The sequence below is a fragment of the Corvus kubaryi genome, unplaced genomic scaffold (genome assembly GCF_017639235.1).
Source record: "Corvus kubaryi isolate FWS band 111438036 unplaced genomic scaffold, C.kubaryi_AGA036_p1.0 65250, whole genome shotgun sequence".
NCBI classification, from domain to species: Eukaryota; Metazoa; Chordata; class Aves; order Passeriformes; family Corvidae; genus Corvus; species Corvus kubaryi.
The window spans coordinates 1-51,522 of NW_024581869.1; the positions used below are offsets into that span (position 1 = coordinate 1).

At 46.3% G+C, this 51,522-nt stretch overlaps 2 protein-coding genes across 4 annotated transcripts; both read left to right on the forward strand.

Annotated features, from left to right (window-relative positions):
- Window positions 1-6: 6 nt before the first annotated feature.
- LOC121673159 (ATP-binding cassette sub-family A member 9-like) lies at window positions 7-22,052 on the forward strand. The gene is made up of 38 exons (XM_042046243.1): window positions 7-126; window positions 609-819; window positions 1,051-1,209; window positions 1,760-1,860; window positions 2,400-2,626; window positions 3,492-3,630; window positions 4,040-4,225; window positions 4,760-4,892; window positions 5,295-5,460; window positions 6,149-6,207; window positions 7,168-7,278; window positions 7,699-7,874; window positions 8,196-8,315; window positions 8,672-8,810; window positions 9,385-9,475; window positions 10,048-10,187; window positions 10,630-10,749; window positions 11,309-11,468; window positions 11,714-11,880; window positions 12,309-12,436; window positions 12,617-12,754; window positions 13,620-13,733; window positions 14,284-14,454; window positions 14,609-14,722; window positions 14,916-15,023; window positions 15,599-15,667; window positions 16,218-16,309; window positions 17,141-17,261; window positions 17,595-17,709; window positions 17,968-18,059; window positions 18,844-19,007; window positions 19,520-19,595; window positions 20,074-20,168; window positions 20,740-20,859; window positions 21,099-21,239; window positions 21,407-21,486; window positions 21,579-21,634; window positions 21,760-22,052. The coding sequence occupies exons 1-38, from the start codon at window positions 22-24 to the stop codon at window positions 21,847-21,849; spliced, it is 4,794 nt and encodes a 1,597-aa protein (XP_041902177.1). The 5' UTR covers window positions 7-21; the 3' UTR covers window positions 21,850-22,052.
- Window positions 22,053-25,849: 3,797 nt separating this feature from the next.
- On the forward strand, window positions 25,850-47,351 carry LOC121673158 (ATP-binding cassette sub-family A member 10-like). Of its 3 annotated transcripts, none has more exons than XM_042046241.1 (38): window positions 25,861-26,282; window positions 26,685-26,895; window positions 27,315-27,473; window positions 27,701-27,801; window positions 28,019-28,245; window positions 28,581-28,719; window positions 29,086-29,271; window positions 30,767-30,914; window positions 31,365-31,533; window positions 32,057-32,115; window positions 32,512-32,622; window positions 32,711-32,886; window positions 33,173-33,292; window positions 33,647-33,785; window positions 33,900-33,990; window positions 34,268-34,407; window positions 34,974-35,093; window positions 35,240-35,435; window positions 36,451-36,617; window positions 37,319-37,446; window positions 37,802-37,939; window positions 38,551-38,559; window positions 38,902-39,072; window positions 39,408-39,518; window positions 40,144-40,272; window positions 41,213-41,281; window positions 41,665-41,756; window positions 42,216-42,336; window positions 42,650-42,782; window positions 43,205-43,296; window positions 43,657-43,835; window positions 44,391-44,466; window positions 44,725-44,819; window positions 45,280-45,399; window positions 45,650-45,790; window positions 46,043-46,122; window positions 46,203-46,258; window positions 46,817-47,351. In XM_042046241.1, exons 1-38 carry the CDS (start codon window positions 26,181-26,183, stop codon window positions 46,913-46,915), a joined length of 4,800 nt encoding a protein of 1,599 aa, XP_041902175.1. In that variant the 5' UTR covers window positions 25,861-26,180; the 3' UTR covers window positions 46,916-47,351. The 3 variants fall into 3 exon arrangements, with proteins under 3 accessions (XP_041902176.1, XP_041902175.1, XP_041902174.1); XM_042046240.1 differs by having other exon boundaries at window positions 25,863-26,282; window positions 38,446-38,559; XM_042046242.1 differs by lacking the exons at window positions 45,280-45,399; window positions 45,650-45,790; window positions 46,043-46,122; window positions 46,203-46,258; window positions 46,817-47,351 and adding an exon at window positions 44,982-45,273 and having other exon boundaries at window positions 25,850-26,282; window positions 38,446-38,559.
- Window positions 47,352-51,522: the final 4,171 nt, after the last annotated feature.

A 51,522-nucleotide genomic window follows, 5' to 3' on the forward strand; every position in this document is an offset into this window, starting at 1 on the left:
TTTCTCATCTTAGCCGGAAAAATGCAGGCAGTATCCAAGAAAGCCTCGCAAATATTTCAGCAAACCTGTGCTCTCCTGTGGAAAAATCTTCTTCTGGTGTGGAGGATGAAGGCCAAAAGTTTTCAGGCAAGTGTCAGTCCTTCCAAAGGGAAATCAGGATTTCCACTACAAAGTATTTTCACGCTGCATTGTTTTTGTGTGAGGGGATATGAGAAGGCTCAGCTGTGGTTCCCTGGGAAATGTCAGCAGTTCCTTCTTCCTGTGACACTACAAATGTGCCTCGTGACAAAGCTGGCTGCTTGCTTTTGGTTGTTGATCCTGCCCTGTCCAGAGGAACACAATGTCCAATTCATGGCTGCAGTGTCAAATTATCCACAGACCTCGCTGGCTCCGGGACTGAGAAAACATGTTTTCCATCTGAAACCTTCCTCAGATTCTAAAACCATCACACCTGTGGGACAGCTCTCCCTCATGCCCAGGGAAAAGGCCGGAGGAGCTGGACTGGGCAGTGGGGTCGGAGCAGGGTTAGCAGGGTCCTGGAGGAGCCTCCCCACAACAGCAATTCCCTGGGCTGCCCTTCACCTCTGCATTTCCTTCCTTCCCTCCAGGAATGGGTGGCATCGCTGGTTTTCCTCTACATCCTGAGGGACTCAGCAGGTCTGATCATGTACTACCCCACCCAGGAGTTCCCCTACAAATTCCTGGGGCGCCTGGACGAGCCGGCCTTCAATGCCACGGGGGTGACACTGATGTACACCCCTGCAACCAACACCACCAGGAGAATAATGGCCAAAGTGGCTTCCAGCTCCGCACTGAGGGGTAAATGCTCTTAAATCCATGTTCCAGCTGCAGTGTCTGAAGTGGCCCTGACCCACCCAAGTGGTGGGGAGGGACAAGAGCATTTGTTCCACATGGTTTTTGAGGGAACAAATGGTGGTGATGCCCATTTTCATTGTTGCCTGAATAATCAGAGTTTCAGAGAATAATCAGAGCTGTGCTGGTGTTATTCTTTTCTTTTTTTTAAATATTATTTATCTATTCTAATGGCAGGTTTAATAATAGAAGAGATGGAAAATGAGAAAAAAATGGAAGAAAAAGGAATTTTGGAGGATGAAACTATTGGTGTGGTTTTTAAGGATGACTTCTCCTACACTCTCAGATTTCAAATGGGCAGAGCGGTGTTTCCCAATGAAGGCTTTGAGCACATCGGTAACAAAATAAATGAAAACACAGGCTTTGATTTTGCTTTAAAAACTGTTTAGCTGGATTTCTGTGCTGCTGTGCCGCCCCAAAGGGATGGAGGCTGCATGTGCCAAATGGCTCAAGAAAGACAGGAGTTAACATTTGAGGGTTCGTGTCTGTAAAAGGAAAAAAAAAAATCAGAGAAAAAAGTTTGAAGAACATAAATGTCATGTACAGTCAGAGAATCAGAGAATCCCAGAATGGTTTGGGTTGGAAGGGAGCTTGAAGATCATCCTTTTTGTCCCTCTCCCTTTCATACCTTATAACACATCAAATCATGCCTGGAAAGGAGAATTGTGTGTGCATTAATGTCCCTCTAACATACAGTGCATGGCCAGAGATTTAACACATTAAAAGGTAAAAGGCTGAGTAAAACCCAATCTTGATTTCCTGACACTTGGGTAAAACACATTTGCAACCCCACGTGTTATAAGCACAAGTACTTATATGCACAAATATATGGAAAGGTATTCATTAATATTGATTAATTCTTTTTAAAAATTTGTTTCCCCAACAGAAACCTGCTGGGATTTTTCAGCAAGTCACTGCAAAGTTCCTCTGTACTGGTATGGGGGGTTCCTCTCTGTGCAGTCCAGCATTGATGCAGCAGTCATAGAAGTAAGTGTGCTCGTGATGGAAAATACGTTTGCTGTTCTTTCCAGAGTTCTGTGTGAACTTAAAAACCAAACAGTCAGACAAAAACCAAGAAAACCACCAAGCCAGTTGATGTTTCCATCCCTAAAAGTGTCCGAGGCCAGGCTGGACGGGGCTTGGAGCAACTTGGGATAGTGGAAGGGGTCCCTGCCCACGGCAGGGGTGGAACAAGGGGATCTTTAGGGTCCCTTCCAACCCAAAGCATTCTGGGATTCTGTGATACTCTGATTTTTTGTGATCGTTAACTTCTTAAATACTTAGTGTAATTCAAACTTTAGAAGAATGACAGATCATTCTCATGGCTTGAGGCAGTGAATGGAACAAGGATTTAATAGTGTTTATTGCAAGTCAGTACAAAAAGATACTAAATCCTGGTTATTTGCTTATAAACATAACCTTATTACTGACAAACTCATCATTTTAATGCTTATAACCCCCTGTCTGGTCTGATGTTGACTGTTTCACTGCAAAAATGACATTAATGACTGATTTCTTTTCTTTAGATGAAAACCAACCACTCTGTCTGGAAAGAAATGAAGTCAATCACTGGAGTTCATCTGAAAACCCCCATGATGAAACCTCTGTTTAAACTGGATTACCTTTGGTTCATCATCTGTGCCATATTGAGCTACTGCCCGTACATGCACTTTTTATCAGTGAAAGTTCTCAAGGAGAAGAAGAAGCTGAAGATACTGATGAGAGCAATGGGTCTGCAGGATATTGCCTACTGGTAAATCTCAGAAATTAATCTGTAATTACAGGGATTATTTTATCAACTGTATGGAGCAACCTGGCCTGGTGGGAGGTGGCCCTGCCCATGGCAGGGGCTGGAATTAGGGGATCTTTGAGGAACCATTCTGGGGTTCTCTTTGCTGGGGGACCTCTATTTCCAAGCCTGTTGCTCTGAGACAGGTTTTTTGTAGTTGTTTTGTTGCTCTTCTCCCACCAAAAAGGAAGAGGAGCCCTCCTCGTGGAGCAGGGGTATGTGTAGCAGGGTTCTGGCTGTGGAGGGGTTGTTTGCCTTGTGGATGCACGCAGAAAAAGTGAAGGAACAGCAAATTCTGGAGAAACCCCTAAATGATGAAGCAGAGGAGGGACACAGGGTCTATCCAAACAGGCTTCCTAATCCATCTGGGCATGAATATTTCAGATGGTTCAGAAGAACACATGGATAAAAGGTCCTGGCTGCAGATTCTCTGTGTCCCTTTGCTGCCATCGCTGCATCTGCAGAGATCTGGGCACATGCAAGACCTGAGCTTGTGGAAGAACTTCTTTCCTGAGCAGTAACCAAGCACTGAACAGGCTGCCCAGAGAGGGTGTGGAGTGTCCCTCACTGGAGATACTCCAGACCCATCTGGACACATTTCTGTGCCACGTGCTCTGGGATGACTCTTTCTGAGCAGAGACGTTGACCCTCTGTGTCCCTTCCAACCTGACCCTTCCTGTGACTCTCTGGTATTTGCAGTCCAGTCTGGAAATTGTAAATGGGTGGAATTACAAAATATTTGAATTAAAAACAATTTGTCTTGTATTGGCAATGTCAAGGCAAGTGTTGTCATGCTCAGGAACAAAAATAACTGTGCCTTCCTGTGTAGGTTATCCTGGAGCTTGCTGTACACTGTGTACGTCTCCATCACAGCCAGTCTGCTGACCTGGGTCACCCTGAGCGAAGCTTTGGATCACAACAGCTTTTTGGAAGTGTATTTTTTTTATTTCTTTTATGGCACGGCATCTGTAAGTCTGCTTTTGTATTCTTATATGATGCACCCTTTTTTTTCCTGTCTCCTAATTAAAATAGCTGAAAGACTGCAGAGTTTTCTAGGGCTGGTGTTATATGAGAAAGTAACAAAAATACATTGCTGTGATTTATTGTTATTGTTTGTAGGCTATTATATCAATCCCATTACATTTTGTGAGATTCTGACTCAAAATCAGAGGAAAGAGAGGTGCTAAAATGAGGCTGGGAGTGATTTGTCTGTCCCTATAAAACTGCCCTAAATCTCAGAGCTGTCTGCTAAACAAAACATCTGTAGGGAACAACTGAAACTCAGCTGGATCTCTAATTTTGTTCCTATTTTCATGTTGGTTTTTTTTAATTGCAGCAGAAATGCATCCTGCTAACTATTGGTTTTCTCTGCTGCAGATTCACTTCACTTTCCTGCTCAGCTCGTTGCTAAAGCAGCCAAATATTTCCAGTTTTGTGGGATTTCTCCTTCACATCCTCGTTGGGTCACTGGGCTTTTTGACATTGTTTGAAAAACTGCCACGGGCTTTGGAATGGATTTTAAACCTCTTCAGTCCTTTTGCCTTCGCAGCTGGTCTTTCAACGGTATGTCCAAAATAAAACCAGTGCTCATCACAAAAGCTCAGCCCCCAAAATTCTGCCAGAGAACAGCAAAACCCAAAATTTGCATTGCCAGAACAACCCAGTCGCCCCCCTCCACTTTAGATGCTTTTAAAAAGAAAACTTGGCTCCAAAAAATCTGTGCTAATTCGTGGCAAAGATGGTTGGACACTCAGCTGCATCAGGAATTTTGCTGCAACAAATTTAAATCTCTCTGAAAGGACGGCAGCGGTGGAACGCGGTACCAAGAGCTGCAGGAACTGGGAGGGCTGGAAGTGCTGCCTTTGCAAACAGCACGTGCAGCTCTCTGTAACTTCTGCTTGATTTGAAATTCAGCTTACTGAAGCATTTCCAGGGCTTGTGGTCATCATAAACCCTTTGCCTCCTTAGAAACAGTGTCGTGATCACGAGTGAATTGGGTTTTTAGTGAAAATGGCTGTGATGACACAGCAGTGAAGTGTTTCTGCCTGAAGGAAATGTTGCATCTGAATTGTGCTTTTTTTTTTTCCCCTCCCCTAGATGGTAAAACTAGAAAAATATGGACCAGCATTTAGCCCAGAGTTGTACCCTTTCTATAACCTGTACCTCATCCTGAGCTTTGACAGTGTCTTGTATTTCCTGCTGGCCATCTACTTTGATAAGGTTTTGCCTGGTGAGTGAAAATGTGAGGGGAAAAATGCAAACTTCCTTGCTTTTTTTCTACAATTCTCTGCTTTTTAGGGGAAAAGTTACCAAAGGGGTGGTGGGAGGAGAGAAAACTGTAACCCTGCAGTAAGGCACTGAGATCCTGCTCCAACAGCCCTGGCCACGGGGGTCGGAAGGATGTTGTAGGACTTGATCTGATATTTTGGAACCAAAGAGGTTGTAAATGGATTATGCCCCACCTGCTTGTACAGATATGGACAACTTAAACTGCAGAATTTATCAATTCTTTCACTCTGCTGAAGTTCACGCTCTGCAGCTACCGGGGAAGCGCTCCTGGGCTGGGCATTTGTCAGAGTTGACAGATGGAAGTTTTGGGGTTGATATTTCACCTTCTCTGTCTCTGATTCAGGCAAGTACGGGGTCCCACATCCTCCTGCCTTCTTCCTGAGACCCTCGTACTGGCTCAAGGGCAGCAGTGGGTACATGGGGGTGAGAGCTGGCAGCAGCCATGACCCGGTTCTGGCCAGTGACACCGAGCCAATGCCACTGGGCTTTGATGGGAAGGAAGCCATCAGGTAAGGAACTCCTTTGGCATGGAAAATAGAGCTCTGCATGGGTTGTTTGGCTCTAGAGAGCACAGCCACGCTGCACTGGTGAGTGTGAGGCTGTCAGCTGGCATTATAGATAAGATGAATGCAAATATGTGAAAGGGAGGGGTTGTTGAGTTTCATCCCACTCCAGAGCTGGATTTGAACATTTATTGGATGTGGGGCATCCTCCAACTCCCTGCCCTGCACTTTCCTCTCAGCATTGAGTCTGTTCCCTTTCCCCATCATCTTTAAGCAGAGTGTGCTGCATAAAATGCTGCTCTGTCCATCCTCACAGGGCTGGGTGGGCTCGTGGCTGGTGCTGCCTGCTGGTTATTACCAGAAAGCAAACCAAAATCTGCCAAAATAATAGCTAGGTCATCACTCTAAATTAAATAACCACAGGCTATCTCGTTCCCTCGAGCCTCCTGCTTCATTCTTAAGTGTTCCTCGAGTTTGGCTTTGAAACCTTTTAACAGCTTTTAGAAAAGTACAGGACCTAATCCTGCTTTAAAGGCACCAGAAATGAATTACATCGAGTGATTCCTGTTACAGGACCTGTTTGAGGAGGAGGTTGGGAAATATTCTCCCAATAGTTTTCAAAGGTTGTTTTGAGGCAGAGGAAACAGCCCCAAATTTTGATTCTAAAAGTAATGGCTTGCTTGCTTTTCTTTAGACTAAACAATATTAAAAAAATATACAAGAAGAACAACAAGAGCACTGAAGCTTTAAAGGGTAAGGAGAGGCTTTGTAATTCTTTTATTCGTTTTTCACTAGATAAGAGCCCAAAGTGTTTTGAAACGTGCTGTTGGCTGTACTGAATTCTGCCTCTGGGCCTGTTCAACTGCATTGTGCAATGGTTATTTCTGTTGGGGTAAATTACTGGCAAATTTCTACCAGGTCCTTATCTCCCTGCTCCCGCCAGGAAAATCACTGTTTATTATTTTTTCCAACAGCAGAGGTCTCCTTAAAAGCTGTGTTTTTGCAGTGATGAACCACTCTAGAAATCCCCTCTCAAACCTCCCTTTCAAAATGTAAACTATTTTGGGCAAACTCAGGATTTTATGGCCAAAATTGCTGTCCCTCCTTGAGCTGTGTTCTCCAAGCGCTTGCCAATTCAAATAGTTGACACAGTAAAGTCATGGGGTATTTGTTGAATGCCTTTAACAAGAACTCCAAGTGAAAATATCAAAAATGAAAAATATTAAAATATTAAAAGTATCAATATGGCCTCAAAAGTTGATACTGAGTGGAAAAAAACAAACAAACACAACCTGAACAACCCACAGGAAGACAAAGTGGTTTTTTAGAAAGAAAATGAGGTAGCAAAGTCTGGCTGCTTTCAAGTAAGTCTTGAAATCTCACATGTTGGAAAATCTGAGGGCTCTTCTCTTCCTGAGGACTATTTCTTAAGCCACACTAAAATAAAATGTTATGAACTTCGTAGAAAACTGAAGTTGAAATTCTTTAGACATTGAAGATAACACATTTGTTCCTCCAATTCAGTCAAGACATGATTCCCTTCTAAGCTTAGGCCTAACTCCTGCAGAACCAACCTGTGCTTTTGGATGTGGTTTTGCCTCTCAACTTCTAAAGAAATGTCACTTCTCACTTCTGTCACCTGTGGGAACAGCTACAGGTCCAAGTCTACTTCTCACACACTTCCATCCTACTGTTGTCCTATTTTTATTCCAGGTTTGTCCTTAAATATCTATGAAGGCCAGATCACTGCACTGCTGGGTCACAGTGGATCTGGGAAAACTGCTCTGTTAAATGTGCTCAGCGGATTTTCCAAGCCTTCGGCAGGTAAGATCATGGGCCTGGATGCTGAGGAGGAGGAACTGTTCATTTTTTCAAGTGTAAGGGGGAAATATACAAAAAACCTCCAAGTTTTCCCTAAGTCATTTGTGCTGTGTTGTTGTCAGGGCAGATTTCCCCTTCAACACGAGCTCCAGGGATAATGGATCCCTTATGGATACGCTCATGTGTGCATCATGCACAGATGGTCATTTGTCCATCTGGATGGCCTGGTGCTTTCCATGAGCTGCACACCTATAGGAAATAAGTTTTCTTTTTTTGGTGTTCTGAAATATTTTTGAGGTGTATTAAATCTTTGGACTATCCACTTATTTTGCGTTTTCATTTCTTTAATTTTTAATTTAACACTTGAGAAACATCCATGGTGCCATAATTAATGTCAAATGTTTCATTCATCCCCCTGTGCAGGTTCTGCAATGATCTACAACTACAGTGCTTCTGAAGTGTGGAATATGGAAGGAAGGCAGGCAAAGGTTGGGATTTGCCCCCAAATTAATTTGCATTTTGAAGCCTTAACAGTGAAGGAAAACCTGAGAATTTTTGCTCACATCAAGGGGATTCAGTGGAAGGAAGTAGATGAGGAGGTTGGTATGTGCTTGTCAGCCACTGACTTTTCTTCCGTGTCATCTTGGGCACTTTGTGCTTTATTTATAAAAGATGATCACCTGCATCTTCTTCTGTGGAATGACAAGAAACCAAATTGAGTGGTAAAGTAGTTTTCCAGTTCTTTCTTATGTCATTAATTAAAACTCAGATTTTTCTTACTTGTCTCAAAGCAAAGCCATTTAAAGTAGGTAAGTTTGAAATCTTGAAGTTATACTCTCCTGTAATGTTTGTAGCCATTTAGGAATTAAAATGTGCCCAGTGCTTTGGAAATCTGATTCTTGTCTTCGTGTGCTCCCAAGGTGCAGAAAGTTCTCATCATGCTGGACCTCACCGACGTTCAGAATGTTTGTGCTGATGCCCTGAGTGGAGGGCAAAAACGAAAATTGTCTCTTGGAATTGCAATTTTAGGGAATCCTCAGGTGGGGACCAGTCGTGTTTATGCACACACAACGCGTACACTTTTGGGGCATAGCTTTGTGTTTTGACTTGGCACAGAGACTGTTGTGATTGTCCCCTGCCATTCCAAGGCTACTGACCCATTAATTCACTTGCTGGAAGGATTGGGGAATCTGGTTCAATTAGCCCCATATTTTGAATTAGAAGGGTGGTAATACTGCAATAGGAGAAAGAGCAATAAAAATGACCAATACTTGAGGATGCATTTTCTCCTCTGAGTGAGATCATCAAAAGCATGAAATGCATGATGCAAGCGTGGAATTAAGCCAAGTAAACACAGCTTGGAGTTGGGGAGCTCTGATCTCATTGACCTTTGCAGGTGTTGCTCTTGGACGAGCCCACGGCGGGGCTGGATCCCTGCTCCAGGCACCAAGTCTGGAGCCTGCTGCGGGAGCGCCGCGCCGGGCGTGTGACACTCTTCACCACCCACTCCATGGAGGAGGCTGATGCTCAAGCTGGTGAGCCCGGACTGTCACTCTGGGGGGCTGCAAATGAGGGGTTTCCAGGGCAGAGCCCATGGGTGGGTCCTACTGGGACACAATCTGTGCTCGCTGGACACGCTTTGTCTGATTGACCACCCAGCCTGAGCTGGGCAAAGGCAAAAACTGGGCTGATGTGTCCCTCCCAGACTTTGCTCATGCTTCTCTTCAGGATAAATCACTCTTCTTCAGGATAAAAAACTCTTCTTCAGGATAAAGCACTTCCCACGTTATCTGGATATGTCTCTATGTCAGTAAAACTCGGTTTATTTTTCTGGATTTCACTTGACTTTATTTCCCATTTCTGTATTATTCCTGTGCTGCGTGGGGAATTCTCCACAAGCCCACAAGAATGCATAACTAAAAGAATTAACCAGGATACTTAGGAGAAAGGCAATGGTTTAAAAAAAAAAAAGGACCTTCAGCACTGGCCTGGTTTCACTCATCTCAATTTATTATTACAATGTTTGCTGAGTTCAGAAGGAGCAGAGTGAGGTCAATCTGCTGCACTCTTGTAAATCCCCCTAAATCCTTTGTATCCCTTCCTCCTTAGATCGGAAAGCTTTCCTCTCCAGTGGGAGATTACAGAGTGTTGGCTCATCTCTCTACTTGAAGAGAAAATGGGGAATTGGCTATCACTTAAGGTAAAACTTTTTGGTTTGGTCATCATTCTTTTTGTGAAAAGCTTCTCATTCTCGTGAGTATTTTCTTGTAGAATCTGTGTTTCTGTAGAGTTTGTATTGACAGTAATAGAAATCCTGACAATTCATTTTAGAAGGTTTTTAAGGCTGCCAAAATTTCCCTGCATTGGACAACAAGCTGCTTTTCTTTGGAACCCAGTCCTGAAAGCTCTGAGTGAGCAGCTAAAATGACTTTGCAACCTCCTTTGTAGCTGAAAGGGGACCAGAGTGAGGTGATCTGTGGTGCCAGAGTGACGTACAATGGCTTTGATGCAAAGTTGTTTTTCTTAGGATTTTGATTCCTGAGTTCTTGGTTTAGCAGCACTGTCCAGAATCATAATTCTTAACCTCAACCATCTCTTGCATGCATGGCAAAAACAGGGCCACAGCAGATGGCTCTGAAAATTCCCACTGAAGTTCTGCCCTGTTTTGGAGGTTTCCTTATGGAAGAATCACCACTGGCTTTGGACTCCAACCTGATGATGCACCCATTTTTTTTCTTATTTAACATTATAACAATGGCGTTTTTTAAACAGGATGCACATAAATGACCTGTGTGACCCAGAGCTTGTGTCATCCGTGGTCAGACAGTACATCCCTGATGCCGTGCTCAAGGGACAGATGAGGGATGAGCTGTGTTTTATGCTGCCTCTGGAAAACACTGACAGCTTCCCAGGTAAGAAACCTGTCGCTGTGCCAGGGTTTCAAAGGGAAACCCAGTGGTGGGAAAAGCAGAAATCAAAGTCACTGTGAAGGGAATAACTATATTCCTTGGTCCATAATGTGTGGGATTGGGAAGCTGCATAAATACCAGTCTTACAGAAAGCCTGCAATGCACATTGTAATTTAAATAATGCAGATGGAAAAAAGAAAATCCACCAAGTAATCTCTACAAACTAAAATCCACTGACCCTCATCTGTTTTCAGGATGGCCCATGAAAACCAAAACCACTGAATTTTTCACTACTTACCTCTAAAGAGCACAATAAACTCGTGATGACTTTTAGGCTGTGGGGATTAATGATGTGAATGCTGGAACATCCAATCTTAATTGGCTGAGTTTGTGCTCAGCACCAGCCGTGGTGCCTGCGCTGAGTCTGGCTGTTTCTCCTATGCAGATCTTCTGAGCCACCTCGAGAGCAGCCTCTTGCAGGGGGTTGTTAATTATGAGGTGACCAGGACAACCCTGGAAGATGTTTTCCTGAAGCTGCAGGGTGAGGAAACCATCGATCCAGAAGGTAAAGCTTTGACTCCCTTTTGCAAGCATGGTATCCTTAGAGTTCCATATACTCATATCTTGTAATTGAATATCTAATAAATTTCTGCTAAATGTGAATTTTGGTAGGCCTGGAGTGGCAGTTGTATCCCAGTTGTCTTCAGTGAGGAATATCTTTTTGGAGAAGCCCAAATGATTCCATCTTGCCTTCCCAAAGGCTTTCAAGCACAAGAATTAAGGCTGGTGTTGGATGGGTATTTACCTTTGAAGGGTTGTGCAGCCCCAGCCAGGAGGTGGGAAGGCATAAAGTTTGCAGAAGGCATTTCCCAAGGCCAGTGAAGATCTTGGATGTGTTGCCACACCAGCCCAGGTTCAGCCAGTCTGAAATCACCAATATAAATTCTATTCTGGATAAATTTTGGCTCCTTTTCTCTGCCCTTGTTACTTTCCTGTCTAAAAAAACATAAAAATCAAGGCGTCCCTCTGTTCAGAGCAGAAGATCCTTGATGATTGTTTGGGGTTAAAACGTGTGCTTTGAAGGCTCTTTGTGGGTAATGCCATTTCTCATGGTGAACACGCAGGAGATGGAGACCTCGAGGAGAGGGATCAGGGCCTCCCGGTGTTTTCCAAGCGGGGGATCCTGGCCATGAGTGGGATGATGCTCTGGAGGCAGCAAGTGTGTGCTGTGATGAGAATTCGCCTCCTAAGACTGAAGCATGAAGGGAAGTTTCTCAAGGCCATGTAAGTACAGGAGCTCCCACCTACCCTGCAGCCCTGGAGAGGCTGAGGGAAGGTCTAAATACTGCTGGAGATATTTGGAAGCAGAGAATTAGGTGGGAAATGTTTCAAAGCTGCAGAAATAAGGGCGGCCTGAACTTACTGGGAGAGCTCTGCCTCGCTTAAGTTTTAAATCTCGCCATAAATCACACAATTACTTAAAGGTGGATTTCCCCTGGCCTCACTTACGGTCTGTTTTTCTTATCCAGATTGCTGTTATTTGGAACATTTATCCTTCCACCACTGATGGTTTTAATGCTGTTCCATCTGTGGCACAACTCCAGCAGCTGGGAAATCACGTCTAGCCCCTATTTTCTTCCCACGAAAGAGAAAATTCATAATAGGTCTACAAACCTTCTCATCTTCAATGACACAGGTGAGGAACAACGTGTGGTGGTGACTCACTTTCTGCACCAATGTGAATTTTATTATAATTGACAGAGCAACCTTGCAAATGCCCCAAATTTATAAAGGAATGTACATTGGGAGGTGTTTTCCTTTGAGCAAAAGCAAATCCAGATTATGTGTAAAAGCAAATCCAGATTATGTATAAAAGAGTAATGAACCCTGCAAATTAAAAAAAAAAGCAATAAATAAGCTAAATACGAAGCATATATTTTGTTTAGCCAGTTTAATTAAAATAGAAAAAAATATAGGAAATATATATTTGCTTAGAATCTCAATATTTGGGGTATTTAACATACCTCTGCTTTGCAAGTAAGAACTTGTTTATATGAAACTGTTTATATTTAAAGATAAACACCCTCTAATGACTCTTAATTTCTGTCCTTGACTTGATTTCAGGATCAGAAATCGAGGATTTCATTGCTGCTTTGAAGACTCAAAACATAAACCCAGAAATAGCTCTGGAGAAAAACATCACTAGCCTTCCAAATTATAATGGAGCTATAAAAATATCCCTGGAAGGCAAGGTGAGAGATATGTTTTCCTTCTTTCATCCTGTACATCAACAGGACTTTCTGAAAAGCATTTAAATGAGAGAAATAAACACGCCAGAAAAGGGAGAATATTTTTTTGGCATAATAAATAATTTCAGTAGTGCTGCTCACACCTCTCAGGGACATGAAGGAATTTTGTTTTGACATCTTCAGAGCCACCAGTTCACAATCATGTGCAGCCCAGAACCCATCAACTGCTTCCCTGTGCTCATGAACATCCTCAGCAACACCTTCCTGAGGCTCTTCAATTCCACCGCGCGCTTCCGCGTCTGGAGCGAGCTCTTCTACACGGTGAGTCCTGCCTGGCTGGGCCAAAATTAACTGGGATAGCTGAAGGGATGAGGATTGTACAGCTTGGAAAGCTGGCTGGGGGAGCAGGTTCCAAGGGCTGGGGGCAGTGGTCCCACTGCTGTTGGTTTCTGGGGGTGTTTAATGATGATTCCTCCTGCAGGTTCTGTGGGGTTTCCATACTGTAAGATATTTAAGTTTGTGCTGTGTGGAGAGAATTGGGTTTGTTCTTGGAAAAGAGAAGTTTCAGGGTGACCTAACTGTGGCCTTCCAGTCCCCGAAGAAAAGATGGAGAGAGATTGTTTACAAGGGCATGGAGTGACAGGACAAGGGGGAATGGCTTCCCAGTGAGCCAAATTGGTTTAGATTGGATATTGGGAGGAAATTCTCCCCTGTGAGGGTGGGGAGGCCCTGGCACAGGGTGCCCAGAGAAGCTGTGGCTGCCCCTGGATCCCTGGCAGTGTCCAAGGCGGGACTGAATGGGGTTCGGAGCACCTGGGATAGCAGAAGGTGTCCCTGCCTGTGGCAGGGGGGATGAAATGAGCTTTAAGGTCTCTTCCAACCAGGCCGTGCTGATGAATATGGTGGGAATACAACAGTGATCTCTGCACACCCGACCTTTCCTCAGCAACAAAAAGTTGGTCTCCATCCTCAACAATTTACAGTAATCCAAATTCTTTCTGCAAATTCTAGGATGCTAAATGTCTTGGTTTTGTTCTTTTGGCCTTGTTTTCTGTCCTTAAACACAACTGACTTACCATTAGTGTTCTTGCTCACTTGTATGTTCAACCATCTTATGAGCATCGAGCCAGCCAGATTTTCCCTGGGCAGCTGTCGATTGTGGATGATTCTGAATTTCTCCCCACAGGGAGAAAGCCCAGAGCTGAAGCACTACATTTTTTTCGGCTTATTCACCTACTTGCTGGTTTTGGCTGCTGGCTTACCTCCTCTCTTTGCGATGAGCAATGTGGAGGATTACAAGGTAAAGAGCACGAGCTGCAGGTGGTCGTACACAAGGAGTGAATGCGATGCAATGTCTGTGGAGAGCACCAGTGGTGAGGCCCTGGCACAGGTTCCCAGAGAAGCTGTGGCTGTCCCAGCCCTGCAAGTGTCCAAGGCCAGGTTGGATGGGGTTTGGAGCAACCTGGGATAGTGGAAGGTGTCCCTGCCCATGGCAAGGCGTGGAATGGAGTGATCTTTAAGGTCCCTTCCAACCCAAATCATTCCATGATTTCTGGGTAGGATGGTAGAAGAAAATCAGTCAGATGAGTACCGAAAGTGCACTTCTCTGCATCCCAGGGAACCAGCTGGGGCTCAGAATAATTTGGGTGTTGATAAAGATTTTGAGATCAGAATGATCTTTCTTCCTCCTTTTAGGAATGACGTGGTTTTAAACAATAGTCAAACCAAGAACTGGAAGTGCTCGGAAAGGAGAGGAAGGCTCAGCCAGGGAAGGGAGGAGCAAAGGAATAGAGAAGGAGCAGGAATGATGTTTTAGACTTCCCCTTTTCCCATTTTTGTTGCTTTTGCAGCTCCAGGCTCGCTCCCAGCTGCGGCTCGCGGGGCTCTTCCCCTCAGCCTACTGGTGTGGGCAGGCTCTGGTGGACATCCCGTTCTTCTGGAGCCTGATGTGCCTCATGTTTGGGATCCTGGTGCTCTTCACCCGCATCTGCCCCTTGGAGGCCAGCGCTGTGCTGACCCTGGTGAGCTCTGGGCAAAATGGGTGGAAATAACTCCCTTCCCTCATTTCACAGCAGGATTTGGCTTTAAAGAGTTTCTTTGCAATGGACTGCTCTGGGCAGGTTTTCATATATGCACAGGCACCTCCTTGTCACTCACTGCTCTCTCTCTCTCTAGATCATTTGCCTCTTTGGTTATGGAATATCTCTTGTCCTCTTTGTTTATTTAATGGCCTTCAAATTTCGCATGGGACGAAGCAATCGTTACATTTGGTCTTTAACTTTCATTTTGGTAAGTGAGGAGCATCTTCACTCTGAAATGTTTGATTTACACACCTTGCCACTTGGGGCTTTATTTCAGATTTACATCAATAAATTTCAATTTATATCAATATTCAGCAAGACAACCTGAATCACTGACAAATAACCAGGATTTTTAGCAACAATACAGTAATACTGGAAATAGTTTTTCTGCTTTATTCCAGGTGAATTATACTGCTTTTATGAACAGTGACCATCATGAAACACTTTACTACATCTGTATGCTGCTTCCTGTGTTTCCACCTATGGGCTGGATCACGTTCTCGGGACTAGTAAGCAAAACAACTCCTCCTAAATTCAGTAATTATCCTAATAGTGCAAACTGGCAAAGCAAGAGGCACTTCCCAAATTCCCAGCCAAAAAGAGAGAGTGAGAAAAGAAAACAGGAAAAGAGAAGTTCCAGGCTGGGGAGTGAGAGAAGAGGCCAAGATTTAACCTGTTAATCCTCTGTTTGATTGGGATATTTTTCGTTTGTTTAGTCACAAAGAGCTGCTACAGTGGTTGTATTTTGGCAGCCAGGGTGGCATGGGAGGGGAAAGGGGTGGAGTGGGAAAACCAGGGGGGAGGAAATGAGCTGGGAGAAGGTCAAAGAGCTGGGAAGAGAGAAGCAGTGACAGAAAAGGTTGACCTAACCTGACTGATTTGAGGCCCCTCTGAATTCCTGTACCCAAGGAAGCCACAACCCCTTGAGGCAGCAAGAACCAAAGAAAAAAAAGGCAGATCAAAACTCCTTTATCCCATCCCGAAGAAAAGCTGAATGTCCCTACCTGCCACACGTGCTCTGACCCTGCCCCGAGACACACCATGCTAAGGAATTTTCTAATTGACTGATCTCCCTTTCTTCCAGAATTTCATCATATATAATGATTACAGTGATTTTGAAACATCGAATCACATCTATGTGCCTGTCTTTACAGTAAGGAGGGGTTTGGAGATGCTTGCTTGGGCTGGGATGACTGTTCTGATGCAGTGAGCTTGCACTGGGCTTGTAAACTGTCCCCATAAAGAAAGAATGGGTTTTGTAGTCAAAATTTCTCATTAAGTGTTGGCAGGGGAGGCGAATTCCAAGTAATCGTGGACTTGTGCCTCGTGTGGCCCTTGGATGCCGCAAAAATGGGGCAGGGGGTTAAGTGGAGCTCATGTAGAAGGCAGAGATATTATTAATAAACTGATCATTCCAGTGCTGCTTCTACAAAAGGATGATGTGACCTCCCATCCCACAGGATGTCTGTTGGGGTGCAGCTGGATTATCTGGGCTAGAAGTGCTGTAAGAAGGCAAGACTTTTGCAAATAATCTGCATATCAGAGTGAAATGTATGCAAAGCATCAATTTAGCTTCTTCCCCTTTTCAACCTTTTCAACAGCTGAAATTAATGAGATAGGTTCCTGCATCCCTTTATAATTAAATTAATGGAGTGTGTTGTTACCTGGTCTCCATGCAAACCTAATCAATGTCTGGTTTTTAGCCGTACATCCACTGTGTGATTTTTGCTTTCCTCCTGCGCTGTTTGGAGATGAGATATGGAGAAGCAATTACAGGATTTGATCCCATCTTCAGGTGTGTCCCAGGGGTTCCTTGTGAGCCACAGTTATCCCAGTCTGCAGGGTGGGCTCAGAGCTGCACAGCCAGGCAGGACCTTGACAGCAGAAGCGAGAAACATCATGTGTGAAAATTGTTTTTCAAAATGTGGATAAAGCTCATAGTTTTAGTTTTTTCAATGTTCTTGAGAGAATAAAAATTGTGATTTCAGCTTTTTTTTAAGGTTCATAGCTGAGGTTTCAGGAAAATTCCCTACAGGGGGCTAAATTATAGATCCAAATTGAAACACAAAGATTTTAACTCCTTTTCAAAGGTGTCAGTGTTGCTCCCAATAGGATGGAGACTTTCCCTAAATCTTCATCAGGCTGGGGTTGTCTAAGTGCTGTCTGCTTATCTGTCACCAACAACAAGTGACCAACCGCCTCAGTCACATGGGAAAAGACTTGTAAAAAGTATTTAATTATCAAACATTACCAAGTGTGGGGGTTAAATACCCGAACTGGTTTGCAAACCTGCCACGTGTATTTTAATTCTCCTTGAACAGATGATTGGCATGTGTGCAGCAGGGAACCAGTCAATAATTAAAGATGAAGGAAAAGCTAACACTGGCCTTTATTTTCTCAGCCATGCCAGTGGGGTGTAGTTTTCCCCCCAGGAATAAATATTTGAGCAAACACTGTCTGTGGAACAGCTCAGTGATCCTTGTGTGTCCCTTCCAGCTCTGAGTCTGTGAGCTCCCCGAGGTCAAATAAATTTTGTGTTTCGTTGGCGCTGCACTGGGGAAAAACTTATAAGCACAAACCTTTCTGGAAGTGATTCCCAGTGAAAGCATCTCTCCTCCACTCATAGGATCCAGCCGAGGAGAGTGGTCACCCAGCAGAACAAGGACCACCCTGGAGAGGAACCGCCCGAAGTGCAGGCAGAGAGGGACAGGGTGCGGAGCGCGATGGCCTCGCTGCAGCAGGAGGAGGTGAATCCAATCCCAGCCCTCTGGATCGTTTCCCTTTTCATTTTCCATCATTTTCATTCTCTCCTCTGCCTCTGCTTTCTTGGCTCATGCACTCAGATCTTCTGTGTGATCTCACCGTCCAGCCCATGGTCACCCTGGCACCACAAGGACTTTAGCTGGCACCATTATATTTATTCCCATTCTGCTTGTTTTCCCTTTTTTTTCCCCCTCTGTTTCATGGCTTTTTAATTTAGAAATTTTCTCTTTTTCAAAGTCCTGCTTAATAGTAAGAACAGATCAGCTGTCTCGTGGGATAGGAGGAGAGTTTTTATTTCCCTCTTCATATCTCCACAGGACTTGGTTGTTGTCAACAGTTTGCGCAAGGAATACGAAGTCAGGACAGCCACTTCCATCTTTAAGAAAAAGAAGAAACTTGCCGTCAAAAATCTCTCTTTTGGTGTTAAAAAAGGTTCAAGTACTTCGCTGCACTCCCTATAATATAAATGACTAAAGTCTAAAGTGACAGTCTCGTTTGGAGACAGTATTTCTATTAGAATTTTCTTGTGGGCAACCAGACCTGACGCTCTGGGCTCCTGCATTCCAAGTTTTAATTTACGGGAATAAAACAACCCTTTGTCCCACTGTACTTTTAGATATTACGTAGAATACAGGGGAGAAGTCATATCAACAATAAATATTATTAACAGTTGTTGCATATTTGTTCCAGGAGAAGTGTTAGGTCTGTTAGGACCCAACGGAGCTGGGAAAAGCACAACGATAAACATGATTTCTGGAGGTGTAGCAGTGACTGCTGGGGAGGTAGGTGGCTCCTTTGGAGCAGCTGCAGAGATGACCTTGATGCCTTTAAAAGTTAAGGATGCGATAAGGCAAACCAGCAACATCTCCTTACAGTCAGGGGATTTATGGATGTTTATGTACAATTTGTGTGTCCTGGGTATTTACCCAGAGCTGAGAAGAAAGTGTTGATTTATGCCAAGCATAAATTCTAGTGTTCAGCAAAGTCAGTGTTACAGATTTAAGAGTTTGAGCAACAGCAGATCTTCAGCTGGCATTGGAAACCCATTGCGAAATGTCACAAGCCCTGTAAGAAAAGTTGACATCTAAAAAAACCCAAAAATAACACTCTCCATAAACAGCCTTGCAAAACCAGGAAATTGAAAACGAATGTGAGCAGTGCTGGGCCAGTAACAACCCATCACTTAATTATGTGCAGAATGATTAATGGCATGTGCTGGGGGAGGGGAAATGCCATTGCTGTTACAGATTTGGGACTGAAGGTTGGAAATAGAAAAGTGTTACTGGGAAAAGACAGTCTGATGTTGGTAACATTACCCAAAGTGAAAAGGCAGATGGAGCAGGATCACCCTGCCCATGGAGCCACACAGTGACCACTCACAAGTGGCTACTGACCCCACAACTGCTTGGCTTGTCCAGTTGGACGGGGCTTGGAACAGCCTGGACTGGTGGAAGGTGTCCCTGCTCATGGCAGGGGTGGGATGGGGTGAGCTCTAAGATCCCTCCAACCCAAACCACCCGGTGATTCTGTCACCCCACAACTACCGAGCTGTGTGTGTTGGTGCAGGTGCTGCTCAGGGGCCATGATGCAGCCCCCCCATGCCTGGGGGCCCTGGGCTGGTGCCCACAGAAGGACCCACTCTGGCCACACCTGACGGTGCTGCAGCACCTGGAGGCCTTTGCTGCTGTCAGAGGGATGAGGGAAGAAGATGCTGCTCTTGCCATCAGCTGGTAGGAAGCAAAACAATCTCATCTCTTTGTGGTCCCTCCCTCCAGAGGCAGGGAACCTTCCAGCCCAATCACTCTGATTTTATAGTGTGGGGAAGGGTTTCTCTGTTAGCAAACCTGCCTTGTGTGGTTAAGAGACAGCACCTTCAGTGCCTTTCACCTTAGAGAGGTGGCTTCTCCTGATGAGGTCTGCTATTTTATACTGTTCTCAATCACTTGTCAATGAAGACTGTAGCCCAGGCTTACCTGGGAAAATTCAGAAAAAAAAATTCAAACTTGCCCCAGTTCATGGCCAGTTCCATGAATAACTCATTTCTCTCATTAGCTGCACTTCCTACCTTGAATTTCTGCAAAAATTCCTCAATTTACCATCCAAGCTGGGAGCAAAATCACCAAGTAGCCCAAGGTGATGGATATCAACCCAAACATGTCAGTGTCTGGTTCCTCAGCACCCTGACCACAGAGTTTGTACACCAAGAGGTCATTCAAGGCTTTTCCCTTTCCATTCCCCACAGCACAGGAAGGGCCTTGGATCTCATGAAGCATTTCAAGACCCCTGCTAGGAGTTTATCTGCTGGAGAAGCCAGAAAGGTGTGTGTTGTTTTTGTCTTTGCTACTTGAGCAAACCCTGCTCACTCTTCCTTGGACGTGGTGCACAGGAAACCTTCAGCTGAGTGGGTTCCTGGCATCATTTGTTTTCATCAGTACCTTCTGAATCCAGCCTGGCAGGATTCCCACCCACCCCTCTCTTTTCCCACTCTCCTGCACTGTGTGTTTAATAAGTGCTAACCACAAATTGGATTTACAATCATCTCTTCACGCCCCACCACTTACATCTGCCAGTAAATGGGATGGAAAACCACTTTCACATCTTTGGCAGGCTCAGGAAAATCTGATTTTGAGAGATTAAAATGTTAACTGAGAACACCTAAAGTGGGGTTTTTTTAATCCCTGTTCCTCCTGTACTTTGGAATCAAGAGCTTCAGCTTTGAAAAATTCATGGGGATTAAGATGTACCAGTTTTGCAAGTAAATAAAGGAGCCCTGACATCGTGTTATTCCCATTCCAGCTGTCTTTTGCTCTGAGCATCCTGGGAGACCCGATGGTGATGCTTTGGGATGAGCCATCCGTGAGCCTGGACCCCAAAGGGCAGCGCCGCATGTGGTGAGCAGCCCTGGCTCGGCAGAAATGGGAGCTCTGGACAGATTGAACAGGATGGGCCTCACCCTCCCTGTTGTAGGAACTCTTGGGCCATGGTGACGGAGTAGATCTGTCTTTCCCCTTTTTCCTAATGCCAGGGGATGGGGAGAACTTGCTGAGCTCCTCACTCAGCTGGCAGCAAGCCCTGTAATATAATGGTCATTAACATACTCCCAAAAAATCTCAGTAGACACCAGCTGAACCCATGTGTTTGGTACAAAAGACACAAATTTCTGTTTTCTTCAGAGCAAGAGAAAAATTGTGGGTGGTTCTCCCTTTAGGCATCCAGCCCTGGGGTTTGCTTTAGCTTTCCATCACCACTTTACACCGTCAGTGTAACACTGGGGGGACGCTGACATGACAAATTGCAATATGGCATGGGCGTCCACGTCATCTTTAAACGAGAAAACTGAAGTCTTTTAAATAGTTGTCCACTTTTAATAATTTTTAAAAATTGTTTCTAGGGAGGGAGACATAGACCAGGAGATTTTCTGTGGCTCTTCCCGGGAAGTGACTGTGATCCCTCTGTTCCCAGGAAAATGATTCAGGCCTCCATGAAGAGCAAGGAGAGGGCAGCCATCCTCTGCACGCAGTCCCTGGAAGAGGCGGCGGCGATGTGCGACCGCGTGGCCATCCTGGTGTCCGGCCGGCTCCGGTGGGCACCGGGAGCAGGGGGCTTAGTCTGGGCGGTTGTGGGGTGTGTTTGGTTTCTTTAATTCTTAATCTAATGGAAAATACTGGTTTGGATCCTCCCCAGTGTGTAACAGTCAGTGTTGTGAGGAGGTAGCACAGTATAAACTGATGAATAAGAGGACGTACAGCTACTCCTCAACACCAGCGATTGATTTATTTGCTGGTTATGGTGGTTTGAGCAATGTTTTCCCCCCTCTGCAGGTACATCGGTTCCCTTGAGGATCTCAAAAGTAAGTTTGGCTCAAGTTACCACCTAGAACTCAAAATGACAGACGTGGGGCAAAGCGATGCTGTCCACACCGAAATGCTGAACCTCTTCCCCCACGCAGCTCGGCAGGAAAGGTCAGTGTCCATGTGCTGCACACCAGCCTGGATTTGGGCTGGGATGCTCTTTTCCTGCTACTGACCTTGCTCAGGGATTTACCTGGAGCACAGTTACCCCACAGACCCCCCCAGAATTTGATGCTGAGTCACTAGATGAAGAATTCATTTTTTTATTACTTTTTCAGGACTTCTTCCTTGCTCACCTACAAGATTCCAGTGGCAGATGCACTGCCTCTGTCCAGGTCTTTCTCCAAGCTAGAAGCAGGTAAAAGGAAACAATCAGTTAAATAAGGAAATCACTTAAAAATTGTTTATATGGATTTGGTTTTTAAGGATGCTTTCTCTATCCCTCTGCAGCTAAACAGAATTTCAAGCTTGAGGAGTACAGCTTGTCACTGAACACTTTGCACCAGGTAGGCTGATGCAGGAGCTCCAGGTTGGGAACTGCCTGTGGAAAAGGAAGAAATAACCTGTGACCAGCACAAAAACAGCCAGTCCATGGCAATGATGAGGTTGTTTCCACTGTGTCCCGTTGCAGGTGTTTGTAGACCTCACCAGGGATGCAGAGGAGCAGGACCTGGAGGTGGCATCCAACGGGGCTGTGGAGCAGAGACCCCTTCACCCCTGAGTCTTGGAGCCCCGGTGGGAAATATTCCATGTATTTCATTGGTGTTACTGAATTTCATCAGTGCTGCTGACACCTGTGATCAGCTGCAGCCCCAGCACTCCCATTCCCCATGTCACAACACACACACCCTGCAGGTGTTCTTCTGCCTCACAGAGAGAAAAAGAGTTACTATTTTAATAAATAAAGCCTTTATCCTTTGACAAGCTGCTGCCTGACATTCATCTGTGCCCCAGCTCAGACTGGCTCACGGAGATTTGCTGTGCTGAGGAATACCCCTGTGGAATGAATTCCTGATCCCCAGGCTGTGAGGGAGACTGTGGCTGGGAAAGGGGGTTCAGTCTCTGGAGAGAATCAGGAGCAAACCCTGGGAAGGCTCTGACACCTCACTCATCCATGGCAGGAGGACACCAGGTCTTTGCCTTGCTCAGTCCCGAGAATCACCCATCTGGCTCGTGGAATGTGGCCAGCAAAGGTGCTGATTCCTGGGAGAGAGGGGCACTGGGTTGTATTTTGACCCAAAAAGCTGCTCTTGCTGTGAGTTCCAGCTCAGGCCAACTTGCCCCATCTCATCCCCACCACTGGGGCCAGGGACAGAGGAAAGGACTCAGCAGTGGCTGGATAAATAAAGGGAAAACTGGCAGCTCTTATACCATCATCTATTATTTAGGATAAAATAAGGTGTGCTTTGACCCGAAGTAGTGCTGAAGGAGGACAGCAGGCTGAGCCTTGCTTTGGTCACTGGGAAGACGGGGGGGGGCTTCTCACCAGCACCAACCCCTGTGGGTGCCTGGGAGGGATGGGGGAACTGGTGGGGAGCTGAGGGCAAGCACCAGGAGCCTGCCCCGTCTGAGCAGACCAGCATCTCCTCTTAGACACCTGCCTGCCAAGGCTAAAGAACAAATTTTAAAAAACCAAGAATAAATGAAATAAAATAGGAACTCCCTGCATTCAGGTGTTTCCCCCGGTGCCCCGTTTTCCGTCCCCCAGCACCCTCTGGGAAAGGCTGGGCTGGGGACCCGCTGGAGGCCAGGGGCAGTGCCATCCCATGGGATGGACACAGCAGGCAGGGATGCGGGCAAGCAGGTACCAGCAGGTGGCTGCCGTGGCTCACAGATGGGCTGCTCCTGCCAGGAAAAGTCCCCAGAGCAGCCAGCCACCCTCCCAGAGTTGTGCTCTCCACGTGGATCTCCGAACATCAGCGCTCTGCCAAGGAGCGGGCAGGGAGGAGTCTCTGAGATTCCCTGGCTGGAACCTGGCATCTCCACCTCTCCGCCTAACGGCTGGGTTTTCTCCTTTTGCAAGGAGGGGAGGAGAAAGTTTGGGCATCCAGGAGATGTTCTGGGGACAGGCCTTAGCTTCATCCTGTGCCCTGACTGACTGACCTTGGCTGTCGGCCTCCGTCTTTAACAGCTGAATGGGATGTAGATCTTAGGGGTGGTTTTTTCCTGCTGGGCAGAGCAGCGGGAAGCTCATCCAACTGCTCCACTTTTCCAAGCCCAGCCCCTGTCCCAGCTGCTCCTGCTCCCTCCCAGCCCTGGTCCCTCAGCCGTGATGAGCCCAGGGATGCTGCTGTGGGTGACGGAGGGGCAGCCACGCTCCACAGCCTGGGGCGAAACCAAACCCATCCCCTTTAGAAGTGCAGAGTTGGTCAGGAGAAGCTTATTTTAACGTTTCCAAGATGCTTTTTAGCTGGAAGAGCAGTTGCTATCCAGCAGGCAGCACTTCTCTGCTGCTCCTGCTCTGTGGCTGATGCCACGGGAACAGTTTGCCACTGTTTGTTCCCCCGGCCCGTGCCGTGACATCGCTGTTGACTTCAGCCCCTCTTGCTGCCCTGAGGAACACAACAGAGTTTGCCAGAAAAAGGATTTTTGTGTGGTTTGTTGTGGGGCTTGTTCTTCTTCTCTTGGCCACGACTCAAGAATGTCCTGAGTTAACTTTTCGGACAATCCGCTCCAGCGCCTCAACAGCGATGTGCTCTGTTTGCTTTTTCTGACACAAATAAAGCCGGAGCTCTGCCAGGGAGGAAGGGGAAGGAAGCCAGGCAAAAGAGAAGCCATGGGGTGAGGAGTGTCTTTTGCAGAAGTGCCTGAGGGGAGAAAAACAACAAAGGAGAGCTGGGAGTCTCCGGGACATTCTGCCTGTCCATACCAGGGAGGCTCAGCATCTCTGCTCCTCCAGGACAAGCTCTGGATTCCTCTCAAACCTTCCTGTTGAGATAAGGCTTAAGCATTCTTCCTAAGGATAAATAAAAAATATTATTTGGAAGGTATGAAAACACCCAGTGAATTATGGCACTGTTAATAACACTGGGTGAGGGTACAAATGTGTAGGTGGGGCACAGAGCATCTTTCTAATAGGTTAAGTTTGTGATTAAGCTTAGGGGTGTTTAGAGAGTCTTTTTAACCTTACTTTGAGATGAAATATCACACAAATGGAGCTCAGTTTATGGCAGAGGTTTATTTCCAGTGTTTCTCAGCACTAAGAAGAAGCAGTAGGTTCAGTTCAATATTTTAAGTAATCCAGGACATACAAGGAGCAGATTTCTTTCCCTACCTCCAATGCAGGCTAAAGTTTGAATTTGGAAGTTCTGTCTGTCTTATGCTCTTAAAAATTCCCCCTGAAGTATCACAGGAGCAAAGAAATCAGTTGTACTGCATTTCCCCCAGCTGCCCAAACTCTGCAGCAGCACGGCCAGGGTCAGTCAGCCCTGAGGGGTGACCACACGAGGGGCATGCGGGACGTCTGGGATGAGCTCCTGGTGTGCCAGCTCTCCATTCCAGCCAGGATCTCCTGGGGGTGTCAGCCTGTCGAGGTTACTCCATATCAAAACAAACTGGAAACCTGCTTTAGCTGTGACACAAACCCTGTGTCAGGGGGGAGATGTGCACGGGTGACACACAACATCCTAATCCTCACTTCTGGGGGCTGAAAAAGCAACCAAGAGATGGCAACTTTAAATCCCCACTTTCCTCAGGGAAATCTAGATGTTATTACACAGGCTAAATTCAAATTTTTATATACCTGGGATTAGTGGGATCATCTGTAAGAAACAAAGCCTGTTTAGAGATGAAGGCAAACCAGGAGATTCCTGCACCTGAGCTGGCATCCCTGCCTCACCCTCCCAAAGTGCCAGGACAAGTGTTCCCAGCAGGCACCTTGGGCTGCCCTTTTGCCACAGCTGCTTTTCCAGCATCCCAGCGCCTGTTGTCTCCTCACACAGAGATTCAGCCCGTGAGGGCTGAGTAGAAATATTTGCAAGAAGATAAACTCTGTCTTGCCTGTCAGCACCATGAGGACTCGAGCCCCAGGGGAACAGGACAACATAAATCTTCCTTCCCTATGACAGGAAGGCTTGAAAGGATTAGATCTGTAAAAGCTCTGATATTTCTACCTGAGAATCACTTAGAGAAGATCAGGATTTTGTTTAAAAGGAGATTTTAGCTACAGATGTGACAGCAGAGCAGTTTGGCCGTGTAAGCAGAGCTCTTTTGCATAGAGGTGCTTCATCCTTGTGCTCATTAAAGGTCCTCATGATTATTTTATGGACGGTTAATAAGCAGATATCTCATCTGCAGAAATCTGACAGGCAGCTTTATGCTCTACTTCTTTCAGTTCCCACCACCAGCATTAACCAGGCAAAATAATCTTTGTTTTGCTTTGACCGTGTCATTTGGAGGATCTGCCCTGTCTTTTGGGGTAACACATCAGTGTGTGCTCGTGGCCATTTGGTTTTTTCTCTGATTTTTCGTGAATAACCCAGCAGTGCCGTCTCTCCCACGCACTTCCAAGAATTTGTTCTCTCATGGCTCTGAGTTTCCTTCAACAGATGCTGTTTTCCAAAAGAGTTCAGCTCACACCACAGCCAGGAGTTGCTCAACATTTCTTGGTGTTGAGCCTACAGCACATTAAAATTACAAGCAAAAGGATTTTAGGGATTTTAATTAACAAAATTGTTGTTGTTCCTTGTCTACGAAGCCCACCCAAGCCGATTAGGTCATGTAATGTGATACTCCCTTTTTTATTTCATCAGTAACTCCTCCCAAACTCCCCGTGCTGCAGCATGGAAGCCTGAAATTCTGATTTTTAGCAGCGTTTGCTGCTGAGCTGTGAGGGTTGGAGTGTGTTGAGGGTGAGGAGGTCTCTTGGACCCTGTGCTGCGGGGGCGGTTGTGCTCAGCACACAACATCTGAGTTTATTCTTGCTGTAAAAAGGGAGAGAAAGTGCCACTGCACATCTGCAAGGACTGTGCAACTAAAAGCAGCTGCTGCTGGTTGAGCTTTTTGCTGTATTTGAAAGCAATTTTCAAGAAGAAATTGTCTCTAGGTTCAAAGATGAAGACGCTCCAGAGAAGTGTAAGTGTATTCCAGCAAACTAAAATTCTCTTGTGGAAAAATGTCCTGGTCAAGTGGAGGATGAAGATGCAGAGCTTTCAGGTAAGAAAGAATTAAAAATTAAACCAAAATAGTAGCTAACTACTGAGAGTGCCCAATCCCTGCCTGCCCCTGAACACCAATTTCTTTGGGTAAAATCAGAACTTAAAGTACTTTTGAGAAGCCTTGCTGGTAATGAACACTTGGAGACTTGAATTTTTTTTTAACTGGTGATATTTATGTCTGGTTTGTGACAAATGAGGGCACAGATGGGCTCTTGGAGCAGGTGATGGGCACACTGCAAAGAGTCTCTTCATTAACATCCTGGAAACTGGTGTGACTGAGCTCCTCTTGGTTGTATTTTAATCCCACAAAGACTGAATTCCTCTTGTTTGTATTTTAACCCCACAAAGAACATATTTTTATACTGCCACGAAATTCTTCTCCCTGCTCTCCCTGGTGTAGGAGTGGATTCTGTCCCTGCTCTTCCTGCTCCTGGTGTTCATCGCGTCCTCGTTCATGGTGCTAGTCCCCTACCCCGAAGTGCCCTACAGTCACCTGGGGCAACTGGATGACCCTGCCTTCAATGCCACCGGGGTCACCATCATGTTCACCCCCGGTACTGCCACCACGAGGCACATCATGAATAAAGTGGCCTCCAGCTCTGTCATGACAGGTGGGTTTTCCTTTTTAAATATTGAATTTTGTCATTATTTAACCTATTGTGTGCATGCTGTGTTTTAGTTGCTCTCTAACACCTTTGACCAGGAGAGAAAATTCATCCTAAATCCTCCGTTTTCACAAATATTTCTTCTCCAGGATTTAAACTACCTGTGAGACCATGTGCCCTTCTGAACTGTAAAGCTCTGCCTTACCTAATATTCCCTAATTCTTTTAAAAGACCTTGGTTCACTCTTTGGAGGTGCATTTCTTCTCAATTGGTAAATTGTGAATTATTTGGAGCTGCCTCCCTGTCCGGTGAGAACTGGAAAAGGAGGAGTTGCAGGGCTAAGAAAGCAGAACATTCCCTCAGTGCTGCGGACACATTTCCAGACTCACAAAATCTCATGGCAGTATTTTCCTGATGCTCCACAGGTATAAAATTGGAGGAACTGGATGATGAGAGAGCCATGGAGAAAGCCTGGATTTCAAATGAGGAAACTATAGGGGTTGTATTTAAGGACAACCTCTCCTACCAACTCAGGTTTCCCACTAGCCACGTGGTTATTCCCAATGAAGTCTTTGGATACATAGGTAACGCGAAATGAGAATTTCGGGGTGGTTGCCTGGAGTGGACAGGTGGGAATAATTCATGACTCTTAAGTGATGGAATAAATTGGGGGTTTGGGTGTTTTGGTCTGGGGTTATTTTTTGTCACCATTCATTTGAAGAGTTTCCCACAGTGCCAATGCGTTCTTGTCATCACGTTTAATAGCAAAACCTAATTACTTTTCATTCGTGTGATGCCCTTTGCCTTGCAGACAGCTGCTACGAGTTCTCACCGAAGTACTGCAACAGCCCCAAGTACTGGTACAAAGGCTTCCTGTCCCTGCAGTCCAGCATTGATGCTGCTATTATAGAGGTAAATCCAATTTAGGAACTGGTGGAGGCATCCTTTTATTTTAAATATGATACAGGAAAGGCAAACTGTACCATGGGGATAGCAAGGGGTTTGTCAGAAAATAAAGCTGCTTTAACAAGTCAATGCAAGGAGGATGAAGCAGAACATTCCTTATACAAATGGACCTCACAGCAGAAAATAAACAAAATGCTGATCTATTGACGTTGAATTCCTATAGATGGTGGCAAATCATTCTGTTTGGGAAGAAATGAAATCCATTGCTGGCGTCCGAATGAAGTCCCAGAGCATCCTCTTCTCCATCAGCCTGGAGTACAGCTATTTCATGGTCGTTATTGTGATGTGCTTCTTTCCCTTCATGTATTTCTTATCGAGGAATGTTACACGAGAAAAGAAAAAGCTCAAAGTATTGATGAGGACCATGGGGCTGCAGGACATTGCATTTTGGTGAGTTCTTCTTTAACTGGAATGTGTTTCCCAAAAATCTGTCAGTTCCTGGGCACCTGAGCAGTCAGTTAATCAGTTAAATGCGTTCATAACTTTTCTCCAGTACTGGAAGGACAAAGCAGAGGGCTGAGCATGGCAGTGGTGTCCTCTTCTCCCTGGGGTATTTCCTCCTAAGCTGGATCGGCCGTCTGCTCTGAGGATGTGAAAGAGAAATTACTTCCATGGAAAAAAACTAATAACTAATAACTAAATGTAAAATGATTCTGACCTGCAGATGAAACTGTAACAAGGGCTGTTAATGAACCACAAGGGTGATGGTGCCTTTCCCTCCCCAGGCTCTCCTGGAGTTTGCTGTACTCTCTTTATGTGCTGATCTTCTCGTGCCTGCTGACGGCCCTCGTGCTGTGGGAGCCTTTCTACACCAGCAGCTTCCCTGCAGTCTCACTCCTGTTTTTCCTCTATGGCCTGGCGTGTGTAAGTCAGGCTTTAAAGCCAGATTTCCTCACCGCATGATTTATTACCATGCTGCTGAGCCTAAGCATTGCTCCAGAGCCTTTTGCACAGTTCTCAGGATGTTTGTGTGGCCACGCTGGTTGGAACAGCTGAGTGGCTTTTCTAGGCCAGCAGCAGAGATTTGATTTGCAGCCTGAAGGGCTGACAGGCCCTTGTTTGGATACAAAAGGCCCAGCTTGAAACTCAGCTCAACCCACTAAGGAGGGCTTTAGTGGATTTTATTATACAGACTCAGCTCACCAGAGATCTGGTGCCTGGCAAATGGAAGTGCTGCTGTTAAGGATATTTACTTCCTTCAGTGGTTGAAGGAAACTTCTGTTCTTACAGATCCACCTGGTTTTCATGCTCTGCTCCCTCTTAAGGACCTCCAAGCTTGTCAGCTCCGTGGGGTTCCTCATCATCTTTATCTTTGGATTCCTGAGCCTGGCGGTGCTGATAGAAGATGTCCCAGAGCCACTGAAGTGGTTTCTTGGTCTCATGTGTCCTTTTGCATTCAACACTGGCATTGCCAAGGTACGGGCAGCTGAACCTGACTTACCAAAATATGAATATCGATCTGATATCGACATCTAACTGAGACAGACAAAAACTCTCTAACAGTTTAGAGTTAGAAAGTGCATGTTTTATTTGGCGCCAGGCACTGCGTGGGATAGCTCCCTAAGATGCAGGGCCCGATACAAGCAAACACAAAGCTTTTTATTTACAAAAATTATGAATATCCAAAATACAAATGCATATTCATAACATTAACACCTCCCATTCTCCGCTTCGTATGGAAATGAGCTTCAGTGTCATTAAGCATGCATAGTGTGTGTCCTGAATTGAGTGGTGGTCTTGAATTGGGTCAGTGGTCTTAAAAAGATGAAGTATGCTCATCTTCCTCATTCTGACCTTTTTGCCTCTCTGAACTTTAACAATCCTAGTTACTTTAGTGACCGCTAAGTTACTAACATCTTAAAACCCATTTCAGGTCCAGCTCTCTTAACTATTTTAATTAACTCTAGCTGGGCCCAAATTCCTTCCTATTCTAACTAATTTCAACACAGCTAGCCTATAACTAAAATCTTTGTTTCTTCTAAATCTGTGTTTCAAACCTTCCCCTGATGGTAGAGAAAGGCACAGGAATTCCTACCCTCAGCTCAAGAATCCAGCTGTAAAACCTTCAGGCATTTTTCACTCATCTCCACAGCCTGTTTCAAAGCCCCCACGTGAGCTGAGCTCTTGCTGGGCAGCACTGAGGAGCTTCAACGCCCCCATCCCCTTCCCCTGCTTTGAAGTTAGATGAATGCAGAGACAAGCAGGGCCCCCGGCACAAAAAAATCTGCTGTTGTGCACTTCTGCAGCTTCCACATGACCCCGAGGAAGCCCCATCCCTGCACACAACAGCCCCATTATCCTCGGGAGCATCAGGGACAGCATCCTTGGCTGCCCAGCCACTCCCCTCCTCCTGGCAGCAGGGACTGTGCAAATCCAGCTCTGCATTCCTGCTGCTGCTGCCCTTCCTCCAGCCCCACCTTGGATAAATTGCAGTCTCACGGTTTTCCATTAGTCATATCTCCATATCTCTTTCTAGCTCTGGTAATCTAATATTTGATTTCTTGATATATATATATATAAAAAATCTGCCTGGGAGAGGAGATTTCTGCACCAGCAGAAGAAGAGACTGACTTTGTTAATTCACCATATGGTTACATCAATCATTATGGAAATTAGATCATTTTTGTCGTGACTCTGTCACATCAAAGGTGCCAATACCAGGTTTCCTGAACGGACCTCAAAAACTATGATCTTTTCTTCTCTTTCTGGATTGTTCTGGAAAATTCTGGATGAAAGCATTAAGATCTCTGCATGGAGTAAATTTATTCCCCTTCCCCTTTAGAAGGAAAATAAGAGCAGTTGGTCAGTACTGCAGATTATTTCTGGGTTAACAAACAGTTGCAGCCATGGTTCGATGTCATGTGCATTTTTTTCCGGCCTGAAATTCATTCTTCTTTCTCCTTTATTTCAGATTTTCAATTTAGAGAAATATGGAATAGGTTTCTCCTTTTCCAACCTTATGGAGGAAGCATACTTTTTATTTTCAACATACGTATTGCTGGTGTTTGACTCAGTCTTGTACATGCTGTTGGCTCTGTATTTCGACAAAATTCTGCCAGGTAGGAATGATTTCTTTTTATTTACATGGACTGCATGGGATATATCAAGGAAATGATGGGCTGCTCCATTCTCTGAGTCAACTAAAACAAGGTTTGGACTAAAAGAAATGTATTATGTTGTGGAGTGACTTTTCTGTGACTGGCGCATGCTGGCAATTCACAGAATCAATGACAACAAATTATTCAACATTTTCTCTTTCTAATTATGCTGTTGTTGAACTATTTATGAGATTACAATGTCATAATGTAATACATAAAGTCTTGAATTCATTAGAGAAAGGCCTGAATCCAACCTTCTGGTCTCCTCTACCTCTGCTCTAAACACGGGGGCTTTTGACTGGAAAAAGCACCAATTTTGTACTTACTTGAATCTCCTAAATGTTTAGTCTAGGATGGTGTCTTGGCTGTGCCTTTGGTTAGTGACAGAACATCTTTTTGCTTTCCTGGCAGGCAAATATGGGATTCCAGACCCTCCTCTGTTCTGCCTGAAGGCTTCGTACTGGAAGAGCAGGAGAGGCTCCACCACGGACGTGCCCAGATCCACAGCGAACCCTGAGGAGCTCCTTGGGGATGATGTAGAACCTGTGCCCCCCGAATTCCTGGGGAAAGAGGCCATCAGGTTAAGAGAGAAGGAATTGCTGGTGCCTGGTAGCTCTGGTTTTGTGCTCCCACTGATCCCCGCTCCTTCCATCAGCTCGGGTTGGACTTTTCCAGGCAGTTTTCATGTTCATGAAGCTCTTGCAAAACACTGTTTCACAGAGAAAAATTAGAGATAAAAATGTTTCACTGAGAAAATCTAGCGATAAAAAGATAATTCAGACTGGTCACTAATGATGAAATATAGGTAAATTTAGATTAAAAAAATAACAGGGTTTTTTTTCTGTAAACCTGTCCTCTGTTGCGATGGGCTGGGCCTTGTCTTTGCCAGTCTTGGTGCCCCATTTTTGGTGCCAGGTTGTGATGTTCACACCTGGGCACAGGGCCTGTCAAACCTGTGAATCTCAGCATTGTTTTCCAGCACCTCCTATTTGTTCCATGCCATTTCTGTCATTGTCACCTGAGGGCCATAGGAATGTAAAAGGGCATCAGGGAAGAGCATTTACAGAACTCCCCAAAGAATAACCTCCTTACCTTCCTTTTAGGCTCCACAATATTAAAAAAGCCTATAAAAAGAAGGACAAGAAGACAGAAGCTTTAAGAGGTAAGGAGGCTGTGGGATTGATTCCTGTTAAAGACAAGGAAACACCATTGTACAGTCAGTCAATGAAAAAAAGCACTTGCATTGCTTGAAAATTTATGTCAAATATTAATTGATGTGACTGATCACTGTTTTTTTCAGCTTTTACTGATTTCTGTTTTTAATAAGACTAAAGAGAAGAAATATTTCTATTTTTTAAAATTGTTTTATTTCTGTCTTTTCTGCTAAATACGGACCCACCCCATATGCCTTTAGTTAAAGATCTGCAGAGCTTTGCCCTGCTCAGTGCTGGTTATTACTACTTAATTCTTGTACTTCTTGACTTCTCTTGCTTTTGGCAGTGAGTGAGGGCAATTCAAGCCTCATTTCTTCCCAAACTTGGTGTTACTTTTGTTCTAGGTTTGTCTTTAAACATTTATGAGGGTCAGATCACGGCCTTGCTGGGCCACAGTGGGGCTGGAAAGACAACGCTGCTGAACGTGCTCAGTGGGCTCAGCTTCCCTTCAGAAGGTAGGAGAAGGCTGGGATGGAGTGGCCTTGATCCAAAATCTGTAAAGATCAATTCATTCCCCCTCATCCCATTTATCCCGGTGAACAGGCTCTGCCACCATATACAACTACAGACTCTCCGAAATGGGAGACAGGGAGGAGATCAGAGGGATGATCGGGATTTGCCCGCAGTTCAACACACAGTTTGAGGTCTTGACAGTGAAAGAAAACCTGAAAACTTTTGCAGAAATCAAGGGCATCAAGTCCAAAGAGGTAGAGCGAGAGGTGAGTGTGTTCCCCACCATTCCATAGTGGCTCCTTTTGCACTGGGAAGCTCAAGGGATCCACCTGGACCTTCTGAAAATCGAAGCTCAAAGTCCTGTCCAACCTGGCCTTGGACACTTCCAGGGATCCAGGGGCAGCCACAGCTTCTCTGGGCAGCCTGTGCCAGGGCCTGCCCACCCTCCCAGGGAAGGATTTCCTCCTGATACCTGCTATAAATCTAAATCCACCCTAATAAAGGATGGGAGGACAATGGCTGCTGAGAATGGACATCCTTGTGCTGTTCTAGGTGCAAAACATTCTGGAACTGCTGGATATCAGCAACATTCAAGACACTCAAGCTGAGAAACTGAGTGGTGGGCAGAAGAGGAAGTTATCCATCGGAATAGCCATGCTTGGAAACCCCCAGGTAAAGCAGCAGGCTTTGTGATATTGGGACAGCATGGCTCTGTGAAATTGGGAATATTCAGGTCTGACATGACTAAAACCCTGGGCATGTATTTGGGTCTAGGATTTCAGACTTCTTTAAAGTGCTCATAAGTATTAAAATGAATACATTTCATATTTTCTTTTGTTGTTTCATTCATAACCCACCTTGCCAGTCATGTTTTGAAGCAGAGAGAGTTCCCTGACCCCTCCCAGCCCACAGAACAGCTGCCCTTGTCTAAAAGATGCCCTGGGTCTCTTGCCTTCAGAACACCAAACCCCAAAGACGTGCAGCTGCTCCAGCAATGAGGAATGTCTGATTCCATCCTTCCTGCAGGTTTTGCTCCTGGATGAGCCAACGGCTGGGCTGGATCCTCTCTCCAGGCACCAGGTGTGGAGCCTCCTGCGGGAGCAGCAGGCGGGGCGGGTGATCCTGTTCAGCACCCAGTTCATGGATGAGGCCGATATCCTGGCAGGTGAGCACAGGCTCTGTCTGGGGCATCCTGCAGGATAACCCTGGAGCACAAAGCCCCAAAAGATGGGAACAACTGCTCTGCACTATGAATTCCTTTGGATTTTCCTTCCTCTAGACCGCAAGGCTTTTATCTCGCACGGGAGGCTGAAGTGCGTTGGCTCTTCTCTGTTCCTGAAGAAAAAATGGGGGATTTGCTATCATTTAAGGTATCTCCTTCAGCCCCAACAATATCTGGCAGCATGCAAGTACAAGGGGACACCAGAATTAATGAAACCCTAGAGCAGATGTCATCAAAACAAGCAAATTAACTGCATTCAGATTCAGCTACATTAACTGAAACAGCAGTAAGGGTTAGGGTTAGTTAATCCAGAGTAGGGTATGAATGAAGACTGGTGGAGTTTTCTTTTTATGCATCCATAAAATGGTGGCTGTTCTTTGTTTGGGTTGTTTTTATTCCACATCTGTCTTTTTCCCACGCAACAGGATCCACGTCAGTGAGTCTTGTGGCTTAGAGAATGTGACATCCCTGGTGAAAGGGCACATCCCCAACGCCACGTTCTCAGGACACAGCCAGTATCAACTGAGATATAAACTGCCTTTAGAAAACGTGAATAAATTCCCAGGTAATGTATGTGAAAATAACTGAGAATTAACCATAGAGAAAAAAAATAACAACAAATGTGGGGAACGAGAAAGGCAAAGGGAGGTTTTCTACAGAATCGCATCAGGACTGTCTCAGTCTGGGTTTTCCCCACAATTTTATCATACATTTAAGATCAAACTGTGCAACAAATGCTTTTCTACTGTTCGCAATGGCAAACCCAGCAGGCTAAACTGGGCTAGGTGTTACTGAGAGTTCAGTTCTCTTCCTGTTAAATGAAAAGACAGAGATAAGAGAAAACCTCACACAACCTGTGCTCCTCCATACCCGCTCCTCACCCACCGTGCCCATCACTTCAGCCTGACCATCCCACAGAGGATGAAAACCAGTCCAAAATGTTGGTGCTAAGCAGGGAAACATCTTCCATGAGGGGTGGCTGTGGCAGTTTTGTGTTCCTCCACACCTTTGTGTCCTGTTCCTTTATCCAGTTCCTTCTTCTGTTGCTTTCTCTGTCACTGGAGATGCTCCAGTCAGGTTGACTCATCTGAACATCTGTGTCCATGCCTTTATTTTGTCTCTGTCCTGCAGATCTGTTCAGTGGCCTCGACAGCTGCTCTGAGCAGGGAATTATAAACTATGGAGTCAGCATGACGACCCTGGAGGATGTGTTCCTAAGGCTGGAGGGAGAAGCCACAGCGATTCAAGAAGGTACAGTCGTGGCTGTGAATTTACAACCCACAGCCAAAGAGATCAGCTCCTCTGCAGTAACCTCCAAAGGCGGCTCTTAGCTTTTCATGAATCCCAGCCTAGAAGCTGGGCTTGGACATAAATTTGCACATGGAAACTCTCTGCAGATGAGCACATCCCTGGGGAGGAGTGGGCAGAAGCAGGACCACAATGCCCCGACGAGGCAAGGCCGGGCTCCCTGCTGCTCTCGGACACCAGGAAGGCGTCGGTCCAGGGCCTGGCCCTCTGGAGGCAGCAGGTCTCTGCCATGGCACAGGTGCACTTCCTCAAGCTCAAGAGCTCTGTGAAGACCCTGCAGTCGATGTAAGTACCAAAGGGATTCTCTCCTGGAGGTCTGGAAGTGGACACAGTCACACCGGGGGGACAATTTCCGCACCCCAGTTTCGATGAGGTTGGATTAATTGATATGAGGTCTTGGCTAGGAATGATCTGAGAATGATCTGCACTCAGAGGAGGGGAAAGTTTTTTCCTTTCCAGTGCCAGTAACACAAAATCTCCCTTTTGTGCATTTTCATTTCTATGCTGAGTAATTCATGGAAGAGAATCCCATTTTCTTTCCAAAGAAAAGAATCATTTAGAAATACTTTTATATTAAATGGAGGGAGTTTTAAAATAAGTTATTGTGTACAGAGAGTACTTTCAGTCTTCCTCTGCATTTTTTTTTTTTTTTAATTCTCTCATGTTGCCAGTGTTTGAACTCATTTGGCCCCACTGGTGTTCAGGCTGGAGTTCTCTGGTGAGGCACAAGGAACTAAAGGAATATGCTGATTTATGAGAAACTTGTATCTAAAGGAAGTCTGAAAGGCATTTCATGCCCTAAAAAGTTGAGCACTCCAAATCTGAGATCCTCTCCCTGCTACATTTTGAATTATTTGGTGAATGATCAAGGTTTGAGGCTTCTGGAAATAAAATTCTCTCATCATTGGTGACAGGGCCTGGGGGAATGGCTGGACTTATGTCAGGGGAGAGTGAAGTTGGATATCAGGGAAAGGTTCTTCCCCCAGAGGGTGCTGGGCACTGCCCAGGCTCCCCAGGGAATGGGCACGGCCCCAAGGCTGCCAGAGCTCCAGGAGCGTTTGGACAGCGCTGCCAGGGATGCCCAGGGTGGGGTTGTTGTGGTGTCAGGGCCAGGAGTTGGATCCATGCTCATTGTGAGTCCCATCCAAGTCAGGATATTCCATGATCCTATGAAAATTGCCTGAAGTCTTTAACAGAGCATTGGGTAACCTGAACACACAACAACACACAAATGCATTCTGAACGCATTTCTGCTGAATATCTCTTCTCAGACTGTTTATTCATCTCTTTCTTAATGCAGTTTGCTGCTCTATGGGGTTTTTCTGCTTCCTCTGGTGTTGCAACTGTGCATGATGGCTGGCTTGCTGAGTGTGAGTGCCTGGCAGCTCTCTCCTGCACAGTACTTCTTGCCCCTGGGGAGGAGATCCTACCTGGAGCCCACCACCCTGCTGGTCTACAACCACACAGGTGAGGTCAATGAGCCTTCCCTCATCCTTCCCAGTTCTGGGCTTCTTGCTGCTCCAAAGGAAAATACAGGACAGAGCAGACGGTTGTAGATGTAGAGGATCCAAGGGGGGATGGGGGTTTTAATGAGGGAAGAGAGGAATCACAGCCTACTGTGGCTTCAGCAGCTGGTGAGATCCTGACGAGAGATGTGAAAGAGGATATCAGAGCAGGTGAGGTAAGATGGAGACGTGGTTCTCTCCCTGCCACAAATCCAGGTCTCTATCCAAACAATTTCAGAGTGTAGGATTTTCAAAGCACGCACCACACTCCAGGCTCACTAACGCTGAGTCAAATTAATGGGCTGCTTTCAGAGTTTCACCTTCAACATTCCCATGAATGGATGCTATTTCATGCTATTTGGCCAGAGAATGACATTGATATCTTCATCAGACAGTCCCAAAAGAAAATTCATTTTGTAGCACCTCAGAAAAGGCTGGGGGGAAAAAAAAGACAGTGCAACAATTCAGACTGAAACTCATTAGCTCCCAAAAATTAACGTGCAATGATCCACCACACATGTGCTGGCTGATGCCCACAGTTATTAGATTTCCTTTCGTTTTGTTTGGTGGCCATGGATTTAAAAATAAAAATAAAAATCAAGCCATCAAAGACTCTTTTGTTTTCCAGTGATATAATTCCTCTGCTTTTGGCCCTCACACCAGGCACAGGCATTGATGACTTCATCCATGTGCTCCAGAGCCAGGATCTTACAGTGGAAATAGCAAAGGAGGAAAATATCACAGAGGAACTACAACACAACGGGGCTATAGAAGTCTCCCGCGAAGGTCAGGTGAGGATTTTTCTTCTCTCCCTCCAGTTTCCTCACAACAATTGAACAATCAAGCAAGGTGCCTCCATCAGCTCTCCCTGTGGGATGGGCCTGTTGACTTTTTGTGCCACAGGTACAAAAATTAGGAAGTGTCTTGAGCAGTAAAGTCCATGCTTGAGAGGAGACCTTCCACCTCAAAATGTACATTTTTAGCACAACAATACAGACTTCCAACACCTCATAATTTGTTTTTTAGCCAACAAGGCATAAGCAAAGCTATTTCAGGCCTGGATTTTCCTGGTGTGCTCCTTTTCTACTGCTTCCCTGCAGATGAGGAAAGCCAGGAGTTCTCACCTTGTTTTCCTGCTCTTTGAAGAGCTACAGGTTCACTGTGCTGTGTCACTTGGAGGCCATCAACTGCTTCCCAGTGCTGGTAAACATCATCAGCAACGCCCTGCTGAGAACCCTCAACTCCACCCAGCACATCCAGATCTGGAGCCACCCATTCTTCTCTGTAAGTGAAGCCAGAAGGTGTCAAAAAACAGTTTAAGGTCTCACTAATTCATCAGATTTTAACAGGAAGCCTTGTAGGGCTGTCTGAACATGTAAATCCACCTTCCTCCATGGTGCCTCTGGAAAAATAAACATCTGACTTCAGGAAAACCAGATCTGATTTTTCCCATGTGGGTCTCAAGGGCTGCTGGATGGAGAGGGTGGATGGGAGGGTTTTCTCCAGGAGGTTCCTTATTCTCTCCAGCACATTATTCAAGCTTTGGCCCATCAGTTGATGGAAGAGAGAGCTTCTCACAAGTCTGGGATAGAGAAGTGGGACCTGCAGCACCCATCTCTCCTCACCAGCAAGCACTTTTCAGGGCTCTGGTTCAGGAAAACCTTCCAAAATGTGGTTTCAAACCCCTCTGACTGTTCATACTGCCCTGTAATCCAAGAGAAATGCAGTAAGATCAATGGTAAGATGAGTGGTAGGCATTTTCCGCAAATGCTTTGTTCTTGTGTTTTCAGCTGTTCAGTCCACGATACTGGGATTATTTTATGTTCGTTTACTTCATTTACATGCTGCTGTTGTTCCCTGGTTTTCCTCCTCACTTTGCAATGGGCTACACACAGGATTGTAAGGTAAATTCCTTGAAACGGAGCAGGTTTGGGGTGGGCAGAAGGGATTACAGCTGCATTGCCAGAAGGATGTTTGAGTACAGCATCAGGGAATAGTTTAGGCTAGAAAACACCTCTGAGGTAATTGAGTCCAGCCCTATGATTGGCAGCTTGGGGTGTTTTGATCCATGAGAAGTTTTGCAGCCAGCACAAAATATTAAAAGACAAAACGAGGTCGAATCTTAGCCCAGAATCACAGTGGTGACAGATTTTATTCCGTTTTCATTCCCTGGGGCCATTGCCACGGGTGCAGTTGGCCACACAGGCACCGACAATAAACTACCTTTTCAAATTGTGCCTTCCCAGACGGGAGCTCGTGCCCAGCTGCGCATCTCGGGGCTCTTTCCCTCGGCCTACTGGTGTGGTCAGGCACTGGTGGACATCCCACTCTGCTGGATCCTGCTCTTCTCCATGTTTGGGCTCCAGTTTGCCATGAGCAACAAGATTGCTGGCAGCGCCAGCACCTTCTTCTTGCTGGTACGTCCCATTCTGGTGCCTGTTGGTCTGCTTGGGAGGGATTGAGGGAAAATATTTTTGGGAGGGGGTAGGTGAGACACTGTGGGTGCATATGGTTCTGGAACACTTTGACCTTCTTGTTTCACCTCCTACCTTTTCGGTTTCTCCAGCTGGAAATAAAAGGAATAAATCTTGCCTTAATACATCCTTTACACCTCAGAGTAAAGGATTGTGGTAATTTCTAAATGCCCTGATCTTACTGTGGGATCATTTCCACTGATCCCCATTGCTATAGATGGGTTTCTGGTGGTTTACATCACTCCATTTTCTCCAACAAAAGCCTTTTTGCCCTGTAGGTCGTGGGGACGTTGGGTTATGGAATTTCCCTCGTTCTCTTAATCTACGTGATCTCCTTCAACTCTCGCAAAGGATGGAGCTGTGATCTTTGGTCTTTTATCCTGATAGTGGTGAGCACATGGTTGGATACTGCACTGCAGGGTTTGCAGACATTTTGAGATCTTAAGGATGAGCTAGGTGTCAAAACACCAGGTAGAGATATGGAACATAAATCTGGGTGTGTTTCATAGCAGCCAATTCTGTATTAAATTTGTGTCACTGTGTTCTGTTCCCGGAATCCTGCTGTGACACGGGGAAATACCTGGATCTAACCTGAACTGGTGCAGGAATGGAGGCAAAATTTATCACTCTGCTGAACACCCCACATCCAAGAGATGTAAAGTGTTGAGACAGGAGCCATCAGGCTAGCACTGATCATCCAAGCCCAACCTGGAAGGAGATGGATGATTTGGCATGGATTGGGATGGGAACGAACAGAATGGGATCCCGTGTTTGATTTTTCTGCCTGAAGCAGCCCTGTCCCTGGGAAGAAGTCTCTCCAGCTGGCCCAAAGCAGCAGCCAACCCTCAGGCAGAGACAGCTGAAGATCTCCTGAGCCCTCTCTGCCTCTCATCTTTCTCATTTTTTGTCAATTTTTATAAATTCAACAGGGAATTGCAGAGCTAGACACACAATTTTAAAGAGCAGTGAGTAACCCTTCCCATCAGCTGAGTTACCCTCTTGTTTTATTTCCAGGTGTGCTTTATTTCTCTTTTCATCAGCAGAATCCTGGATCTCGTGGGCAGCGCCAGCACCTCCCTCTATGTTTTGTCCCTCTTGGTTCCCATGTACCCCCTGATGGGTTTTGTGATCGATGGCCAGCAGGTGAGTGGTGGTTCTGGGCAAGGAGAGGCCAAAGCACAAGCCTGGGTCCTTGTGACCAAAGTCTGGTGGTAACTGCGTGCTGCAGTCTGGGAAGGCTCATCCTGGGTGGGATATTCCAGAGTGCATTGTTAGTGACTGTTTCAGCTCAGATCTCATTTTTCCAGCTATTCATTAGGGCTGGGGGCTCCTTCTTGTGCAGCTGTGACTGCAGGTTGGGTAAAAACTCCTAATTCTTTCCATGCAGAGTCATAGAATGGAACCACAGAATGGTTTGGTTAGGAAGGGACCTTAAAGCTCATGTGAGGGGACACTTTCCACTAGACCAGGTTGTTCCAAGCCACATCCAAGCTGGCCTTGGACAATGCCAAGGATGGAGCAGCCACAAAGTCCATCAACGTGGCCTGACCAATCCTAAGATAAAATCTGAAGCCATGAATCTGACTTTGCATAGAACAAACCTGAGTGAGAATTAAGAGCACTCACAAGGGGCTTTACTCTGTGTCAGCTGAGGGGAGTGGTGGAAAGTCAGCTGAGAATTTAACAAACCCCCCATTGTGGTGCAACAAACACTGTTGATAAATGATAAATTACTGAGGGGTAAAGTCCAAGGACAAGAGACCCTTCCTCTGTCCTGTCCCACTCACCCCCACCTCTTCTCCAAAGCAGAGGACCAGGGGACCCAAAGCAGAGGAGACCAGATCTTTCCTGGGATAGGACATCTGGAAGGAGAGTCTGGTCCAGGTACTGAGAGCTGTGACCTGTTCTGGTGCAGGACCAAGGTTCCCAAAATCAAGCATCTGCACTTGTTCATCTCTATGTGAATGTTAGGGGTGAATCAGAAGTTTTGCAAATTTTCAAAGCATTTTTGAACATTACTTCATTAACCAGAATGATACTAAGGAATTACAGCTCTTCATTGTGAATTTTTTTATTCTTACAGATTTTCTTGGAGGACACTGAGACATCTCGTACAGCTCCAGACAGTGATGTGCTGTTTGCTGTCTTTGCAGTAAGAAAACATTTAACACTGCTTTTATTTAGGAATGTGGATCTCCTAAACCCCCTCCTCAGGTATGAGGAAGCAGGAGGAGGATCTGGGTGGGTCTGGATGACATTTTAGCCCCTCTGCTAAAATAATTTCACACCTTTGAAATGGGCAAGGCAAAATGAAATAAGCCCAGATCACTTCATGCTGCCCTGTTATTTTATGAATTGGGGTTTTCCTGCCCTTAGAGTTTTCTGCAGTGCTGATTACCCTGAGTTTTGGTGTTAGTGGCCTCCATTTTCCCATATTCCGTTTCCCCCATGTATTTTATAGCACTGCTACCACCTCAGTGCCAGCTGTGGTGGGAGGGAAGGCAAGGCTGCTAATGTGGCACCTCTGTTTTTCAGCCTTACATCCATTCTGTGGCTTTCATTCTTCTTCTTCGCTTTTTGGAGTTAAAATATGGAAAAGCAGTGCTGAGACAGGACCCAATATTTAGGTTTGTATCAACACACATGCACATGTGAGATCTAAACTCCTACCCCACTGCTTCTCCTTGAAAACATCATTGCAATTGTGCTCGTTTTTAATTTTTTTTTATTATGGTGATTTCTGAATGACTTAAATAGCCCCTTAAATACGACAGTGGTGTAATAATATAAAACAGCTTTCAGGTTTGTTAGTGCCTTCACAGGATGTTGCCTATGCTGTGGGATGTACCAGCTTCTTTTTGGTACAAAGAAGAAAGATTATAAATATTCTTTATTATTGTCATTGCTATTATCAGTAATAATAGTAGTAGTAGTATAAAATCAGAAAGAATTATTGTAATATGAATAGCAATAGTTATAGTATAAATTCAATCATGGAGAAATTCACTCTTGGTCTGCCCAAAATGCACTGATAGAGAACAAAGGTAAAAGAACAAAATCCTAAGCCAAATCTGGTGGGTTTTTAGGATTTCCCCAAGAAAAGAAAGCAGCCAGCAGCACCCCAAGGAGCTCGAGGATGAAGATGAAGATGTTAGAGCTGAAAGGGAAGCAGTGAGAAATGCCATGGTGGCTCCGAGTCAGGAGGAGGTACCCCTGAGTGTTGTCCTTCTTGTTTTGTTTGATTTTGTACCTGGTAAAACACAAACCAGGGCAGGCCGATGCTCTGGCTGTGCTGTTCTCACTGGGAAAATCAAACTCCCAAAAGTGTGGGTTGATCAGGAGAAGAAAGCTCTTGAGAGGAACCTGGACAATAAAGTGTCCTGTTGCACCTCATATTCCTGGTGAACTATAAAACAAAGATCTTGAGAAGGTTTTCTGCCTTTTAAATGGAAAATGTAGCTGAAGGATTAATGCTGTCTAAGATAATAAATTCGCCTTGTTTCTTCCTCCTCGCATTCAGAAATCAGTCATTATAGTCAGCAATCTGTGCAAGGAATATAAAGTAAAGAAAGCTGGCTCATTTTTGAAGAAGAAGAAGAAGAAGAAGAAGAAGAAAACAGCCACCAAAAACCTTTCCTTCTGTGTAAAAAAAGGTGAGAACTGGGACTGTCTCCTTGAACCCCGAGCTAATTCCCCGCAGATCCTCAGTTACCTGAGCAAGGACAGAGAGGTCAAATCTATTTGTTCTATTTGTTGTTAAAGCACCTTCAGTCTGAGGTTGATATGTTAATGAACAACTTGGTGTGGGTGCATTTTATTAATTACCTGTGGCTGTCCATATCTAAAATAATGCAGATCCTGGGGAGAGGGGATTGCTTTAGCAGCAGCTCCTGGGAGCAATTCACACACCAGTTTGAGTTGAAATCTCATGGGCTCTCTCAGCATGTACTTTATTTGGTTTATATGATTTTTGATATTTGCATGCTGTCTTTTCTATTTTTTCTTTTGTGGGACTGTGTATGGTATATTTCTTGAATGGAGAATAGTCCTAAGAAATTACACGTATTGATTGCAGGAGAAGTGTTAGGACTTCTGGGGCCCAACGGAGCTGGGAAAAGCACAGCTATCAAAATGATCACTGGAGAGACAACCCTGACTGCTGGGCAGGTAGGAGATATCTGGAGGAAAGGGGATGGATCCATGAAAAAAATCCAAACCTTGCACCTAGGCTAAGCTATCATTTTTGTCAAGGCTACAATTTTTGTCAAAGCATTATTAGTGATCAAGGTTTTAATCGAGTTCATCGTGCTATTAAATTAAATAATGTATTGATAAAATTACTGTGAGCTACTTCTGATTTTGATAAGCTGTTGGATCTGCCCTGATTGACATGTTTCTATTTAAGAAGAGTGTGAAATCACTCCCTCCACGTGGGTTTCCTCACCTTAACCCCACTGTATCCCATAATCCTCCCCTGAACCACCCCTTGCACTGTGTGAGAGGACAATGCCCAGCCTGGTTGTGCAGGTGCTGATGAAGAGAGGAGACGGAGGAGGCTCCCAGCTCCAGGAGCAGGCCCCTGCATTCCTGGGATACTGCCCCCAGGAGGACCCCCTCTGGCCGGACCTCACCCCGCAGCAGCACCTGAGGGTCTACGCGGCCGTGAAGGGGCTGTGCAAGGAGGACACGGCTGCTGCTGTGGACAGGTACAGATGGAGGGTTGGGATGGTCAATGTTCCACCCCCTGGTCATGGGGAGGAGAGCAGAGAGTCAAAATTCCCAGAGGAAACCTTGAAAGAAACTCAGGAAACTCAGCTGCAAAAATGCTTAACCCACTCACTGTGCAGTGAGTGGGTTAAGAAAACCTCCAATTTTCCTAAGTGCATTTGGTGGGGATAAATTCAGCACTAATGCCCTTTTAAGAATGTTGTCTTTGGGCAGCTTTTCTGAAATCTCTGATGTTGGAGTTTGGCACCACAAGAAAGGGTGCTGCAGTGTTGCCTGCTCAGCTGACAGTAGTGTCAGTAGTGCTGTTGACACTGATGATGGATTTAGAAAAGCGCTTGTGGCTTACTCAGTACACTTTGCTTCAAACAGTCACTTGCATTTTAATAACACAATAAATATTTAATGAAAACAAGCAGGAGTCAAGAGCAAGGGAAGAAAAGTTCTTTTTTTTTGTCATTTTGGGAACCCTTGATGAGAGTATTGATTTAGAATAACAAAAATGTTCTTTTTTCACTTGTTCCCTTTCCCTGCAGAATTGTGAATGCTCTGCAGCTTCAAGACTACTTAAACAAAAAAGTCAGAAAATTACCTGCTGGGATAACCAGGAAGGTGTGTTTTGGGTTACCTATAATGAGCACTGCAATGCTCAAGCACTAATTAAAGCTCTCCTTCCTGAGTGGAGCAACCAGCTTGTGCCCTGAGCTCCCCGGGAGAGCACCGGGTTGGGTGGGGTGATGGAAATGAGCCTTTCCCACCTTTCCCATAAATCAGAGCTCCCAGAAATGAGGAGGCACCATGCACAGCTCTGTGTGGACACGGTGCCAGGGTGTGTGGGAGGTTTGGCTGAGCCCCTTTTCCGTGTCACAGCTGTGTGTGGCGCTGTCCGTGCTGGGCAACCCCGCCGTGCTGCTCCTGGATGAGCCCTCCACCGGCATGGATCCCAACGGGCAGCGCCGTGTCTGGTGAGCAGGAACCCAGGCACTGGGCCGCCACGGTGGGAAAGGGGTGGGAAGCCAAAAGTTGATGTTAAAATGACATAAAAAGGGTTTTACCCCATCCATTGATGGTGCTGTCCCTCACGTGCCAATGGTTCTATTGGAAAATAATTTCTTGTCTCTCTCCAGCTCAAGAATGAGCAAGGAGAGAAAAAACCCATTTTGCCTTCATCCTTTCTGCAAGCTTCAGGACAGTCCTAAATGGGATTTGGAAGATTTCATAAAGAGACTCGAGTCAAAAGTATTTTTTGTCATTATTTCGAGGCATTACCATGTGCTCATTGATCTAAAGTTGCTGCATGTGGAAATTTTATTCTTACTTTAGGGGCGAGGCATTTGGATGGACAAAGGCATAGGAACAATGTCTGATATTTCTAGGGAGTGCTAGACTTTAATTTTTTTCTTTTCTTTTCACTGCGGTCCTCAGGAAAACGATTCGGGATGCCCTGAAAACCAAGGAGTCGGGAGCCGTCCTGACCACGCACTACATGGAGGAGGCAGAGGCCGTGTGTGACCGCGTGGCCATCCTGGTGGCCGGGCAGCTCCGGTGGGTGACAGCACCTGGCTGAGCTGGAAATCACAGAATCACAGAATGAACTAGCTTGGAAAAGACCTTTGAGATCGTCAAGTCCAACCTAGGACCTAACCTAAGGCCTCCTCATCAACTAAACCATGGCCAAGCTTCTCCTCCAGCCTCACCTGCTTTTATGAAGTGCTCCCAAGGTTCCCTTCTTGGGAAGGAGCAGGTGGTGAGGAGACAATTATTTCAGTCATCTCTGTTCCTCCCTGCCCTGCAGGTGCATTGGCTCCATCCAGTACCTGAAGAACAAGTTTGGCAAAGGGTATCTCCTGGAAATCAAGGTCAAGGATCCAGAGAGCTCCGATGTCCTGCATGCTGAGATTTTGAAGATTTTCCCCGGTGCAGCCCGTCAGGAGAGGTAACTGTAAAATATGGGATGAGGAGTGGTTTCAACACTTCCTCATCCCTAAAAAGATGCCTGGTGTGAGGGCCAGACACAGGATCTCAGCTGGAGAGGGATAAATAGCTCCCTGTAAAGGATCTGATTTCATAATGTCACCACATCCAGCCCTCCTGTGATCCTGGCAACAAGACATACATAAATCCATAAAGGTTTGATCCCAGAACCTCAATACAGAGCAAGAATCACCTTTTCTTCTATTTCTTCAAGGTTCCCCTCTTTGCTTGTCTACAAGGTCCCAATGAAAGATGCACTGCCCCTGTCCCAGTCCTTCTCCAAGCTGGAGGAAGGTAAGAGCAAAACCAGGTGACTTTTTAAAAAGGCAGAACAGCGACTGCTTCTTTTCAACCCTCTTCCCCTTCCTCCACAGCCAAACGAAGCTGCAGCCTCGAGGAGTACAGCTTCTCCTTGAATACTCTGACTCAGGCAGGTGATTTTTATTTGTGCTGTACAGGCAGGAGCAGGGACAAAAGCTGCAGCCAGACCTGGGCTGGTGCAGTGGCAAAAGGCAGCTCCACCAAAAAACTGCCTGAGGGTGGTGGGCGAGGGGTTCTCTGCTGGTAAAATGGTGAAAAATGGCTTGGGTTTTTTACTGCTGGGACTTCGCGTGATGGGAACAATTCTGGATCCATCTCAGACCCCACTTGGCCGAGGCAGGCACACAGCACACCCAGGGATGAGTGCTGCCCGTGCCCAGCCCCTCTGGGTGCCCTGGAAACAGCAGGTTATTTATTGCTGCTTGTACAAGGCTGGTGGCAAAGATGAGGAATGTTTAAGTCAATCCATTGGTGGGGAAAACCTGTACAGATACAGCTGTGGGCAGGTGGTGCCCGTGTGGTTACTCCAGAGAGCACAGGAGGCTCAGCTGCTGCTCCCCTGCTCCCCCACAAAGCCACCCCACACCTCTCAAGGGGCTGCAGAGCTGCGCCTCCTGCAAAGGAGCAGCACAGAAAAATAACCCAAGTGTTATCTTGCCCATTTCAGGTGTTTCTGGAGCTCTCCCGAGAGCAGGAAAAGGATAATTTTGATCTGACTTTGGATGGGACTTTTGACTGGAAGCAGCTGCAGCAGGAGGACTGTTAAATGCTCATTTATGCATTGCTCAGCATTAACCAAACTGCACATATTTACTGCCGCTCTCAGTGTACCATGGAGAGGGGAACAGGCTCCTCTCTGATGCAGAAGGTGTCCCACCTGCGCTCTGCAGGGGTCTCAGCTCTGCTCCAGGTTGCACTTCCAAAGGCTGGTTGATAAAATAGTGCCTGCTCTGGTGAGAGCTCTTGTCAAGCCAGGCAGGATGCAGCAGCAGGACTGAAAGCTTTGCAGAAAGAAGGGTCCTAACCCATCTCTGGGGATCAAATCTCTCTGGATCTGGGTGCATCATGGAACCTGGACACACTGCCTCCCTCCTGGCTTCCTCTCCCACCAATGTCTGGGACTATCTGCCCACAAAGTGTTCTTACTGAAATCCACACTCTATTTTTATACCCTTCCAATAAATGTCTCTATAGAAACTGCAGTTCCACCCTCATCTGTCATTGCTGTGGACCCTCAGGAACAGCTCCAGCTCCCTCCTCTGGGGATGCGGCTGCTGCAGAGGGCAGGGAGATGTTTACTTGACTCAGCAAGTGCTCTGCCCTGCCCTCCCTCTGCACTGGGGCAAGTGGTTGTTGGTCCCTCCCCTGGAAACGACCCAGGGGGAGACAAGAAGGTTCCAGGGATTCCTCAGAGCCCCTTCCAGTAGCTAAAGAGAGCTGGAGAGGGACTTTTCACAAGGGCATGGAGCGATAGGACAAGGGGGGATGGCTTCAGACTGACAGAGAGTAGATTTAGGTTGGATATCAGGAAGAAATTCTTCCCTGAGAGGGAGGTGAGACCCTGGCACAGGGTGCCCAGAGAAGTTCTGGCTGCCCCATCCCTGTGAACATTCAAAGCCAGCTTGGATTGGGTTTGGAATAACCTGGTCTAGTTGAAAGTGACCCTGCTCACTGCAGAGGGGTTGGATTGGATGACCTTTAATGGTCCCTTCCAACCCAAATTATTCAGTGACTTCGCTCCTTTTATCCCTGTGCCCAGCTCATTTGCAAAGGTTAAACCTCTCACAGAAAATACTTGGTTCTCTTCTCACAGTCCCAGTGGTGGCTGTGTTGCAATCACTGCTTGTGCACATCCCACACGCAGCTTCAAAACAGATTTTGGCAGTTGGAGGACACATCTTTAGGGACACCCTGGTTGTTTCGCTCCTGCTTGCACAGCAGCGCCCTTTCGCCTCTGCACCCCTGAGAAATGGGTAAGTGAAGTCACCAAACGCTTGTGTCACCTGTTCACACACTCAGCTCCGGGAAATGGGGATTCTGTGAAAGGGAAGAGTTTTATTTGGTGCTCTGCAGGTATCAGAAGCACTGGAGAACTCAAGCCACGAGCCTCCAGAGATAAATACTATCTGTATGATCCATTGCTGTTGGATTTTTTTCTCAGCATTTCATGGTTTGTGCCTCTGCAGACGCTGCTGGTGATGGGGCTTTGAGTGGATTTGTGAAATCCACTGGCTCCCCTCTGCTCTGCCCTCTGTGTCCTGCTCTGACACACAGAAACTCTGGGAAACCTTCCCTTTACCACCCAGCATGATGGGACCCGCTCCCTTTGAATGATGTAAGGACTCAAACGGCACTAAAAGCCCCAGCAAACAAGTCCTGTCTCAGAGAGAGCGTCTCTGGAGCTGGAGATGGAAAGAGAAATTCCTCCTGACACCATTTGTGCTGTTGTTTCTCCCAAGAACCACCACCTTCCACAGGTTTGATTGATTATTCCCCCTGATATTTGACATTTTCCATTGTAGAGGAAGGTGAAGCAAGCAGAGCTCCCTCCATCATCTCGTGCACAAGGAGGAGAAAAAGACCCCCAAAGGGGAGCTGGGTGGAGCTGGGGCTTTGCCTCAGCGGGGAGAGAAGGGGACAGGGCTGGTGGCGTTGGCAGCACACAGTGCCAGTTCCAGGTCCTGGCCTGTGGCCAGTGCTGGGAGAAAAGGGTTCTGTCACCAGCACGAAGCAGAGTTTAGCTGGCAAGAGGGAACGAACAAAAGTTCTCAAAAAGCTCACCAGGACTCAACTTTTCCACTGGAAAAAAAAAAATAATAATAAGAAGAAGAAAGATCAAGAGAAAGATTTCCTGGAAATGAACTGACTCATTAAATATTCCCTTTGGAGTCTGCCTCTCCCCCTGAGCTGAAGGGCTGAGGGAGGAGAAACATCCCCAGGAGCTGCAAGGGCTCTACCTGTGATTCCAGGAGCAGACAGAACCCGCTGCGATGCTCCCTGCTCCAGCACAAATCCAGCCCCAGAACTGCCCTGACACTGATTGTTTTCTCTATTTCCCAGCACTGCACGAGCCTCCTTTGCCGACAAACCCGGAGCAGAGGCGCTGCCCCGTGCCCGGGGTGAACCCATCCTCCCAGCACCGGGCGGGCGGGGCCGCTCCCGCAGCGGGTGCCGCACGCTCCCCGCGGAACCCGCCGAGAACTCGCTCTGATGAACAGCGAGATTCTCATTTCCTACACTTAATAACGCCCTCTTTATCCAGCAAGGGACAAAGCACACAAAGGGCCGTTGAGCAGCTGCCTCCAGCGCCGATCCCCAGGCACCGTGTCCCAAATTGTCCTGGAGTGACAGCGAGGAGCAGCCCAAGCCCTTCAGGTTAGGTGAGAAGAACTCAGCCTGCTGGTATTTTTTGAGTGTTGGGGACCAAGGGAGCAAAGAACGTGCGTGCTCAAGGTTTGGGATCTTGGGGACAGTGATTCACCCTGCAGGATTTGGGGAGCAAAGCGGTGTTTGGTGTCTGGACAGGAATGTTGGGGTTTTGCAGGTCTCCTCACAGATGTGACGCGATGAACATTAAATGCTAATTAAGCAACTCCCTTGAAGGGCAAACACAACAAAACTGGTATTTCTGAGAGTTCCAAGGAGCTTCCCAAAAAGCAGTGATGCAAGCTGCAAAGCAGCTGAGACAAGCTCCCGCGGAGTGGAGGAGAGGGAAGCTGGGGGATGCCGAGCACAGGGCTGATGTCCTGCAGAGGAATCCCATGGCTGTGGCACTGTGTCCTGTGACAGACGCCCTGCCTCCTCCCCGTGCACCTCCCCACAACCCCCTGTATCCCCCTGCAGTGCCAGGGCTGCTTGTGCTTCCCCTGAGCAGCACCTCCAGATCTTGGAGCTCAGCTGGACAAAAAATGCCCTTTCTTCAGAGCAACCCAGGCAAAAGAAACCCAAAACAACAGGAGACAGGAGCAGCATCGAAGAGAAAGCTGTTTGTGTGTGTCCTGGAAGGAAAGGCACCGTGAACAGGGGGTGTCACCTGCTCTGGTGACACTTCACCCCAGGGCACACAGCCCCTGCAGCACCACTGGCCGTGGTGGCTGTCCCAGAGCAGAGCCAGATATTGTCCCAGCAGCAGAAATGAGGCAAGGCAGATGCTGGAATACTCAACAGCTCACGAGTCCAACTCTCTTTTTCCACTCACTTGAGACAAAAGAGGAAATGGGGTTGGATTCTGTGTCCACGTGTGGAGGGGGAGCAGGGTGGGTCAGCTCCTCAGCCCATGGCTACCAGGGTGTTGGAACAAGCATCTCCCAGCATTTAATTTTTAAAGCATTTCAGCCTGAATTACTCTGCAGGTGAAGCTGAGAAGGATTTTCCTCCTGCACTGCTGCTTTCTGATTCATCTCAGCACCTCAAAACCCTTTGGAGACTTCCAGCCCCAAATATTCTCTTCAGCAGCAGATGGATAAAATATCAGGCAGAAGACGATGTGTGGCTGTGGCAGCAGCCAAACCCAACAAAATATTTGCTTCAAATCAGGAAGAAGGACAGCGTGTCCAGCTGGGAAAAGCAGGAAATGGTTTCTAAAAGGGTGAAAGAAGGGGATGGAGAAGGAGATGATTGTGTAAGACATGATGTTTCAATTAGGTCCTGAATAATATCAGCAGTTCATGAACTCGTTCTAGGCAGAATGGAGGTGTTTGATTTGTTCCTGTGCATCTCCATCCTGGCACAGACATCAGATGGTTTTGTGGACAGGTAAGGGAGGACTTGGCTGTGCAGCAGCTGAGCCAGAAACACCCCCATGTGTCCATGATCCCAGCGGGTAACACCGGCATGAGGATGGAACCCACCCCTCCCGCAGGGCTTTGTGCTTTTCAGGATGAGTTTTGGCTGTTTGAAAATATCAGAAGCCAGCTGGGCCAGTAATTTCCCTGGAGAGGTGCTGGGTTGGCTCAGAGATGGTTGAGGGATGTCAGCGGGAATGACAGAGGGGTGTAAAAGGCAAACCATTCCCGTGGATTTGGGGCTTGTTGGAACAGGTTCTCCTGGGTTACTGTGGCTGTGAAATATCACAGGTTTGCTGCAAGAGTCGTCACTACTGTCACATCCCTGGCTCTCCCAGGTAAATGGATGCAGCTTTCGGAAATTAAAATGCCTGTAAATAATAATCAGCTCTTGCAGGTGGCCACAGCAGCTTGGCTCTTGCTTTGGGACCTTTTCCTTTTCCTTCTTTCTTTGTCTCTCCCTCTCCCTCTCCCTCTCCCTCTCCCTCTCCCTCTCCTTCCCTTCCCTTCTCCTCCCTTCCCTTCCCTTCCCTTTCCCTCCTCCTCTTCTTCCCTTCCCTTCCCTTCCCTTCCCTTCCCTTCCCTTCCC

Coding starts and splice junctions, on each gene's coding strand:
- LOC121673159 (XM_042046243.1), top strand. CDS start 22: ATGCAGGCAGTATCCAAGAAAGCCTCGCAAATATTTCAGCAAACCTGT. Junction 1,210..1,759: donor TGAAGGCTTTGAGCACATCG/GTAACAAAATAA, acceptor TTTCCCCAACAG/AAACCTGCTGGGATTTTTCA. Junction 15,024..15,598: donor GGATCACGTTCTCGGGACTA/GTAAGCAAAACA, acceptor CCTTTCTTCCAG/AATTTCATCATATATAATGA.
- LOC121673158 (XM_042046240.1), top strand. CDS start 26,181: ATGAAGACGCTCCAGAGAAGTGTAAGTGTATTCCAGCAAACTAAAATT. Junction 35,094..35,239: donor AGCCACAGCGATTCAAGAAG/GTACAGTCGTGG, acceptor AACTCTCTGCAG/ATGAGCACATCCCTGGGGAG. Junction 41,757..42,215: donor AGACAGGACCCAATATTTAG/GTTTGTATCAAC, acceptor GTGGGTTTTTAG/GATTTCCCCAAGAAAAGAAA.